Consider the following 51,027-nt stretch of genomic DNA (forward strand, 5'->3'; position numbering starts at 1 on the left):
CCTGTCTTAGATGTCCAGAATCTAGCACAGCACCTGACAGAGCAGGTACATCATAATCTCTTGCCGACTGACAAGTTCGTGATCTAGCACAATATCCAAAGCCTTTGTCTTTGGCCATGTCAACAGGTATTTATTAGGCACCTATTAGATACAGCCACTGTGAATGAATGAAATAATAAAAAAGCACTTATTAGGTATTCAGTAAGTGCCAAGCATTGTGCCCATGCCTGGGTATAAAAAATGAGACAGTTTGTTTATATAAGGAAAGACAACATCTAGAGGGGACTGGGGGCCAGGGAAGGGCAAATTGGTCTGAGGAATCACGAGATAGTGAGCTACTGAAACAGCAGGGCAATGGCCTGCCACTTTGGGCAGTAGAGATACAGTGGCCTTGTCCCTCCAAGAAGTTACATTCTATGGGGGAAACAATATGTACACATATAAGTATATGCCAAATAAATGCTGGGTAATTTTAAGAGAGAGGTACTAGCAGCAAGGGATAGAAAAAAAAGATCCAAAATAGCTCCAGGAAGGAGGTGATGGAAACTAATTATGCTTAATGCCTGGAACTCTTCAGTTGCCATTTCTATCATTATTTTGAACAAAGTTAAGGAAATAATTGTAGAGATCCAGAACTTCTTCAAAGTTCCACCCTCTACAAATAATGTTTAGCAAATTATGATCCTAAAACATCTCCACAAGTTGTGAACTAATCCACTCGTTTTCGAGAGCAACCTGGGACGACAATCAGACTGTGCAGATCCTTGGTTCCAGCAATACCTGCTGGGTTTGTGTCCCAGAGAGATCATAAAAAGAGGGGAAGGACTCATGTGCAAAAAAATTGTAGCAGCTGTTTTTGTGGTGGCAAAGAATTGGAAATTAAGTGGATGCCCATCAATTGGGGAATGGCTGAACAAGTTCTAATACTGGAATATAAGGGGAAACTATTGTATTTTAAGAAATGATGAGCAGGCAGATTTCAGAAAAACCTGGGATCGATGCTGAGTGAAATAACAGAACCAAGAAAACACTTACACAGTAACAAGGTTATGTGATGATCAACTCTGATGGACTTGGTTCTTCTCAACAATACAGTGATCCAAGACAATTCCAAAGAACTGGTGGATTCTGAATGCAGATTGAAGCATTCTTGGAAGTATTCTGGGACAGGGAAGCCCACCACCTCCGAAGGCAGTCCGTTTCCCTTTTTGGACAGCTCTCACAGCCAGGATCTCTCCTCGCCTTTAAACTTGAACTTGCTTCTTTGCAAATTCTACCTCCTTGATCCTGGTTCTAGCTTTTGGGGGGGGTAGGAGGTGTGTTGGGGGAGAAGGGTGAATAAGGGTGGAAGGGAGGAAATCTCCAGTCATCCTGATCTGCCACAGGACTCAGGGGGCTTTGAAGGAGAGAGAGTGAAGCTGATGATTTTGCTTAATCCTATTTATTTGCAAGTCAAGGCATCACCTCCCTGATGTCAAGGTCCTTTTCAAAAACAAAGGACAAACAAGGAAGAATAGTAGTTGCCCCTCTGGGGACCCACCTGGCCTATTCCAACTGGGCAACAAAGCTCCATCCCTCCTTCCTTCCCTCCCTCTTTTTCTCCCTCTTCTTCCTTCCTTCCTCCTCCCTCCATCCACATAGGGTTTCATATCTTTACCTGCTCTACCCAAAGAAATATAACTTTTGATCACTGAAACCTCACAAGATATCTTGGGGTTTACTGGCTAGATTTCTTTCTTAAGGACCATGCCTTAAACCCAAATCACTGTAGCTCTCATTGAGTCAGGGAGAGCCGTGACAATGACAAGTGGTCAGAAAGCGAATGGAAGGTTCAGATGAGATAAGAACAGACATGGCATAGCAGGAAAGAAAGGGAACTCCAACTCACCTTGAACCCGGTAGCCAGGAGTGCAGGAGCTATTCCTTCCTCTCTTTGTCCACTTGTGGGGAAGCAGTGTGCTCAAAAGTGAAGCTAGGGAAGAAAAAGGAACCATTAAGAGGATCATAATAGTCCCAAACTCAACAAGCTAGAAAGATCCCACTCCCCACCCCCCATCCCTTTTTACCTGCCACACTAAGTATAATTCTCAACCTTGTTACTGAGAAGGATACAGTGGAGCAAAGGAGAAGCCCTCTCCACCCAGGAGCAGAGATGGAGCAATGGACAATACCTGCTGAAGTTCCACATTCAGGACCATGGACAGAGCAGCTCCCAGGAGACAAAGCTCAGGGCCAGAAATCAGCTTCTCTGCCCCTGAGGATCGGGTCACAGGCCATCCATGCCTCCCTCCAAGTAACAATTAAATGTTAAACAGCACAAAGGCAGCCATCAAGGCCAAGTATTTATTTAGGACTTATTATGTGCTAGACCCTGTGCTGGACACTAGGGTACAAAGGAGAAAAAACCAAAAACCAGTTTCAGCTGCTTCCTGGGGCAGAACCACAAACCAAAGTTGGGAAGTCACTGGCCCTGGTTACACCCACCTTGCCTCATCCCTCTACTGCCCACCCCTCTCTCTATTACAAGAAGAATGAGATTGTGTCAAATGCCCGGCTAAAATCTGGGAATCCGTCATGTGCTGTGAATCTAATTCAGTATCCTCATCCTATCATTTACAAATCCCATCTTCCCTTTCTGGAAATCTGGACACTTGCCCCTCCCAACGACATACCTACCCCACTCTAGACTCTCCTCAGTTCATCCTATGTACGTGGTTTGCACATCGGTGTTTGCGAGTTGTCTCCCCAATTACCCCCAAGAGCAAAGGCTCTTATCTAGCACGGTGCCTGGCACACAGAAGGCGCATAATAGGCGTTTGCTGCCCAGTTCTCCCTGATCCGCTTCAGGACCACGGATCTGACAGTTTTTAGTAAGATGGAGCCTGAGCTGACTCAGAAGGGCAGCGTGGCCGCCCCATATACAACATTCCTCTTGCAATAAAGGAGTTTAAACCTAAGACACTGGAGCCACGGGGCATTCAAGTGGTCCAGTGGGAACCCCATCACGAGTAAGGCTCCTGCAGGTGGCACGTTGCAAAGCACACAGACCCCAGCCTCTGCCCCCCTCGGAGCAGGAAGATCCAAGCACTGGCTCCCTGGGCCCAGAGACCACGGCTGGCGAGGGGGAAGCGGCACCCGAAGCAGAACCTCAGCTGGGGCCGGAGTCTGGGGCTCCCACAGAAAAGCCCGGGACAGCAGCCCCCAGGTAGGATCCTGCCGCCTCCCCGCAGCCTCCGGTCTCCCTATCCCCCCAATGTCCTCTCTCCTTGCCTTGTCCGCCCCGGAATGTTCCCCCTCACCCTGGATCACCTCCGGCCCCTGACGCGAGCCGGGCAAACTGCTGTCCTGCTGCCCAACCGGAGGCCACTCAAAGGAGAAACCAACCACCCATAGGCATTTATTAAGCGCCTGCTGTGTACCAGGTGCGGGGGAGGGGGGGGGGCTGCAGAGGCTTCCACTCCACCCGGGGAGACCACAGGGGCCGGGTCGCTCTCTGAGGTGAGGGAGGCCCCGAGCTCCCGATGCCCCCAAAACGTGTTCTCCCCTCTTTCCCTCCCGCCCCTGCACTTCAGCCTTAGTCCCTCCCCTGCCCCCGCTCAGAAACCTCCTCCCCAGCCTCCGTCAAGGAAGCCAAAGAACGCCGGGCTCCGACAATGTCAACGTCAATCACCCTCCACGCATGCTCCGTTTCTGCCCCTCTCACCCCGCCCACAACAGCCCGGAGTCCCGTCTGGCCCAACTACCGTCCTGCGCATGCTCGGCTTTTCCCCGCCCACGATCCCACGCTGGCGGGGCTCCCCTGGCTCAGCGCCGCTCTTCTGGCTCCCTCCCCGTCCCTCACCCTCGCTCTCCAGCACCTGCCTCCCCTCAGCCGCTCCAGGTCACGTAATCCGCGCCAAGCCCGGGATGGCTGACAGGCGCCATACGCATGCGTGCGTCAGGAGGCGGAGGAAGGAGGCGGTGCCTGGAGCTGTCGCCCAGTGGGCGTCACTAGTCCCTTTCCTCCAATCAGAAGCTCGGCTTCCTCGCACGGCCCGCCCCCGCGCTCTTAGGGTCTGGCAAAGCCTGCGGGCGCCCTCTTAGAACGATGTTTTTAAATGCATGAGATAAAATACTCGGCGTCACAAAGGAAATCAATTAAGAACAAGCAATTCTCCGCATTAATTGGGTCTCGTTTAGAGCGAAGCCACATCCTAGAATAGGCAATAAGGTCAAATGGGGAGAAAGGCTGGTACAGAGTGGGAGAGAGGGATGAATCACAGCCGGGAACTTCTCCGTGACTTTCAATGCTCCTGTGCCCCCATCACAAAATGCTTGACAATGTGTGATTCACGACAGCGGACGTGACTTCTGAAACTGCGAGATCTCAGAGCAATCAAACTCGCTGATCTTAACCCCGGATCCATCTGGGCACCGTCTTAGGAACCTTGGACAGCTCCCCTCTTCCGGCACCTGCGCCCTGTGATCTCCACACTCCCTCGGGTGCTAACGATTCCGCGCGCCGGGAGTGTTTGTGCCCGAGAGAACATTCACACCCCGAGATGTAGCCTTGCAAAGTGGAGATGCAGTGAATGAATTGCGTAGAAACCCGTCCCAGGGATAGGCAGAGATGGGTTTGCACCTGGAATAATTCAGCACTTCCCTTCGCCAGCATGACTTCTATGGAAGGTATTTGTGAGGAGACGATCCTTTCAACCAAGCACAGGGTGATCCTCCGTCTTCGAATCTTCAAGGGCTCGGCAAGACTTCTATTAAGCGATGCAGGGTGAAGAACAAAGAGGCGGAATAAACATACACATCCTAGTTTTGTATAAACACAAAAATCATCCATAAAAGGTTTCAGGAGCCAAGGATTTGTTATGTCCTTGAAATGAAGATGTATGTACTTTATTTAACGAAGTGTAAGTAAAGATTACTGGTTTGTTTACATACATGCGTGTGTCCCCCTCCTCCCCCCAAAAAATCTATTTGTTTTTTGGTAAGAATGAATAATTTCGGGATAAAAAGGAAAACAAAACCAAATTAAGAGAACTGAACTAGTCTAAGAAATTTCAGTGGTCCCGCCAAAATGTTTAGTTTAAAGAAAAAAAAAAATCAAATGCAGAATCCACAAATTTAAAAAGCTCTACTGCCATCTAATGACATTTTTCTGTTACAGCAAAAACAGTCAGGAAAGACAATTTTTCATCTCTGAGAACTTCAAACAATATGGTTGCAGGGGACATTCAAATTGTCTCCCTGATAATTAATAAAATACCAATAATCTCAGATACATAGATGACAATATATTGGTGATAGAAAGAAGAAAAATAAAAAACCTTTTAAAAAGAGACAAAGAAAGTAAAACCTTCCTTGAGGCTTAACATCAAAAAAACTAAAATCTTACTAACTGGTTCCATCATTTCCTGGAAAATACAGGGAGAAGAAATGGGAGCAGTGTCAGATTTCATACTCTTGGGTTCAAAGATCACTGCAGATGGCAACTGTGGCAATGAAATTAAAAATTCACTGCTTCTTGGAAGGAAAGCTATGGTGAATGTGGATAGCATACCAAAAAGCAAAGGCAGCACCTTGCTGACAGAAGTCTATATAGTTAAAGCTATGGTTCTTCTAATAATAATGTATGGCTATGAGAGCTGAACTTTAAGGAAAGCTGAATGTTGCAGAATTAATGAGAATTGTGGTGCTGCAGAAGACTTTTGAGAGTCCTTTGGACAGCAAGGTGGTCAAATCAGTCAAGGCTTAAAGGAATTATCTCAGATTATTCACTGGAAGGTAAAATATTGAAATTGAAAGCCTCTGCACATCACAAGAAGACAGGATTCATTGGAAAAGACCTTGATGTTGGGAAATATTGAAGGCAAAAGGAAACGGGGATGGCAGAGAATGAGATGGATAGATAATGTCATGGAAACAGTGAACACAAGCTTGGAAAGATTTTTAGATATAGTGGAGGACAGAAGAACCTGGTTGGTATAGTCCATGGGGCCACATGACTGAAGCACTGAACAATAACATGGAGGATCAAAGAAGACCTTTGTGAAGAGATAGAATGATAGAGACCCACAAAAAATAAGAGACAGAGCTGCCATTTAATCTGCTTATGTTTTCCTCTAAGGACAGTGGCCATTGCTTGGGAATTAATTGAATAAAAGTGAGTAGGGGGAGTAAATATCCAAAATAAGTTAGATGATAAAAGAGATATCAATACAAGTGATTTCGATAGAAAGTCGTTTTTCACTTTCATTATAAGACAGAATAGGAGTTGCCAAATCAAGGCCTGTTGCTTTGACTGGTTCTTTAAATTCTTCTGAGAAGTCATCTTAAATCCTGCCAATGGACTCTAACAACTCACCTGAAGGAAAACTAAAAATTTACAGAAGACGAAATCCACAAAAAGAGCCAGAAGTCACATCCATGGGCTTGAGTGTTCACCTACAATCCCCAAAGTTTAGGCAACAGATGAAGAACAATAGTTCCCTCATGCACACAAAAAAAAGCATATTTGACCTCATTTTCTGGATCTGATTCTCATTATCTGGGAAGAACTTGTAGCTGAGGGCAAGAGAGACTTCAATGTACGAGCTCACTATATATTTACAGTAGGACCACTCAAGATTAATTCACATTCCTAATTTTGTGATGGAAAAGAAGGGAAAATATGGGGGGGGGGGGTGCACTAAGATCAGAACCAGCTGACTGAGGGAGAAACCTAAGGATAATGAAAGAGGTAGAAGTTTTAGCCATGTTGGAGGAAAGAGGATCATAAAGAGCTCCAATTCAAATTGCCCTAAATGATGATTTGTTGAGTGTGATATGTGGATAAAGAGTGATAAAGTGTGGGGATGGAGCATGTTCTTGGTCATGAATGGGTTGGACTGAATAATCTCAGGTCCCTGATAACACTGGGATTCTGGGATTCATTTGAGTTTTTTCCTGAATTTAAAAATATACACTTGTAAACTCTATTTTGTCTTCAATTCCATTGACAATGTATTCAAAATATCAAAGCAAGAGCATAAGATAATAAAAAATGGTAGACTTGAACAATTCTCCATAAGTCTGTACATCTTGACTCTAATACAAAAAATGAGTGAAGAGAGCTTATTACTATGAACACAACAATATTCACATGATTGAACGGTCCTGATTTCTAGGGAATAAGTGAGGCAAGAATCTTATGAGGACAAGTGAGAACTCATGGATGGTCTGTGGGGCTGCACCTTTGGAAAGCTCACAGAAATCTCAGAGGTACAGTGAAGTAGTTTGGTTGATTTGTTTATTTAAAAAACAAAAGTTCCAAAGTGTCACGGGGTAAGGGGTTCCATAGTGCACAGAATCCCAAGGCAAGTCCCTTAACCCTGTTTGTCTCAGTTTTCTCACTTGTAAAATAGCTGGAAAACAGTGTTTCTGATAAAGGTCTCATTTCTAAAATACATAATGAACTATGTCAAATTTGTAAGAATACAAGTCATTCCCCAACTGATAAATGGTCAAAGGATATGAACAATTTTCAGATGATGAGATTAAATGTCTATAGTCTAATGAAAAAAATGCTCTAAATCACTATTATTAGAGAAATGCAAATTAGAACAACTCTAAAGTACCACCTCACACCTTTCAGATTGGCTAAGATGACAGGAAAAGATAATGATAAATGTTGGAGGGGATGTGGGAAAACTGTGACATTAATGCCTTATTAGTGGAGTTGTGAAATGATCCAACTATTCTGGAGAGCAATTTGGAGCTATGCCCAAAAGGCTATAAAACTGAGCATACTCTTTGACCCAGCAGTGCCATTACTGAGTCTGTATCCCAAGGAAATCACAAAGAAGGGAAAAGGGCCCACATGTGCAAAAATGTTTGTAGCAGCTCCTTTTGTGGTAGCAAAGAATTGGAAAATGAGTAGCTGCCCATCAGTTGGGAAATAGCTGAATAAGTCATAGTATATGAAGGTAATGAACTATTATTGTTCTATAAAAAATGATGAACAAACTGATTAGAGAAAGGCTTGGAAAGAGTTACATGAACTGATGCTGAGCAAAACAAGCAGAACCAGGGATACATTGTACACAGTAACAGCAAGATGTGCTTTGATCAACTATGAAAGACTTGGTTCTTCTCAGTGCCTCAGTTACCCAAGGCAATACACTTTGGACAGAAAATGCCATCTGCATCCAAAAAAAGCACTGTGGAGAATGAATGCAAATCAACAAATGCTATGTTCATTTCTTTCTTCCGTATTTTTTTTTTAATCTCACGGTTTTTCCCTTTTGTGATGATTTTTCTCTCCCAATATGATTCATAATTTTTTTTAACGAGCTGGAGAAGGAAATGACAAATCACTCCAATCTCTTTGCCAAGAAAATCCCAAACTGGATCATGAAGAGTCAGTCATGACTGAAAGGACTAAACAGCAACACTAAAGCAGCAGAATTAAGGGAGCCTTAAAAGGGAAAATGGAACAAACCTATTTGTCAGTCCACTTTCCATTTGTTTGATTCTCTTTTGCAGAGGACTAAGGGTTCTGCATTTGGTATATGCCACAAGCAATTTCCTCCCCGGCTGTGTCTCAACGTGTACTTATCCATTTTCTGAGAAGGCAGAAACGTCCAAGTTGTCATTGGGGGGAGTGGGTCCCTCTCCATTATCAGTCCTTTGCATTTGGGAATCGCTAGGATTTCTGGGACTTTTCCCCAGATTTGGGGGGATGGCTAGTTTCAGAGGATTTTTGTCTTTGTTTTTAGCTCTGTTGGGATGAAGGGGAAAGAGGAGGAGATGAGACCCCCCTGCTCTGAGTTGTGGAGCCACCACAAAGAGTAATATTAAAATATTAAAAATAACATCAGGTAGCATTAGCATGGCTTTTTAATGTTTGCTTTACACAGAGCCTCTCATTTGATCTAATGACAACCCTGTGAAGTGGGGGCTTTTGTTATCCCCATTTTACAGGTGAGGAAACTGAGACAGAAGAAGGTTAAATGAGGCTGGAAGCTGGAAGAGAGACTCCTTGATGCTTTGTAAAATGCAGGTTCTTATATCAGACCTAGGGGCAGAGGACACAGGAGAGAAGGCAGCAGGCAGCTCAGGAAAGAGAAGGCTTGCCATCGGATCCCTAAAGGCATTTGCTCTCCGGTGTCCCTGCCCCAGGAAGGACTCAGTGCTGAGAAGCAGAACTAAGGGGGCCCAAGCCTGCCAGACTTGCCCCGCGTCACGGAGGTAGGATGCCCCATTGGCCAGGCCGGTCTGGAGTCTACAGTTCCTGGGTGGGAGCAGGAGCCGCTCCTAAGGGAGAGTCCCTGAGTCAAGTCCCACTCACAGGCAAGGGATGGGCCCACGAGTGCCAGAGCCCAGGTTTGCCCCAGCCGGCTACGCTGAGGGCCCGAATTCTGCGTTCTGACGCGGACGTCCTGCTGCCTCACTGGCCTGCCCCAGCTTCCTCTGTGGGCTCCCACGGCCTCTTCCCGAGCCTCTACCCCCACTCTAGCCTATGACCACAGCCTCCCTCGAGGCCAGTCTCCCGCTCCCAAGGCGAGATGCCCTCGCCTCTGCGGGCACCAGTGAGCAGCGTGGCACTGCCAGAGGCCCGACCAAGCTGCTCCCTGCCCTGCTCCACGCCTTCAGGGGCTCCCCGATTCCCAGAAAAGGCTCGGCAGACCTTTACGAGTCTCCCCTGCCAGCCTCCCTCATCTCCCTCCCATTTCATTCAGAGCACGATGTTCACCAACCCCAGCGTGGGACACTCCTCCCTGCAAGGCCCCCCCTCCCCTGCTACCTTCGCTCCTCAGGATCCTGACCTTTGGGACCCCTCCCTCGTCCAGTGCCCACACCAAGCTCCCCTGCCCTCCCCGGCCTCAGATGCTGCCTGTTCCCCAGAAGTTACTCTTCACCCCTCGATTGTCCCCTTCACACCCACAGGACCATCGATTAGAGCTGGAAGGGGCTTTAGAGGCCTATTAGGAGGCAGTGGGCCCACAGGCAGGTACCTGCTTGGGCCTGGAACCTGGGACCTGGGGGCTTTCCATCCAGTTGGATTGCTACTGGGAGCCCTTCTGGCCCTCAAACACCAACTGTCTGCACCCCGGGTCCATCTTCCCCACCCTGAGGAGGAGAGAGAAGGAGGTGACCTGCCCTCTAGGACCAAAATGGTGTTAAATCTCCTATTTTTAGTGTCTCCTGAGACTCACTTTGCCCATGTGTCAAATGGTGATGGCAATGGGCGGTTCCCAACATCCTCGTAGGGAAGATCCTAAGACTTCCTTAATGGCTCCATGTCAACATGGCTGCAAGTCATCAATTAATTAGGGGGAATGTCTGCCGCCAGCATGGGAAGACTTCCCCAGGGGAATGGATGTGCCAGAACAATTTGTTCCAAACGCCCTGAAGGCGGCTGAAATGGGCTAGGGAACACTGAGCTCCATCAAGGTGGCCCACTACTGCAGAGGGCCAATACTGAGTGGGTCCACCAGCGGGAGGAGTCCGGTCCAGGACTTGCTTAGGACCTGCTAAGGGCACAATTCAGGGCACTGGCTCGCCACCTCAGACAGAGACAAAACGCAAAGCTCTGTAGACTAACAAAGGATATAGAATGTACCTTGGAAATAATTAATAGCAACAAGGCCTTATGGGGAATTGAGAGGGTTTACACAAGAGTGAGAGCTTCCTGAAAGCAGGGCTCCCTGTACCTCTGTATACCTTCTCCGAGAAGGTGCTCCATGCTTGGATAGCGATGCTCATACTCAAGTGATGTTGCCAGCCACAAGATGCTTCACTTCATTTCCCCTATGGCTTCTGCTGTTGGCTGAGGGGATTTGCCAAATCTCCCAAGTAAGACTGTTTAGTTTCTCTCTTAAAGTACTTGATTCTTCCCTGAATACTGAGTAGAGCTTGTCAGATAGCTATTGAGCTGGAGTTTTTGTTGAATGTTTTAAATGCTTGGGCAATAAGAAAGATCTTAGGTCCTATGTATACTTATATGCCATCCTGTATGTGCTATAAATATCATCCTATATAAACCATCTTGTGATCCCCTCGATATATATGGAAGAAAGGATATGAAAAACAGGACGTTCCATGACATACATAAATGAAGCCTGGATTTTTCATGTGGCTATTCAAATGACCTACCTATATTGTAAGTTAATGTGGATCTTTTTACCATATAAAATAACTTGTTGATAATGGTGGAAGGAAGTTAGGTAGGAAGGAAGGAAGGAAGGAAGGAAGGAAGGAAGGAAGGAAGGAAGGAAGGAAGGAAGGAAGGAAGGAAGGAAGGAGGGAAGGAGGGAAGGGAGGAAGGAAGGAAAATATACTATGCTTCAGGCTGTAGTCAGACAGTGCCTGGCACATAAGAGATACTTAATACATGTTTGCTGAGCCATTGATCCACCCACAGACCAGCTCCCATTTCCACAATGCTTTAAACTAAAGACCCGATGCAGTTGGGTCCCCCAGGGACCCTGGGAGGCAGCTGTACAGGAGCTCATGGCAGGGGAGGAAACGGAGGACCCGAGACCTCAATCATGGGCTCACAAGTAGAGCTGAGACAATGAGATCAACCAAATCATTTCCAATGGAGCAGTAATGAACTGAACCAGCTACACCCAGAGAAAGAACTCTGGGAGATGACTAAGAACCATTACATCAAATTCCCAGTCCCCATATTTATGCCCACCTGCATTTTTGATTTCCTTCCCAAGCTAATTGTACAATATTTCAGAGTCTGATTCTTAGTTTGATCATGTATACTTATTGTGTATCTAATTTATATTTAAATATATTTAACATCTACTGGTCATCCTGCCATCTGGGGGAGGGGGTGGGGGGTAAGAGGTGAAAAATTGGAACAAGAGGTTTGGCAATTGTCAATGCTGTAAAGTTACCCATACATATAACCTGTAAATAAAAGCCTATTAAATTAAAAAAAAAAGAAAAAGAAAAAGAAAAGAAAAGAAAAATAAAGAGCTTAAAAAAAAAAAAAGTAGAGCTGAGAAACAGGAAGAGGTTCCCTTAAAATAGGAAATCGATCAACTCACATTATTAAGCGCCTACAGTTTGCGGCCCCTGGAGCCATATGTGAACCCTCAGAGCCAAGGGAATGCACTGACGGGCACCTACACAAGCCCTGGGGCGTGGACAAGCCCCCGCACGCAGGGACACGCGCCTACACAGGTTTGCCGGCACCCCTCTCAGAACGGGTCAATCTGTTCTCCCCTGCCCAGCAAAGAACTACAACCCCCAGAATGCACCCTGCCCGTCTGTGGTCCGATAAAAAGTCCTCCACCGGGTGCTCCTGGGAAATGGGGTCCAGCGGTTGGTGATACTCAGGGGGGTCACTCCTTCCCCAGCGCATCCCCGGGCCCAGCGCCCGTGGGGGGACCCACCAGCCAGCGGACAAGCAGTCGTTAAGGACTGGGCCAGGCGCTGTGCCAGGCGCTATGCCAGGCTGGCCTGGCACTGGAGAGACCCAGACAAAAAATAATGTCCGCCCTCCAGCTGCTTACAGCCTAGGGGAGCCTGAGAGAAGGCTGCAAAGTCCTTTGGGGTGGGGTGCGGGGCCTGGGGGGGATGAGGAGGGCAAGAAGGCAGCCCGGGCGCCCGGGGCACTGCCAGGGGCCGTTCCCTCACTCGGGGCGGGGCACTGGGCTAGCCGGCCCCGCCCCCTCTCTCCTGGCACGGGCTCCACGTGGGGCAGTCACATCTGCCACATAATCCTCTGTGAAGCACCTGGGCCGAAGCCTCCCTGTGCGAGACCCTCCCAAAGCTCTGTCCGCCTCCCACTCCTGTGCCACCCCCCATGTGGTGACCTACCAGCTTGCTGCGTTCCCGGAGGCCCCTGAAACCCAGCGTGCCCGAGCCCCCCTCCCTGCCAAACTCCCCGCCGCTGCCAAGGGCAGCTCCTCCCTTCTGGTCATTCGGGGTCGCCCGGGCTGCTCCCCCCACACAGGGGAGCGCAGAATCCCCTTGGGAGGGAACCCTCAGGTACAGCCCCCAATTTTAAAGGTGAGGCCGAGCCTCTACCCTGGTCAGTGCTTTCCTGTCCCTCGCCCTTATTGGCGAGACTCTGGGACATTAGGTAGAAATCCCAATATTGGGCTTTTCCAGAGTTCCCTCGGAATGATGTGATGACTGGGGGCGGGGGAGCATCTTTTCCTGGTTAATGACCAGCTCTTTCTAACTAAGAGCCATCTGAGATGTGGGGATGCTCCCTCATCCCCAGCTCTAATTTGCGGATCGCCCTCCGGCTGGGTAAGCGACCCCGAGAGAAATCACTGGGCAATCTCACGAGGCGCCCAGTCCTGGCCAGAAATCCTCCGTGTCCTCGGTGCTTCGGTTCTCATCGCCAGGCGCTCATTCCTTTCCTCCTCAGTGAGACCATGAGAGAAAGGGCTCAGCTTTCCGTTCCTTGCCCGGGATTCTGCACAGAGTGACTGCTTCTCTCCCATAGTCTGCGTTAGCAGCATAGGAGCTTACCCGCCCCTCTTTGCACACCGCCTGTCTTCCTGGGAATGCTGTAGCCGCTCTCCTGTGCCTCTCTTGAACCGTTTTCATTTGGTCCCTCATGGGTGGAGGTCTCCAGCGGAAAGCATGAATTCTGAGTTGGACACAGTCTCCCTTCTTTCCCCACTCCCCCAGAGTAGAACTGCTGTCCCTGCTCCGTTTCACTCAAGTCCCGTTTCCCAGCCAAGGAGGAGTCTGGGTTTGAAGCCCAGCTGGTCAACCCCTGATTTCCTTAACAAACTTAATCCCAGAGCCTGGGTTTCATCCCTAGTCCAGGCATAGCTCCCAGGACAATTTCATCTGATGAATTTTCATATCCATCCTATATTGTTTTTTTCCTGCTGTTCACATTTTTTTGGAACGCGGTGGAGAGGAGAGATTCTTTTATTTAAGAAGGTGACATTTTGCACATATATGTATTGTAGAACCAGTGAAATCCTCCATTATAACCAGTCTCTCTTCCATCACTCTTGCAAGGTTCACCATCTCTTCCTCTTTTCTACCTCCAGCTTCTTTCCCAACCATTCCTTCCCCCCACTAACAGCCAGTTTTTCTCCCAATCATCACATTGAATTTCTACCTTTGAGCCTTCCTCTCTTCCCCTTTTTCCCTCCCAGCAAACCAAGTGGACATTTCATTCTTTTTTCCTTCCTCTGCTTTTACTTTTTTTTGTTTAATTCTGAATGAAAATAAAGTTTCTAAAAAAAAAAAAAAAAAGATGAAGCAGAAACTCTGGGCAGAATCACACCCAGTAAGCAAGTGTATGTATCCAAGATACTTGCCTCCAAATCCAGCTCAAATCAGCTTCCCATTGTGCTATGTACTGTTTCCCACCTGATTAATTCTGATGCTGGCTATGATATTCTTGTGAATAGTGTGGATCTTTTCTATATGATTCGCTGTTCTAAAACTACAACTCTTACCTGAAATAAAACAGAACTAAGGATGCTATATCCTATTATACCCACATTAAGTTATTTGTGTCCTTGGACTTACGCCTGGAGGTTTTAATGGTGTTATAACCAAGTCCCTGCTTTTCCTTTCATAGAGAATTTCTCTAGTCTTGGCAGGTAAAATTGTAATTTTAAAATGTAGCTCTGTACAACTATAATAGGATGTAAATATGAAAAATCTCACTCTTTTCAAAACAAATTGGTAATCAAATTCATACTCTAAGCAAGTAAATGAGTTTTGGGACTTGTTAAGTAATTTATATATTTGAAAATAAGATTAAGTCCTTGAACAATCCCAAAAGATAATATGAAGCATACTATCCACCTATAGAAAAAAAAAAACTCATTGATTGAAAACAACCTAAAGGATGCCATTTTTCACTTTCTCTTATTTTTTTTTCTTTTGTCCAAGACTTCTCATATAAAATGACTAATATGAAAATTCTTTATTGAATTGTACACATACAACCTAAATTTTATTATTTATTGTCTTTGGGAGGGAAGGAGGGAAGAAAGGAAGGAGTTAGGGATAGAATTTGGAACTAAAACCTTTAAATAAAAAAGTCTAGCAGGCCTTAAAAATATCAAGTCTTTGAAATATCTTTCAGATTGATACGGAAATGATATCCTCCTAAAGGGGCAAATTAAGGCAAAGATGCAAAGAATATGCAATTTTTTCTAATAATATATATATATATATATATATATATATATATATACTTTGAGAAAATAACAGGATTAAGCTGTTTTCTCTCAGGGGTCCTCAGACTTTTTAAATAGGGGGCCAGTTCACTGTCCCTCAGACTGTTGGAGGGCCGGACTAGAGTAAAAACAAAAACTTTGTTTTGTGGGCCCTTAAATAAAGAAACTTTATAGCCCTGGAGGAGGGGGATAAACGTCCTCAACTGCCACATCTGGCCTCATAGTTTTAGGACCCCTGCAAGGACTAGGATCTATGTGTATTACTTGGCTTCCAAATATTCTAATGGGATATGTGGACTTTGAATATGTTTTTAAGTAAAGAGTTTTCTAAACTGGATCAAGGATTTGACATATAAAATTGCATTGATAACTGTAAAGAAAATTTTTAAATCATATTTTACCCTTTTGAAATATATATATATATATATATATATATATATATATATATATATATATCTTTATTTAAAGTAACAGATGAGCCCATTTTATGCCCTAGATTCTTTTTAAGATTTTTCCTTCAGCCTGTTGTTGGCAGTGACTCTATCAGAATCAGGGTTTAGGTAAAGAGAAAAACAGGAAGTGGTGTGTAGTAACTGAAATTCTCTAAAGTTTTAGGTTCTGATTCTTAATTTGCTACACTTTTCATTGCTCTTTGGCTAATAAGATCAGATCCATAAGGCTTGAGCTGATTTTTACTACATGAGCTAGTTATTGGAAAAGCAAATTTATAAGGTTGCACTAAATTGTATTGATTAGTCTCTTGCAAGTATTTTGGAACCAGATAAGCAGATCTCAAGGAGGAGCTCCCTTCAAAAATACCCTGAATCTATGTTTATCTAAATTTTTGGGAAACATTTAATCTATTTGTTAATTTTGTACATGATCATAAACATTTTTGATAGTTAAAAAAAATACCCTGAGAATGAGACCTATTCCAGAATGCCCAAGAGATGTTTCCAGGGGCCAGATAACTACATGGAACATTTGGGATTCGAAATACAAATGTTGGTTAAAAGATTATTAAGAGTAAGTTATTAGGATACAAGGAAACGATATGATTTAATAGTGATGACCATCATTGTATCACTTTGGCCTTTCATTCATGGTATCTTTATGTTAACTGAGTTTTCTTGGCTAAGTTGGTAATTTGTAAATCTCCCCTCCCAAATTAATACATTATTTTATATATTCTTACTATAGTATTATGCTATGATTGGTTAATGTAAGAACAATATGTTTGACCAATCAAGGGAAATTGTTACCAGCCTCTAATTCGATAAGTTATAACAGAAACACAACTATCTCCCCAGGTAACCCCTGGTGGAATCTGTCTTCTTGGCTCACTTGGCTACAAGGAAATAGCCTGATAACCACCTTTGGTATACAGACCTTATTGCTCTCTGCCTTCTAATCCTGTTTAGACTTTGTATTAGTTGCTGTGTTAAGCCTGTTCCAACCTTTACCAGAAAGGCTAATGTCTGCTCTTGACAGTATTTTTTAAATGTTAGACAATTAGCTCCGCATAACTGATCTAGGGGAGATATGTCTCCCATTGATCAAAGAGGGGAACTGAAAATTGAGAAAATCAAATTGATTCTGTTCTATACCTGACTTAATTTTTGTTGCACTACTGGCACTTAACCACCTAAATTACATTTCATTTACCTCTGAGTTTAATTTGGAAGTTCAGCTTTCCTACAAATCACACAATGTCTCTAAGTTTAAAAGTTCAGTTTTCCTGCAAATTACTGTTTTGTTCTTGGGTCAAGGAAATCTGTTTCCAAATCAACAAGAGGGAAGGAGGCTCTGTTGCTAGTCCCGCATTCCAAATTTCCAACCAATTGTATTGTTCTGTGTCTGTGTTGCTACTGACTTTGTAACCAATTGTGTTTTCTCCATCTACAATGCTGTTGTTTAGTTTTTAGATAGTCCTCCTTTTGTACACAAAATAATCTCTTGGCCTTCAATCACAATTTTTCATTTTTCTGGGGAGCCGGAAAAAAAATCCTCATATTGGTTACTTTATGAACCGACTGTACACAGAGCTTTGTGACTCAGTTTACCTTAATTTCAATCATGACAATATCAAGCATATTGATATTGAGACACAAGTTGCTCCAGGAAGGCACTAAATGAGTTGTGCAAACAAATCTCAAGACTCTGGGGTTTCAACTCTGTAAATGAAAAGGAAAGCATAAGGCTTAGCTAGAACTCAAAATTTATAACTTATTCATTGGTAAGGGTAGGGACTGGTCCTGTGACTTCACTGACCAGGAGAAATCCAGGGTGAGGAAACTCCCTCTGCCAGTGTGGGCTGACACCTCCTCTCCAACTGCATTGGCGGGATGGAGCCCAGGTTCCTAGGGCAGGGGAGGACGGGTCCACGCAGGAGTCCCAATTCTTCCTGGCTCAGGCCCAGCTCTCTATCAGATCTGTGTTTCTCTCCCTGCTAATCAGAATCGAGTAGCCTGCCCCCAAATTCTGGTTGTCAGAAGACAGTAACATTTTCTCAAGTGTGATAAGAGAGGATTTGTTTCATCTCACAAAAGCTGCACTGTTTTGCGAGCTCATCCTGGGTGTCCCTGAAGCAGGACGATGCCGAGTTGACCTCGCCGGCTGTAGCTGCTGGATAAATACTCTGGGCCCAAAATGAAACTTGGCAGAATGAGATCATTCCTAGAACTTTCCATCAGAAGCTCCCCCAGGAGAACATTAGACCCGGTCTCCCTGTGGGCAGCCTGGGACATCTGGTTAACAGAAGGATCTCCATCAAGCCATTATCCTCCAAACAGCAGGTTTGATAATTTCTAATTTAAAAGATTGTAATAGATCTAATCACTAGACCCACTATATTTGCTTTAATAGGTTAAAGCCGGGGATTCCCGCCTCCCACAAAAACCCTGAATCTACGATCAAGCCACGATGGGTTCCTCTCTCTGCATCATCTATAAATCTCCAGCTACATGCACATCATTGATCTAAATGTCAAATGTCACACCATGGGGTCCGAATCTGAGTCCACTTTCCTCCCTTTCCAGTCCCGTGCCCACTGCTAAATCCTCACCATGGTCCTCTCCTTTCGGATCCCTCCCCTCCTCTTCCCATCACCTCTCCCCTGGTTGAACCTCACCCTCACCCCTTAGATCAGGGGGAAGAGGCTTTTGTCGGCAAAGTACTGGGATATTTATAACCATCTGAGGGCCATACAAAATGATCAGCTCAGAAAGTCCAGCAGTGGGAGGTTACTGTACCTAGCTTTCAGCTCACCATTGTCATGGGCTGTCTTGGCAGGGCCAGGCCATGTAATTTCCTCACCCCTTCTGGAGATTATTCCTACTACTAAAACTCAATGCCGAATGAGGCGGGAGAACCTCACATAGCCTTCTGACATTGTCCCCTGAATTAAGAGAAGGCAGTCAAGATGGCAAAATTAAGGCCTTTGGTCTGGGTAAGTGAGTTGGATCTTGGAGTGTCACACAGCAGATGCTGAGGCTCCCCCAGAGGAGGCTGGATGCAAGGTGCTTATAAAGTATTTGGGGAGAAAGGAGGGGGGCTGCAGGGATCTGGGACGTTCCAAGCTACTAAAAGTTCATAGAGGAAGCTGGGGAATCCCAAAGGGGAGCGTTTGGAACATTTACAGAATAATCAGAAGTCATGTTGTTCAATCTCAACTAGGCTCTGAAGGCAGGGAGGTCATGCTTTTGATCCTCCCTAACTGATTGCCTACCTGAAAGCTGCTCCCATTCCTTCCCTCCCATTCCTTCTCATCCCCCCTCCCTTGGCTGAGGACTCTTCCTTCACTGGTAAAACAGAGGCCATCAAGGCCATTCACCATGGACACCCTATTTATCCCCCTGAGGTCACCCCCACCCTCTCCCCCCAGCTCTCCTCCTTCTGTCAAGTCTGACAATTGGGTGGTCCTCCAAGGCTAGAGGTAGCCTGTCTGCAAGTGTCACAAGGAGCATTATTCCATCTCATCCTCTTTTTCTCTTTCTGTCTCCTTTCTCTCCCTCTGTATCTGTATGTCTGTCTCACTGTTTCTCTATCCTTCTCTCTGTTTGTCTCCATGTCTGTCTCACTCTGTTTCTGTTTGTCTTTCTCTCAGTCTTTCTGAGTGTATCTGTCTCTGTTTCTTTCCTCTCTATATCTGTCATTTCTGCCTCTGTCTCTATGTGTATCTGTCTCACTCTGTCTCTCTCTCTGTTTCCATCTCTCTGTTTCTGTTTTTATCTCTGGTATATTCCTGTTTCTTTTTCTTTTCTCTCTCCTCTCTCAGTCTCTTTGTCTCCCTGTCTCTCTGGTCTGTTTCAGTCTCTGTTTCTCTCTCTCTTTCCTTTCCCTGTCGCTATTTTTGTGTCTGTCTTACTCTGTTTCTGTCTCTCTGGGTGTATCTCTGTTTCTCTTTCTGTCTCTCAGTCTCTCCGGATGTGTCTGTCTGTCCATATCTCTTTCTGTCCATCTCTCTCCTCTCCCACTTCCTTTCTGTCTCTCAGTCTCTCCGGATGTGTCTGTCTGTCCATATCTCTTTCTGTCCATCTCCCTCTCCTCCCCCTTCCTTTCTGTTTCTTTCTCTCTCACTCTTTTCTCTCATCTTCTCGGTAGCTGTCCATTCACTTTCAGCAGGTTCAGTGCTGAACCTCTCCCCTTTCCTTAAAAAACCCCTTCTCTAGCCCCGGGGGATCCCCTCACACTAGGGTGCTCTAGCTCTCCCCGCCAAACCCTCCATGGAGGTGTCCACCTGGTAGCCCCCTGCTCCCTCCTCTCCCTCAGCAGCCCTCTGCTTCGGTTGGGTTTTCCTCCCCCCCTCCCGGTGCTCCTTCCTCTTTTCCCCATCCCTCTCCTCCCCCCCCCGCATCCTCCCCTCCAGGTTGGCTTTCCTCCCCATCCCAAAGGCTCCCCCTTTCCTTCTCCAGGGTCATCTGTTGAACCAATCGGCTTCAGTTCCATGTAGATGGCCCCCGCAGACAGTCTGGGTCTCCCGTGACCCCCCCGCCCGCCTCCATCCTGCAGCATCTCCGCCTCCACAGGTCCCCCCAGAACTCGTTCGTGAGCTCTCTCTCCGCCTCTGCGGCCAACGCCCCTTGTGCCATTCTTCCCCGCTCTGCTCCGGGGTTAGTCAACGCTGGGGCGACCCGCACTCCTCGCTCTCCTTTGCCCACGCAATCTCGCCACAGCTCCCGCGCCCCCTCGTCCCTCCGCTGTGGGTCTGGGAGCCTCAGCGCTTCTCCCTCGGATGGATCTGGCCAAAGGGACTTCCTCCGGCACACACCTAAGCCCCCCCCCGAGAAACTCCACTCATGGGCCCGGCCCGACGAGCTTTGCAAATCGGGAAATCTTCGTTGTCGGGGCAGAGGGCCAGACTGAGCTTCAACATTAGACCCGCGGGTTTCCTCAGCCCCTTGCTGCGCCCCCGCGCCGGGGAACAGAAAGGGATTTCAGAATAAAACAGACTTCCGGCACCCCGCTGTCCCTGGGCCTCCCGCATGGGGACCCCGCGGGCCTTCAAACCGCGGGCCTCTTTGCCCACTCAGGACTAAGAGATGCAGCCGCCGGGGGGCAGAGCGAGCCGGGCTGAGCAATTCCCCGCAGTTAGGGGTCTCTGCCGCTGTAAGGAAAGCGGGCACTTTGTGCGCAGAGCAGACTCTGTGAGAGACGCCCACGCGGGGTCCTCCCCCGGGCTCCAAAGATCAGGGACCTTCTCCCCGCCCCTCCTGCCCCACGGAAGCGACCACGCGCCTTTTAACGCGGACGTGTGAAGCAGCCAGGCCCCGGGCCCTGCCTCAGTTTCCTCATCTGTCTAACGAGGCGTCCCCGGGCTCCTCCCTCCCAAGGCCGCCCCGGGCAGAGCTTAAAGCGCTCGCGAGGGCGGGGAGCGGAGGTTCTCCGGGGAGTGTGAGTGAAGAAGGGCCTGCAGCCCGATTCCTTTTCACTCCGTGAGGGACAGCGGCCGCCCGGGAGCAGCCCGAGCCGGGTGGGCCTCGCGCCCAGCTCGGGCTGGCGCTTCCCGCGCGGTGGCGCCGCGGCAGGGCCTGAGCGCCCCGGAGGCCCGGTTTCCTCGCGACGGGCTGCGCTGGGAGACCGGACCTTTCCACGGCACCGTCGCGTGCCGGCCGCCTCGGGAAGGGGGAGGAGGGAGGAAAGGGAACGCTCCGTGTGCGCAGGCGCAGCCAAGATCGGCACCGCCCCGGGCCTGTGAACTTGAACGGCGAGACCTGCCGGGAGTTGTAGTTTGCCACCCTCCGACGCGCAAGCGCAGCGCGCCTCCGGGAGGGCGTCCTGGCCTTTGTCCGCGGGGCTGCGGGAGGTGACGCCGGACCCGGCGCGCGCGTGGGCGAGGGGGCGGGGGCAGGGGCAGATGAGGCTCCTTCGAGCGCGGCTGCCGAGCCGCGCAGGCGGGGGTGAGTGGGCGCTGCGGGAGCGCGCCGGCCTGTGGCCATGGATGTGCGCGGGTCAGGGCGCGCGGGCGTGCATGCGCGTGACTGCCCTCGTGCGTGGTCGCGCACACGTGCGCTTGCCCGTCCGCCCTGGAGCCCCGGCGTGAGTGGGCGGGGGCCGCGTGGATGAGCGCCCGCACCTGCGTGAGTGAGCGGGGGCTGCCGGGGAGGCCTCAGTGCGCGTGCGTGGCATCCCCCGCGCGGGGAGGGAGGGCGTGAGCGTGGGAGCCACGGAGGGAGCGGAGCCTCCTTCGGGAGCAGCCCCGGGCCGCGCCCTCCCGGGGGCTCCAGCGCCGCCCTAGGAGCACCGACCCCCGCCCGGGGGTGAGATCTCCCAGGGGCCGGGGCAGGGCGGGGGCTCCGCTGTGCAGAGTCCGGCTGGCGGCGGCGCCAGGAAGCCTTGGGAAGGGCTCGGAGCGGAGAGACCTGCGCCTGGGGGGCATCCCGGAGAGGATGGGGGGGGTCTGAGCTGGGGGGGGAGGGGACTGGGAGGAGGGGTAGCCCAGGCTGCCTGGGGGGCGGGTCTCGGCCCTTTCCTCTGCCTCCCCCGCCCGTCTCCTCCTTCCCCAGTCCCCCCTTCCCGCCCCTGACCTAGATGTTTCCTCCTTTTCTGGCTCCTCAGATCTGGGGGTTATTCTAGGTGCTGCGGCCCTTTTCCCAGCGCTCCGGGGAAGCCCGGGAGTTGCTTGTTGTCGTTATCACCCCGTTAGAGATGGGGCTGAGGCGCAGCCGTCCCCCCTTCCTAGCTGGTGCCGCCCCCTCTTCCCCGCCTCTGCGTCCTAGCAGCTCACTGGGTCACCCTCCGGGGGGTCTCTGCCCAGACCCGCCCTGCACTCCCCCGTGTGTCTGAAGCACGTGCCCCTCCTCCGCCCACCTCCCCTAGATGGTTACTAATGAATGCAGCTCCTCGGGCTGCTTGGTGGCCCCCCCCAGGGCCGCTGACCGGGCTGGGGGGCTTCCTGCTGCCCCCCCTTGTAGAGGGCTGAAGCTCCCAGACGGAGGGCACCCGAGGCTGATGTGAGACTCTGGCTCCCTTAGCACACCTTTAGCTGCGATGGGGATGGGATGGGGAGCGGGTGGGGGGGAGATAACAGCAAGGATTGGGGGGGAGGGGGAGAAGTCAGAGTCGCTTGGCGGCAGGACGAGGAGGAGAGAGGCCGGAGATGCTCCGGAACCCAGGACTCAGCCCTGGAAGCCTTGGGGCAGCTTGCCGGCCTCCTTCTCATCTCCCCCTGCAGACCAAGGACTTTGACTTATCCTGACCCCGGCTGACCCTGAGGCCCTGCAGGGAGCTAGCCCTGGAATGGAGGAGGGCCCCGTCCCAAGTGACCTTGCTTTGGAACCCCCAGGTCCCCCTTTTACAGCAAGAAGGAAGTGAGGGCTGGCTGGGACCCCCTGCCCAGGAGCCGGAGCATGGACCGCTTCTTCCTGATGCTCGAGGGGAGAGGTGAGAGTTCTGCCCATAAGCACGGGCCCGGGCGGGCAGGGGAGGAGTGGGGCACAGAGACCCTCCCCTTACAGCCAGTCCTGCCCCTCACTGGGTCCTGCCCCAGCCTCCGGTGCAGGGAGGGTTCCTCCTTTGTGCCTTGCCCGGGACAGAGCAGCCCCTTAACATGGCTGCTGTTGGAGGAGGGGATGTCCACGGTGTCTTGGTGTGAGGCAGAAGCGCCTCCCCAAGAAGGACCGGCCACCCAGGGAGCTTGGGGGCTCTCCCTGGCAATAGGTCTGTGGAGTTAGGGGCTCACTCAGTGTGTAGAGGGGAGCTTCACCCTGGCACTCAGCCCAGGGAGCTGAAGGGGGGGCTCGCTCAGTGTGAGGAGCTGGGGGAGGGGGCTTGCTAGAGCTGGGGGGCTCTCCCTGGCGCTTTTTCTGGGGGACACCTTGTTCGGTTCGAGCTGGGTCACATACTCTTGTTGAGGTGCCGGGGCTGTAAGCCTGGCAAGGGCAGGGCCCCAGGGGTGCCCAAGGCAGGTGGAGCTGGGCACAGCTTGGATAATGGCGTCATGGCCGGCTTGGGGAGGAGGGGTATGTGACAGAGCTGGGAGAGGGGGCGGCTGACACCAGTCATTCAACAGGCATTTATTAAGCCCCCACTGGGGGCCAGGCACTGTGCTAAGCAGAGGGGGTACAGATGGGGGCAACTCCTGCCCTCTGGGAGATTACCATCCCAAGGGGAGATAACAGACAAGGGATGGGACACACAGGCGGGTCTGGGGGAGGTAGTGAAGGCCTTTGTAGGCCAAACAGGGTTTGTTTGACCCGCCACCCTCCAGCCTCTGAAGGTATTGAGTGGTAGAGGAGGAGGGAGGGGGGGACCCCTGGGTGGAACCAGTGGGGGAGCAGAGAAGGGAGAATTGCCTTAGCTGGGGGGAGGTGACCCCAGAGTGCAGGCCCGGGACAGTGGGTAAGGAAGAAGCAGAGAGTCGGGGGCTTCTGAGCCCCACATTGGCCTGGGGAGCTGGTGTAGGATGGATCCAGCCTCAGGATTAGAACTCTGCGAGTGTGGTCTCCAGGCGGGTGGGCACATGTTAATCCTGCTCAGGACCCTGGCTTAACCAAGCTAGGAGCAAAGGGCTTAAAGCACAATTAACAACCTGGCAATTGCCATAACAGAGAGCATGCAGCAGACCCCATCACCATGGCCAGGAAGCACCCACATCAGAAGTCTGGGAGCCCAGGTCGCAGCTAGCCAGAGGCTCCGGGGGCCTCAGTCTCCCAATGGGGCTTTCAGCAGCCTTGTCCCTGTAGTCTGGGGACTGGGGGGGCCAGAACCAAGAGGAAGAGGAGGGTGTGATCAGCCTATTTGGCGGGGGTCTGATGAGGCTGAGGGGGCTTCTGCTACTTCCTCTGCTAACCACCGGCCCCAGGCCCGTCACTTCCCCTCTTGTAGCCACGATTTGCTTTCTCCCAACCTGCTGGCCCCCTCCTTGATTCCCCCGTCATTCCAGCAGTGGTGCAGCCATGGCTCGGCCCAACATCGAGTCCCAGGTGGGAGCCCATCTGGATGGGCCGGGGCTTCCCCAGGGCAGTGAGCCGCTTGCTCCCATTTACTGGCTCATGCCTTGGAGCCGTCCTTCTCCTTGGCAGATGAAGGGGGCCTGGCAGGGCCGGGGGCTCCCGGGATCCCAGAGGGGGGCGGCCCCTGGAGTCCCACAGTTGGGCCCTTTCCCGGCTAGGGCAGAGCCCCGGAGCTGGAGGGGAGGTGGGGGCGGGCCAGGACCGCTGTCTCTCACCACTGTGCTCTCCTCCCTCAGGCCTGCCTTCCAGAGAGTTTGCCCTTTCCCAAGCATGGAGGACGCGGGAGGAGGAGGAGGAAGGAATGGCTGCCAGGCTCCTGACGGCCATGGCCCAGGTGAGGGAGAGAGCTGGGGCCCCGGCCCGGCTGCGGGGCAGAGCTCCCAGCTTTGCTGCTCTTCGGTGCACGTGGGTGGGGCTCCCCCCAGGCGGGGGGGTTCCCTCCAGGTGGGCCGGCCCAGCCCGGCCCATGACAGGCGCCTAACATGCGCTGCCCTGAATGATGGGGGGGGGGGGGTATCTCGGCAGAACCGCCCGGCCCCCACTAGATCCTGTCGGGGGCATGGGAAGGCAGCCTTTGCCCCCCTCTGGCCGGAGCCCGCCCAGGAAGGTGCCGGGAACAGCTGCCCGGAGAAACGCGGGGTGGGTGGAGGAGCAGCGGGGAGCAACACCCCTGGGGGCCAGGCACTTGCCAAGCCCAGGAGGGAGCTGCCGAGAGACCAAAAACGGGCCGCCCTGGGCGAGCTTACAGTCTGAGGGCCTGGAGGCGGCCATGGCACGGATCCGTCCCCTGAGGTTAAATAGTGCCCCCCCAGTGGGTGCAGCTAGTGGGGCGGGAAGGGAGCAGCAGGACCGGGTCTGTGGATGGGCGCCTGGGCGGGTCTGGGGCAGAGAGGGAACACAGGGTCCGGGAGGGTCGGTGGGGAGGGCCCGGAGCCTTCCTGTGCGCTCGCCAAACTGCCGGCCAGGAACTGGGGCGGGCGGGCGCTCTGCGGCTTTCTTAACAGAATGGGGAATGGCTTCGCGTTGCATAGGTTGGGTAGAACACGTTTTGGGCACTTTGTGGATCCGCTTTTCTGCAGCCTGTCTCCGAGAGGCCTTTGGGGTTGTCTCGGCAGAGACGCAGGGGCGGTCGGCAGCTACTTCTCCGGCCCATTTGACAGATGGAGAAACTGAGGCAGACAGGCCTTGCCGGGCTCCCACAGCTGGGAAGTGCCCGAGGCGGGATGTGAGGTCGGATTTGAGCAGGCTTCCCGCTCTGGCACCGCGTGTGCTCTGGCGCCCCCTGGCGCCATTTACTCGGTGACCGTTAAGTGTCAGCACCGGGGACAGCGCCGTTTTTCAGGTCCCCAGCCAGATGCTTTTCCCTGGTTCTGGTGGTTACTCCTCAGTTCTCCCCAAATCTCTCCGTACTCCCCAAAAAGTACCTTGTGGTGTTACTCATTTGGAGCTTATTGGACAGTGACTGGGACCGTCAACAGTCACCATGCAGTTAAGCACCAAATTCTTGTTAAAGTTGTCCTATCTCCCCCGACCTTTGCTCTTCCATATTGGGGTGGGGGCAGTTGGATCTATTAGATAGCATCTAGCATTCCCACTTTTAATCCTCTTATTGGCTGGATGGGGGGAAAGCTCCTGTCCAGGTCAGGACAAAGCCATCATCCCCCTGCTTCTTGCTTTGGGCCATTTGGGGCTTGTCTGTCGCCAGATGGAGTTCACCAGGAAACACCATGTTACACGAGGTCCCGAGTATCATCCCCTACAAACTGGCCACCCAAGTTCCAACCTATGTTTTCTCAAGAACAAGTCTTTCCTCCATTGTTCTCTTCTCTAGTTTTAACAAACTCCTCTTTTACGGACATTTAATTGGATATTTGGAGTGTGGATTCTCCCCTGGGGATCTGCCTCTTGGCTTTTTTCTTTGTTTTTCTTTTTCTTTTCTTTTCTTTTTTTTTTCCCCAGTCCCCAGTCTTTTAGGGTTACAACCTTGTGATGTCACCCAAAACTTGAGAGTGTAACACCATCCATATTCCAAGTGCCTCTGGATATATTTTGTTGTCTTGTTTTATTTTCATTTTTTATTTTTTTCTTTATCGATTTCCTTTTTTCACATTACCTCCATTTCTATATGTGTCTCCTTCCCCACCAGGAAGCCATTCCTTATAACAGATAATAGAAAATAGGTGGAGGGAAGGCTATTCACCAAAAGTAGCCTATATATCTCTCTGGTTACATAGCATTTGCATGCTCCACACCCGTAACCCTGTATTTCTTCAAAAAATAAGGGTGGGCATCTTCTCTTGATGCTTGGTGGCAAAGCTTGTTCATAAGAACAGAACCTTGCATTCCCATAGTGGCGAGTCGACATTTTAGTACTGTTTTCTTGCTTCTGTTTACATTTTTTTTTTTTGCATTAGTACTTATAAGTTATTCATGCTTCTTATGGTATTTATATAGCCATAGTCATTGTGCTTTTTTTGGGCGGGTTCTTACTTTATATGTATATATATGTGTATATGTATGCATATATATATATATACATATATATATATATAACACACATGACATATTAGATATATAAAATATATATTATATATTAACATATGCTACATAATCAGATACCTTCCATACTTATCTGAATTTTTCTAGAAATCAGTTATTATAATAAAGTAAAACTCCATGACATTTATGAACCACAGTTCAGCCATTTGCCAGTCAATGACATCAAATGTAAAGCACATCACTACAATTATTTTTGTGTATCTGGGGCCTTCCTGTATTTGACCTCAGCATATGTTTCAAGAAGTACCTCTTGAATGAAAGGAGATGGAAACCATTCTGGTACCTTCTTAATATAATTTCTGTGATGACCCTTCAAAACTTTTTGGTCCATTTCTCAGATTCCCCCAGTAGTGCATGAATATACCTGTCTTTTTGTAGCACTCCCAACACTTAGCATTTTCATCTTTTTGCACAAAATAAAGATAAGGTGCTGGGACAAAATTTATCATATATCAGGTAAATAATGAAAAAGCAGGAGCTTTCAGACAGACAATTCACAACCAAAAGATTAACAAGAAAATGGCATTTTACCCAAAATAACTATGATTGGCAAGCCCATATCATCATTAATCTCATATGTTCCAAATACCTTCACATCAAGCATTCATACAAGGAACATTAACTGAATCATAAGAAAGTATAGATTTTCAAAACAGTAGTGACAGGAGATTTTAAATATCCCTCTCTCAATTTTGGTAAGTCTAACAAAATTAAAGGGGGAAAACACAGAATTGAACAAATTGCTGGAGAAACTAGAGCTAAAAAAGTTAATGGCATCTCCTAAACAGAACTGTGAAGGAATATATGTATTTCCCAGCATCATCTTTCACCCCATGGAACTTTTATTATTTTAACTGAAACTGTATTAGGGCACAGAGATATTAAAGACAAATGTAAAGTGGCAGAAACAAAAACCATATCCTTTATAGACCACAATGCAATAAAGCTGATAATCAGTCCAGGTCCCAAACAAAAGACACAGGGTCATGTGGAGACTTAACGAAATCCTGACTAATGAGTGGGTCAAAGAACAAATCATTGAAACAACAATTATGTGAAAGAAAATGGTCATCATGAAACAAAAATTTTGGAATTCAGCTAAAACATCCTGGGGAAAATTCTCTCAAAAGCAGACATCAACAAAATAGAAGAGGAAAGGATTAATAAACTGAATTTGAATTGTAAAAAATGAGGAAGGTAGCAAATTGGGCAGCAAACCCAAATTAACAGAGAAATTATTTTCATCTTTTGTCCTCGATCACTTTGCTGGGTGGGAGGTAAACCTCGAGTTGTGTTGATTTTTGTTGTTTAGTGAGTCAGATTTGAAGCAGTCTTTTACAGGCTTGTTAATCAGTTGTAGTTCTTTTGCTGACCCTTGTGTACTCCAGTGGGGAAGGAGCCGCTTGGTTTTTTTGAAACTCATTTCAATATCATGCTTTTGTCTAGTGCTAGAGACAGTGGAGAGAAAGCTGGCCTTGGTCGGGATTGGAGGTTTCTGATGCATACGGGCTCTCGGCCGCTATCAGTTGCAGAGAGCATCATCCCCCACCTCCACCCTGCTGGTAGAGATAGTTTCCTTGACCTTCAGATTCACAGGCCCTACCATGGATGTTGCTGTTGATATTACATTAAATCTACAATATTGATTTGACAAGTTGTAAGTAGATTTTTTCTTAGAAAAACCTTTTTTGCTTCTCAATGAGAATTTTGGGCAGTTTTTTGGGTTGCTTTTGTTTGGTCTTAAACCCAAAGTGGGCTGCTCGGTGTTACAGTGGACAGAACGTTGGTCCTGTAGTCAGGAAGATGAGTCTTTCTGAGTTCAAATTTGGCTGGGTGACCAGTCAAGTCTTTTCACTCTGCCTCAGTTTCCTCATCTGTAAAATGATCTGGAGAAGGCAATAGCCAACCATCTTTGCCAAGAAAAAGATCGTGACAAGTGGGAAACGACTGAACGGCAGTGACAGATCAACCCTAACATAGCATATTTTCCACGTTTAGCCTCCTAAGAGGCATGTCACCACAGGATAGGAAGCAGCGTTGGGGTCAGGAGGGCTTAGGTTCAAGTCTTACCTCTGACACTCAGTGACCTCTCGGGGCCTTCGGGCCATTCTCTGAGACCAAAAGTCATGTAGAGGAGGGAGTTTTTCCACTGGGAGTTCCCTCTGGGGGTGAAATCATGGATCCAGACAAGAAGCAAAGTCTCCTGAACTTGGAACAAGACTCCCCCATTGATTCCACTCTTATTCCTGCCATTCAAGTTTTATTCTTTTTCTGTGTTAAATGAAAGCCCAAATACCGAGGAAGGGAACAGGAAGGAGCATTTATAGAGTGCCAGCTGTGTGCCCAGCACTGTGCTAAACACGGTACAATTATTTCATTTGATCCTCCCACCCACCCTGCGAGGGGTGCAGTTTTTGAAGATTATGCAATTATGTTAATATTGTTATTACAGATGAGGAAACTAAGTCAGACAGAGATTAAATGAATCAACCAGGATCACACAACTAGCCAGTGTCTGAGGCCGGATTTGATAGAGCATTGCTAGTACTTTGTTGAACAGAAGTATAACAAATGGTTATTATTGTTCTCATGCCACTTTTAGTGAGATTGCCTCTGGTGTTTCTCAGAACACATAATGTTGACTTATTTTCAAGTAGATGTTCCTTACCAAGTTGAATCCCCTCTGGTGATTCTTTTTGTGTTTAAATATTTTGTTATTATAAATTTAGTAATATTCATAAGAAATGTAAATAATTAGAACAGGGAATTTCATTTTTTTTTTTAAATCTAGGCCTGTGATTTCATTTATATGAAGAACTTCTGGTATGGGAATGCCTTCTACCCATGCAGATCAGGAGGTCACTCATCTGTAACTTAGAGTGTTAGAGAGTTGTAACTCCTTGGGGCATTGAGAGATGAAATGAAGGGATCTGTCCTGGGTCACTCTAGCAGCATGTGTCAGGGGAAATACTAGCCTTCAGACTCCAAGACTGGCCCTCTGCTACCCATACCTCCATCCTCATCCCACCCTACACAGACACAAACAGAGACTGTCAGAAAAATCTTAAAATACAAACTGCCCTTTTATTAGAAAAATACAATATTGGGAAAAAAGTGGAAATAGAAAAGAGAGAGCCAAGGACTGATAGCCTGATCTGTTGGCTTCAAGTGTGGAAAGTCCCCAGCATGTTGGCTGGATTATTTTTATGGAGACTTTAGGAGACGGAAGGGACAAGGCGCAATTTCAGAAGGCTTAGGTTGCAGTCTGCGCTGCTGGAGTGAATGCCCACAGGGTCCTAAGTTCTGAAGAGCCAAGAAGAGCACACTTATTCTGCCCTGTTCCCTGCTGGCTCTCTGGGGTAATTATAAAGGTCTGTTTGTTTGGTGCGGGATTTGGTATGAGGTTTCCCCATCTCCTTGTGCAGTGCGTTTTTGTAGCCGACCTTGACCCTTTGTGTGATAAATGCTTTGAGGAAAAGTGGGTGTATCATGATATAAGCTGCGAGAAATGCCCTACACCGGGCCTCTACTTGCCACTGGCTTGTTACCTTATTGATTCTGTCAGCAGGTTATCAAGGTCTGTTGTGAGATGGAGGCATAAATTACTAAAATGGGAAAGCTGTGATTCCCGCCCCCGGGAGCCAGGGAAATCTCTTTTCCCACAAACTGCCTGCCCTTTCTCCATTTCAAAGCCTGCTCCAGGGCTTAGACAAACATTAGTGTTAGCTGTCTAATTTATCGGCTGTCGCAAACAATATAATACATGGGTAAATATTTACTGTGCATCCTTTAGAGTTGACTGCAATTATCCCCAGTGTAAGGGTCAGAGGAGGTCACCCCCGTGCTCTTGAAAGTAGAGAAAGAAAGTGTTGTTGTCCACTAGAATGTTCTTACTGCTGCCTGGCCCACGACTGCCCAGAACTTGTGGCCGCGCTCTTGGCAGTTCTATGCAGACCGGCTCCTCCGCAGAGTTGGCGTTAAGAACTCGGTTTTTGCAGAGTTTTCAGACTCTCCAACAAGTGAGCTTCTGCCCACCGCCCACAGATGCTCTCAGAGACATCCAGCCGCCCTGCAGGCCACGCGGTCTGCCATGAGGCTTCGCTGTGGACTCCACAAAGCGTTCCTCTGGGACTGGAGGGCTCTCCTCCAGAGGTGCCGGGAACACTCGTCTCCAAGTTCTCTCAGAAGCTCAGTGAGTGCATTTATTTATTTCCTTAAATAAACTTATTAAATTTATTTAATCTGGACAGGGAGAATGCTCCCTCCCCCTGAGCTGCTATCCAGGGATGCTCCGAGCCTTGCTTGTGGTCACGTAGCCAGTCACAGGCTGAACTTGACCTTGGGCTGTAGTCCACTTTTTTCCTCATTCCACAAAGATTATGGCCATCACAGCCACTTGTCTCCCCCTCCCCACGGGGAGGTCAGAGGCTCCAGAACCCAGTGAGGAGCAGCTGGACATGGAAGAGGACACGGGGAGGTTGGAGGCTCCAGAATCCGGCAAGGAGCAGCTGGACACGAAGGAGGACACGGGGAGGTCAGAGTCTCCGGAACCTGGTGAGGAGCAGCAGGACACGGGAAGGTTGGAGGCTCCGGAACCCAATGAGGAGCAGCTGGACATGGAAGAGGACACGGGGAGGTCGGTGTCCCCAGAGGCCAGCGAGAGAAAGATGGCCGTCAGACACGGTGCTGTGGCTGGTGCCGGGGAGAGCATATGAGTAGACCCTTATGGCGTCCTGCTTTCCAAGGCCCCCTGCCCAGGGAGTGGCCGCCATGATGCTGGTTGTTAGGATTGCATGGCTGGTGACGTTGCTGCTGAAGTCATTGCCGTACGTTTCATCATGCAGCAGAAGCTGGTTAGGGTTATTGGATGGTTTGGGCCAAACAAAGCCAAGGTGGCCCAGGTGAGAAAGGAAGCAGAAAGCAGGAAAGCGTTATTACAGCCGGCGTCTTTGATAAAGGCCTCATTCCAAAATAGAGAAAATTGACTCCAATTTATAAAAATCCAAGCTATTCTCCAGTGGATAAATGGTCAAAGGGTATGAACAGACAGTTTGCAGATGAAGAAATTAAAACTGTTTCTAGTCATATGAAAAGATGTTCTAAATCACTATTGATCAGAGAAATGCAAATTAAGACAACTCTGAGATATTGCTACACACCTGTCAGATTGGCTAAGATGACAGGAAAAAATAATAATGAATGTTGGAGAGGATGCGGAAAAACTGCAACACTGGTACATTGTTGGTAGAGTTGTGAACAGATCCAATCATTCTGGAGAGCAGTTTGCTCAAAGGGCTATCAAATTATACTCTTTAATTCAGCAGTGTCTCTCCTGGATCTGTATCCCAAAGAGATCTTAAAGGAGGGAAAAGGGACCCACATGTGCCAAAATGTTTGTGGTGGCCCTTTCTGTAGTGGCCAGAAACTGGAAAGTGAGGGGATGCCCATCAGATGGAGAATGGCTGGATGAGTTGTGGCATATGAGTGTTAGGGAATACTATTGTTCTGTACCAGCCGCCCTCTCGGAGCCCCTGGCCCGCCCGTTGGTGAGGGCCGGGCCCCAGCTGAGCAGGAATGTGTTTGCCATTCCAGCGGCCGGTGACGTTCCAGGACGTGGCCGTGCACTTCACCTGGGAGGAGTGGAGCCGCCTGGACTCGGCGCAGAGGGCCCTGTACCGGGAGGTGATGCTGGAGACCTTTGAGAATATCGTCTCCCTGGGTAAGCAGCGTCCGGGCTACCACGTGGGGTCTTGGGAGCTTTGGCGTTTGTCCCCCAGAACGGGGGATGATGCAGGATTCCCAAATCTCTTGGGCCCCAGGACAGCAGCAGCCACAGTAACAACAACCGGCTCATAAATGAGCTTTAGGCTTGGAGAAGCATGTACCTGGGGTCTCGGCCGATCCCCACACCAGCCTCCTGAGCGCTGCGCCTGTTATCTCGGCCCTGCAGAAGGGGAGCTGAGGCAGATCATGTGACTGACTGAGGGCCAGCTGGCTAAGTAATAGCCAAGGAAGGATTTGAACTTGGGCCTTCTTGACCTGAGGTCTGGTCCCCACCCTTTTCTGCCTCAGAAGATCCCTGGTCCAGGGTGAAAGCCCAAACCCTTACGGCTGCTGCACCCCTTACCTACCCCTTCCCCATCCTCAGCAGAGGGTCTCTCCCCTGGTCTGCAGGCCGTCCATTCCCCAGTGAGGAAGGAGGATTTAGGATTGACCCCTGGTTGGCCGTCCCCAGCACTGCTTTATCTCTCTCTCCCCAATGCCCAGGCCTTCCTGTTTCTAAGCCTCAGGTCATCTGCTTGCTGGAGAGAGGAGAAACCCCATGTCTGCCCGAGACAGAAGGGCCATATCCAGGTGAGTGAGTGAGTGGCTGAGGCGGCATCCTTGGCCTGCAGCCGCTGCTCCACGGTCCGACATAGGCGAGGCCCTCCTCGGCCCCTCCCCGCCAGGGTTCTGGGTCTCACAAGCCAGGGTTCCCACACCAGAGACATACAAGCACATTTCTGAGAGCTCCACCTCTGCTATCCTCCAAGCGGCGTACTTAGCCCTGGGCAGAGAGTCCCCCAGGCAGATTCCATCGGCTCCCAGTCTGCCGCTGCCCTGCTTCCCTGCTCCCCCAGCCTGTCTTCCAGTTCCAATGCTTCCCACTTCCCTACTCCGCCTGGCCCACCCCGGTGCTTCCCGCTTCCCTGTTCGCCAGCCCATCGGGTACCTCCTGCTTCCCCACTCCCCCACTCCATCTGTGTACCTCCCACTTCTCCTGGCATTCGATGCACATGTCACAGGTTACTTACCCCATCCCCCCTCATCAGACCCATGGGGCATTCCCAGTTTTTGTAACAACAAAGAACGCCACTAGTTTGCTCATCAGATGGGACAAGATGACCTTGGAGGAACCATTTGGCCCCAGAACGGGGGGGGGGGGGGCTGCCGTCAGCATATTTAGGGTGGTAGGTTTGGAGCTGGAAGGGATATGCTCCCTTGTCTCCTGACACAGCCCCACCCTGGCTCATCACTCACCTGGACCACTTCAATACCTGCTGGTCTCCCATATCACCTACTCAGCAGGCCCCAGTAGCTAGGTCACCTTTCCATTTATCTGTTGGGGAATGGCTTTTGCGGGGCAAGGGTGGGTCTGTATTGTTCTTTAAAAGTTGTTATTTGTTTATATATCTTGGATGTCAAATCTTTTATCAAAGAAATTTGATACAAAATTATTGTCTTTTCCCCATTTGATCCTTTCCCTTCTTGTCATAAATGCATTAATTTTGTCTGCAGAATATTTTCAGTTTCAAATAATGAAAGTTTTCTCTTTGGGCTTCTGAAATTGTCCTAATTCTTGTTTGGGTTCAGGAGACCTCTCCACCTATATCTCTGAGAGGTATTTTATCAACTTCTCTTTATCATTAAAATCATGGATCCATTTATAACATATAATAGAGCATGGTATAAGGCATTAATCCAAGCCTTATTTCTGTCAGACCATTCTTCAATTTCCCCAGCAGTTTTTATCTAATAGGGGATTCTTTCCTAGGTAATTGATGCCGTTCTCTTTATTGAAGACCAATATATTTATTTCCATCATTTCTGATTCTTACTTGTGTAGTCCCTCCCGTTGATCTAAATGTATTTTTTTTAACCAATCCCAGGTGGCTTTGATGGCTGCTGCTTTGTAAAACAGTTTGAGATCCAGAAGTGCTTTATATCATCCCCTACTTCTTTTTATCATTTCTCTTGATATTCCAGATCTTTTGTTTTTCCAAATAATTGTTCTTATTATTTTGTAAGTTTTATAAAGTGTCCCTTTGATAATTTGATTGGCATCTCATTAAAAGCATACATTTGGTAGTATTGCCATTTTTATTATATTGGCAGAGCCCAGCTGTGAGCACTGAATACTCCTAATATTTAGATTGTTGTTTTTGTCTTTAAGCTTCATTTTATAATTTAATCTTTATGAGTCTTTTGTGTCCTTTGGTACATCCCCAAATTCTTTATGTGTTTTGTAGTTATTAGGATGGGATTTTCCTACTATTTTCTATTCTTGCCCCTTGGGTTTTGTTGTTACTGTGAAATGCAGTTGAATTTTGAGAATTTACTTTGTAGCCTGCCACTTTCTTACTTCATTGTGAAGGGGTGGGCATGTGATAGCAAAAAATTACTATACTTCTGGCTTCCAAATTATTCTGAGGTTCCTTATTTTCGATCTTGGCAATTCTGATATTTTATATTCTTAGAAATATTAATCCACTGGAAAAATATTCTCAAAAGTATTGGGATTGAGGGTCTTATGAGACCTTTATCAGAGAACCTTACTATGAAGAACTTTCCTCCTATCCCTTCTAATTTTAGTTATATTAATTTTGTTTGTGCAATAACTTTTCAATTTTATGTAATTAAAATTGTCTGTTTTGTTTTGTGATCCTCACTTTTCTTTCCTTTTCTTCAGAGATCAGGGAGGTCTTTTCTTTGTTTTTCCTTACTTCCATTAGAAGACTCTGTCTAATTTCTTTGAGGCAGCTTTCTGGTTTTTCCAGTCCTTTTAATCAAAAATTAAATCCTTAGCCCAGTAATTGCGGGGAGGGGGTAATAAACCCTAGGCTTTTATGTTTGTTTGATGTCGTATATTGTACACCAGGTCTTTTCCACTAATCAACTTCTCTACTTCTTAAAGAGTACTGATCATTTCAGTGATGGTAGCTTTGTAGTATAGTCTGAGATCTGGTACTGCCAAGTCCCTTTTCTTTTGGCTTTTTTTCATTATTTCCCAGGAAATTCTTGGCCTTTTGTTTCTCTAGGTTTTCCTCGTTCTATTAAAAAAAAATAGGGGAAAAAATGAAATTCACTTTCCCCTTTTCTTCCCCTTCTATAAAATGGGGTAGTTAGATGGTGCAATGAATGGAGCATGGATAGAGATTCATCTTCCCGAGTCCAAATCCAGCCTCAGACACTTAGAGGGCTTGGGCAAATCACCTAACCCTGTTTGCCTCACTTGTCTTCTCTGCAAAATGAGCTGGAGAAGGAAATGGCAAATCACCCCCATTTTGGGTTTCCAAAAAACACCCAAGTAGGGTCATTAAGAGTCGGAAATGATAATGACAGTTCTATAAAATAATCCTTTGGTGGTTTGATTTAGTGTAGCACTATATAAGTAAGTCAATTTAGTCATCATCTTTTTTATTATATTAGCTGAACTTATTATATTAATACCTCTCCAGGTTTTTAGATGATCTAAATTCCTAAATATTTTGTGTAGTCTGGAGTTATTTTTAATGTAATTCCTCTCTCTAGTGCTTCCTGCGGGGTTACTAATTTACATGAATGTTGATACATATTTATTTTGTATCTAGCAACCTTGCTCAGTTTATTGTTTTTAAATTTTAGTTGAGTAGGATTTTCTAAGGCAAAAGGCAACAAGTTTTTTTCTTTGCCTGTTGTTATTCACATTGTCTCTCTCTTTTTTTTTTTTTTTTTTTTTTTTTTTTTTTTTTACTGCTACAACTGGCATTTCTGGGACTATGATGGTTATAATGAGCAACTTTGGTTTACTTCTGATCTTGTTGGCTACTAACTTCACCAACATGCATAATGTTTGCTCCTGGTTTTTGAAATTGTTATTATATATTGTATTACCACATCTATTCTTAAGAATTTTTTAAAATAGGTGTTAGGTTTATGGGGTTTAAATAACAGGTTTAAAATAGGGTGTTAGATGCCATCAAACTCTACAGATATCATGTCATTTTTATTATTTATATTATTAACATGGCTTAGTATGTTTACAGTATTCTTTATATTCAGCAACTCTGCATTCCTTGTGTAAATTCTACATGGTTATGGTATATAATCTTCCTATATTGTTGAGACCTATTTAAAATTTATTTAAAATTTTTTAATAAATTAAATTTTTATTTTATTTAAAATATTGTTGAGACCTATTTAAAATTTTTGCATCAATATTCATTGTCTATAGTTGTCTGTTTTTGCATTGTCTTTCCATCTTAACTCTCAAAATTACATTTGTATCATAATCTCTGATTAAAAAGGGCACTTTTCCCAATGCTTTTGTTAAGTTTATAAAATATTGGAATTAATTGTTTTTTGAATATTTGATAGTTGTAAATTCAACTGGTCTTAGAAGTTTTTTCCTTGGAAATTCATTTATAGCTTGTCCAATTCCTTTGTCTTGTTTTGGGTTATTTGAAGAATCAATTTCTTCTTTTATTAATTTGAGTTTTCTTTATAAATAATTATCCATTTCCTTTTTGATACACCCATTTTGATTTTCTTCTTCCTCTCTTTATTCAAGATTAGCAAATTCTTTATTAGTTTTTTTCACAAAGCCAGCTCCTACTTTTATTTATTAATCCATCTCTACCTTCCCACACCCATCTCTTTTTTTCTGAGACTCGAGGTATTTTCCCCACAGTGATTCTTTGGTGACATCCCTCCATATCCACCGTACCCTGGAGGGCCATTCATGGAACAGTGAATTCTCTCTCTCTGCTTCCTTACTACTTCCTCCTTGTATATTCTTTCCCATTTGTCATGCCTTTCCATCTCGAACATCCTTTCCCTTATCACAGAAGAAATTAACTCTAGAGCTCCCCAGTCAGCCGTTTCCTCCAGTATGTGTCAGTACTCTTTCCGTACTCTGCCTTTTCAGTTTGCTCATGTGTCCCGGAACCTCCCCCAGCCCACCTTGGTCCCCCCAAAGATCAGATCAAAGATGGCCTGATCAGGCTCAGGGGCAAGGGGCCAGAGCTCCACTGCGGCTTCAGACGAGTGAGATAATTGCAGAGCACTTACAGCTCCTGGCTCATAGCAGATGCTTAGCACAAAGTGGCTTTTTTTATTCCTTCCTTCCTGCCTGGCTGCTTCTTCCCAGGCTCTTTAGCTGGATGCTATACAGGTTATAACTCCCTGGGTTTCTTCTCCCTCAGTGCTCTTTTATTTGGTGATCTCCTCAGATCCCAGGAAGCAATTGTCATTTCTGTGCTGATGAGTCCCAGATCGATTTAGCCCGTCCTCACTCCCTCCCCTCCCCCCTGGCTCCAATCTCTCATTTCCAGCTTGGACATCCAAAACTGGGCTCATTACCTGACCTTCCTGGCTTCTTTCAATCCCTACTCAAATGCCATCTTCTCCAAAAAACCTTTCTCAACAGTCTTTCCTCTGTTGATTATCTCTGGTTTATCCTACATATAATATGTTTCTATATTGTCTCCCCCGTTAGATTGTGAGTTCCTTTATGACAGGGACTGTCCTTTGCCTTTCTTTCTACCTCCCACATGAGCGTTGCCCAGCATAGATGAGGTGCTTAATAAATGTGTGTTAACTTCTCTCTCTTTTTTTAGTAAGTTTGTTTATTTTTAATATACATTACTTTATGACTCATGTTGGGAAAGAAAAGGGGAAAACCATGAGAGACTATTTTAAAAAACACAGAAAAAAGAAATGAATACATGTTGATTTACATTCAGTCTCCTTAGTTCTTTTTTTGGATGGAGATGGCATTTTCTGTCCAAAGTCTGTTGGGATTGCTTTGGATCATCGAACCGCTGAGAAGAACTAAGTCTTTCATATTTGATCATTGTACATTCTCAGTACAATTCTGTGTACAATGTTTTCCTGGTTCACATAAATCTCTCCAGGCCTTTCTAAAATCAGCTTGTTCCATCATTTTTTACAGCATTAGCTTCTCTTAATTTCCTTCTTCATGATATAAAGAACAGTGAATGTTAACTCTTTCTATTTCTTTCAGATTCCCTCAATTCAGGGACCAAGTATGAAGCAAACGACTGGATACTAAAGCATGACCTTTTTATGGGAGCATCATTCAAGGAAAAACCAGTACCCCAAAATGGACCCTGGCGTTCCGAGGTGGTAGAAACTTGGGACTTGGATCCGATGAGAGAAGGCCATAAAGGCAACCGGGACATACAATCCAGACCAATCTCAGTTTCCTCCAGAAAATCTCTTAATAAAGTGAACATCCCTGAATGCAATACAGTGGACAGGAGTTTTAGTCTAGAGTCTATCTATGTTCCGCAACAGAGAGTTTCTACAGAGAAAAGTCTTCATAAATATGACACTCTTGTTAAGAGCTTCAAGCAGTTTTCAGACTTAATTGATTGTAATAGACTCTCCTTGGGAAAGAAGCTTTGTAAGTATAATAAATCTAGGAATCCTTTTAGTTACCATTCAGACCTTATTCAGTTCCATAGAATATATAATGATGAAAAGATATATGAATGTAATGAATGTGGCAAGACCTTTGGGAAAAAAGCCTATCTCACTCAACATCAGAGGATTCATACTGGGGAAAAGCCCCATAAATGTAACGTATGTGGGAAAGCCTTCAGTCACAGGGAAAATCTGACTCATCATAAGAGAATTCATACAGGAAAGAAACCTTATCAGTGTAATGAATGTGGCAAAGCCTTTAGTCAATGGGGAACTCTAACTGCACATCAGAGAATTCATACTGGAGAGAAACCCTATATATGTAATGAATGTGGAAAAGCCTTCTGCCAAAGAGGAACCCTTAATGTACATAAAAGAATCCACACTGGAGAGAAACACTTTGAATGCAAAGAGTGTGGGAAAGCCTTCAGCAACAATTCATGCCTTAATCTACATCAGAGAATTCATACTGGAGAGAAACCCTATAAATGTAACGAATGTGGAAAGGACTTCAGACACAGAGCATCTTTTATTTATCATAAGAGAATTCATACTGGGGAGAAACCCTTTGAATGTAACGAATGCGGGAGAGCTTTCAGCAAGAAAGGGAATTTTATTGAACATCAGAGAATTCATACTGGAGAGAAGCCCTTTATATGCAGCGAATGTGGGAAAGGCTTCATCAACAATACGCGCCTTAATCTGCATCAGAGATTTCACACTGGAGAGAGACCCCATAAATGTAACGAATGTGGCAAAGCGTTCAGGCACAGAGGAAGCCTTAGTGCGCATCGTAGAATTCATACGGGAGAGAGACCTCACAAGTGCACTGAATGTTTGAAAGCCTTTGGCCAGAGGGGACAGCTTATCAAACACCAGAGAGTTCACGCAAGGGCAAAAGCCCATGGGTTTGATGAGTTCGGAAGACCCTTCAGTCAGTGGGGCAGCCTTGCGGAACAAAAGAGAATCCCTGTCAAGAAACCCTTTGTGTGCAATGAATGTGGGAAAGCCTTCAGCCAGAACTCCAACCTCGTTCTACATCAGAGAATTCACACTGGAGAGAAGCCCTTTGTGTGTGAAGAATGTGGGAAAGCCTTCAACCAGAAGGGAAACCTTAACGAACACAAGAGAATTCACACTGGGGAGAAGCCCTTTATCTGTAACGAATGTGGGAGGGCCTTCAGCCGCAGAGGACACCTTACGGAGCATAAGATAATCCACACTGGAGAGAAACCCTTTGAGTGTAACGAGTGTAGGAGAGCCTTCAGACGGAAGAGACATCTGACTGAACACGTGAAAATCCACTCTCGAAAGTAACCTTGGGATATGACGACTATGGGAAAGCCATTAGCCAGAAGAAACTATCATGGCTAGCAAAGAATTCGTTTGGGGGAGAAATCTTTGTCATTGATGTGGAAAAGGCTTCAGGACCCTTGTGAAGTGTTGGAGAACTGAAGAACACGATGGAATAACCCTGGAAGATTGAGGGGACCTCGTTCATCTCTCAAGATATCAGAACTTAACCCTTGGCTACTGGCAGGCAGAAAGGGCTTTTAATGATGATCTGATCCAATATCCTCATTTTCAGATTCAGGAAATGGCAGCAAAGGCGAAGTTCCCCTGGACCCAAAGGACCTGGGCTCTGATCTGCACCTGCTTGCTCCCTCTGGGACTTTGGATGAGGCTCACGGCCTCCGTTTTCTCTTCTGTAAAACTATCATCAACCTTTCTGACCTCTGCTGTGATACTGTGGCCCGGACCCGGATTCTCTGATTCCAGATTGAGGTTGCACCATCTCTGATGCTTTGGGGTCACGCCATTTTTGTGGGGAAGCTTTTCTAACAACTCGGTATGGGTTAAATGCTCGAGAGTGAGGCTGCAGTTGGTCACCAGCCCTCTCCTGACTTGGTGCTTTGAGAGGCAGAAACACCCCAGGCCTCTGTCCCTGTCCCTCTCTATTCCAGACCGTGTTGGCTGCCTTCACATGGCCTTCATCAGGGCAGCCAGAGGGGTCCGTCTGAAATGGACTGGAAAGCTAAAGAAATAGATATATTTTCAATCAAAACCACCAAAATGTTATTTATTTAGTTATTTGTACAGGATGTTCTTTGTTTTCCTTTTTATGCTAAAGTTATTAGCCATCCACAACCAAAAAAATCAAAATAAATAAGTGTAAAAGATTGTTGTACATTAAATGTATATCACTTTTATTGACTGTTAAATAAAGCAAGCTGCACTCTCACCCACGTCCACAAAATGGCAACAAGAAAACTGTTTCTCTGTCCCCTTGTGGCCCGTTGTTCTTTGTGAATCTTTCCGAATGTTGCTGTTGTGTACTTGGTTGTAGTCTTTGAATATATATTATTGTTCCGGCTGCTTTCTTTATCTATGTCGATTCATGTGCCTTCCCATCTTCCTCTGTTGTCTTTATATTTGTGATTGTTGTGGGGTTTTAATATTCAGTTTAATTCTGATGGTACAGAGCAGAGCTTTTTAAGCTTTTTCCACTACCACCCCTTGTTGCCTAAGAAATTATTACGTGGGAGCAGCTAGGTGGTGCAGTGGATGGAGCACCAGCCCTGATGTCAGGAGGACCTGAGTTCAAATTTGGCCTCAGACACTTAACACTTCCTAGCTGTGTGACCCTGGGCAAGTCATTTAACCCCAATTGCCTCATCAAAAAAATAAAAATTATTGCATGACCCTGGGTATATAAGTATATAAAATAAGTGTATAAATGAAACATTTGCTGATAATAAAAATTTCACATGGCCTCCCATTCAGTTACAAGACCTTATAAGGAGTTGAGAATGACAGATTAAGAAGCTAGGGAATAGAGGATAAAGTTTTAGACGCAGAGTCAGGAAGACCTGATTAGACAAGGAACAAGCAGCTTCACTCTGAGCAAGTCGTTTAACCAGTCTGCCTCAGTTTCCTCAGCTGTAAAATGGGAATAATAGCACCTACCTCCTAGGGTTATTGTAAGGATGAGACAAGGTTTGTAAAAGCACACAGGAGGTGCAATAGAAATGCTTGTTCCCATCTTAAAGCCTGTTGGAAGGCAGCATAGTGGGAGGACAGAGAATCGGTCTGAGACCTGACGACGGGGCTTCCAGTCCCACCGCTCACATCCCGTCACAGGGCCCATCTGGGCCCACAGCACATCTCTGAGGACAGAAGTTGCAAAGCGGGCCTTGAGTTTTCTTCCTACACCAACTTTTCTCAAGCTTTAAGGCCCTTTCATGTTCTTAAGAACCCCAATAACTTTTGTTTCTGTGGTTTATGTTCACTAACGTGCTTAAGTCAGCTTCTACCAACTCAGTATAGTTGATCATTAAATTTTCAGGAATTCTTGTGAGCTGGTTGTTAAACCACTATTAAAAATTATCTAAGCATGCATATATTAAAATAAAGTAACAAATAAACCTCATCCTAATTATTTGCTGAATTTTACTACTGCCTATGAGGTTATTTTCATCTGTTTGCTTGGTGAAGCTAGCACAGATAGCGGAGATGTGTTATGTAAGATTCATCTCTTTCCCAGTTACATGTTTGGTGATGTATGTATATGTGTGCATGCGTTCTGCCTCCCCTCTGTGGAGAGCTGGTTGTTAAACATTTACCAGCATACCACTGGTTTTATTTATTAATGTGTTAGAAATTAAAACTGATACAATTTGAAAATAGTTTTTCATTTTAAACTAGCAATAAACCCATTACAGATGATGAGTTTTTTATGAAAATAATATTTTATGTTTTCTAATTACATTTAAAGATAGTTTTCAAAACATTCATATTTCAAAAAAGATTAAATAACACATTTTTCTTTCTTCCTTCCTTTCGGAGACATCAAGCAATCTGATCCCAGTTATACATGAGCAATCTCTTATGGCATTGTTTTACATGTTCTCTCCAGGTCTCTGATATAAAATAGAAGATTTAGCCAGGTTCTCCTAGCTGCTTCTGCATTCGACCTTTTATAATGCATCGTTTTGGGTGGAGAATGGAGAGAAAATCTGATGTGGTATTGGAAGGAAGGGGCTCCTTTAATAAACTGCAGAAGTGAAGCGGGTTGTGGTCCCTTTAAGAAACAATTTCCTATTGATCTGTGATTCCTTTCAGCTTCCCAGCCCCTCCTGGCTGAAGCATATCCTCCCCAGACAAAGTGTCTTTCCGGGATGCCGGGGCCTTTGATTCAACTACAAATCCTGGTCAAAAAGCATCCCTTCGAATTCCAATAGGAGATCCAGGCTTGTCCCAGCCCCCATTCTGACTTGCGTGGGCTGCCCAACCCCCACTGAGTCTGACCTGCTCGCTGTCCCAGCCCCCACTAAGATATTCAATATAAAAGAGCCCAATTAAAACCCTCTCTTTGCAGAGGTTCCAAACGTGCCAGCTCCATGCTTGGGATGCCAAGGGCCTCTGTCCACTGGAATACTCTTTTCCAGTGCCATCCTCTTCTTATCCTCACCTATTTCCCTAACCAGACTTTCTGCCTCTCTGTCAGGATTTCTAACCTTACTTCCAATCCCCATAATAAACCTTTTATCAATTTAGGTTTTCGGGTCTGTAAATTCCTTTACAGAGAACCTCCATACCACCAGAAGGGAGTCCCCAAAACTCGCTATATACTTGCACTGAATTCCAAGGGGGTGCAGGAGACCCAAACCTCTCCATTTAATTCCCTGAACTCCAAACCTGCCATTAGACCTTATCATTTAACTCCCTGACCACCAGAACCCCTAATCTCATTTTGGTTCCCTAAATCTAGACCTTATCAGAAGGAAACAGGAGAGCATAAACTTCTGAAGGAAACACGGGACCTAGTGAACTTCTGAAGGAAATGGGAGCTAATGAATTGAAGGAAACAGGGGAGCATAAACTTCAGAAGGAAACGGAGCTAATGAACTTCATAAGGAAATGGGGAGCATAAACTTTGGACGGAAAAGGGGGGAATAAACTTCAGAAGGAAACAGGAGCTAATGAACTGAAGGAAATGGGGGAGCTAATGAACTAATGAAGGAAACAGGGGAGCATAAACTTCAGAGGCAAATAGGGGAGGTAATGAACTTCAGAAGGAAACAAGGTTCCTAAGGGATAGAATGGGAAGGTGAGGCTGGTATGGGGAGGGAGGTCAATCTGGAATAGCCCCAAGAGGTAGGGAGGGTGGGTTTAGAACTGGAGAGAAGCATCCAACTTGGATTGTCCATTTTGTGGAAAATGTGGGTCCCGAGAGGTTGCCAGGATCCCCACGTCATTAGCATTGTTTGTTCGGACCCGTGCCTTGGAAGCATCACTTGGTCAACTGCGGGTGGCAGGGATCACAGAAAAGACTGAGCTGGGAGACCAATAAGGAGGCTACTAAAAGAAGGCTGATGGGAGTTGTAGAAGGGTTTTTTGGGGGGGAAGAGGGACAGAGCCACTGCTCAGGGGAAGTGAAAGAGGCAAGGGTCAGGGAAGCAAGAAACAGAGTGATCGGAGGAGGATGGCTTCCAGGGGCTGATGGGTTCTGTCTGCATGTGCTGAACGAGACATGCCTTGAGGATATCCAAGATGTTCCTGCAGTCAGCTGGTGACTGGGATTGACAAGAGCATTTAGGGTCAGAGATGGATGTGGGAGCCATTGGGGTAGAGAGTAGGGGGCCCCATGTGCCATCTTGAGATTGGCACAGCACGTATGAGCCAGGGGGTCCTGCCCAAGAGCAAGGTGCTCCACAGAAGCCGAGAGAGACCAGGAAAGGGCAGGGATGATCAGCATGTGATGTCCAGTAGAATGAGAACTGAAGAAAGCCGCTGGAACTAGCGGCCAGCCTCTGGGATCCTTTCATTTTGGAGGTGGAACAAGAAGGAGAAAATCTGAATTCAGGCCAGGATGGAGCTGCTCTGTCCACTGCGGGGCCACCTGTCCAAGCATGAAATGGGAGCAAAAGCCATTTATGGCAACCCAGAACAAGCCCCGTGTTTGACAGGGACATGTCTACCTCGCAGGGGAGTTTTAGGGTTTTGATGCATTTCCCGTACAAGTAACCGGCCTCCAGCAAAGTCGTCAAACTGCATGGTTTTAGAGTAAAGGCAATGGAGGAATGGCTTCAGTGAGCAGCCCATCTGTGACTTCGGAGATGTGTTTGTTGTGTGTGGGCTCAATGGGTCCGAAGGCAGAAGGGAGAAGGAAGCTTGGACACCCCGCCTTCAGCCAAGCTGGAGGAAGGGGGGACCAGGGAAACATTCTTGGATCCTGGTTTCCTTCGAGGGAAAGTCGGACATGGCAGCTGGAAGGAGGGGAGGGTGGAGTGGGACTGTCGCTTATGGCTGACTGTGGGGCTCGCTCCCCTGGGGTTCCGGGATTTGTACCGGAGGAAGGTACCCCAGTCTTACAGCAGGGTCTGCCTGAATTAAGGCAGAGCAGAGGGGACAAGACAGGAGACATCCATGATGCTCATCTCCCTGGAGCCCCAGATTCCTGGCTCTGAGGCAGCAAGGGGGTCTACACCTTCCCGGGCAACCAGAGCCTCAGACACCACTTCCGAGCTTGTGACAGGCTTGTAGACCTATGGAGTAAACATTTCATGTGAACCTCGCCAAGAGATCCCGGCGTGCTACCCCATCCATCACATATTGGGAACATATTGAAGACTTGCTTGTTATCGTGGAGGGCACTCCCATCCCCCTGGGCTAGGGGTCACTAGGAGTCACCCTGGACCCTCTTACCCCCATCTCCAAGCCATTGCCAAGGCCCGCCAGGTTCTCCTCTGGGACATCTCCCAGATGTCACCTCCCATAAACCCAGATTCCCTATCCCTTGCCAGGGCCAGGGAAAGTGTCCCATGGAAAGGGGGAATGGAGATGGGACAAACGAAGTTGGAGAAATCTGTAGGGGAAGACGAGGAGGGCACTTAGGGAATTAGGGAGAGACTGAGAAAAGGTCAGGACCCTGAGTGATTCCCACAGCCCCCTGCTCAGGCTTCAGCATCAGCTGCCTCTGACCCCTGAGCTCTGACCTCTGCACTGATCAATAGAGCTTCTTGGTGATGGTTGAGCATTTATTAATCATGTGCCAGAGATGGAAATACACAAAGTGAGCTCTCGAGCTGACATCAATTGAGGGAGACGAGGGATGGGATGAAAGATTTTATTAGCACAGGCACAGCCCTGGTGGGAGCGAGGTATTATAAATAAATTATGAAAACACTATATTCACAATATAATAAAGTTCTTATGTATGAATATATAGTGTTTATATAGCAATTCAAGGCTCCTAAAGTGCTTTACAGATATCTCATTTGATCTTCACAGACATCATGAGAGGTAGATACTATCGTTTCTTTTACAAATGAGGAAACTGAGGCAGACAGGTGAAATGTGAGCCAGTGAGGGTCTGAGGCCAGATTGAAATTCAGGTCTGCCTGACAGACCTGGCACTCTAACCACTGCATCACTCAGTGGCTTTAATACACAATGGGTACAAAATAAAGACAAAGTAGTTTAGGGGCCGAGGTTGGGGGGGCTTGGGGTTGTGGGCCAGGGTCACGAGGTGTCTCAAAAGAATTTGTAGGCTCAGACCTTCTCTGAATCAAGAAGCAGAGATTGTATTAGGCAGTGGAGAATGGGCTAAATCCATAAGGGGGGCTGGCAGTTAACAAGGGGTCTCAAACACCCTAAAGGGGGAAGACATCATAGAAAAAGATGAAAGACATGGCATGGCAAATGGGGAATGAGACCACTGAACAGTGGGCTAATCCTAAAAGGGACTTGGCACCCCAAAAAGAGGCAGTGGGGAGCAGATGGTTGGCATCCTAACTTGGTTGATTGGACACAGTAACTGGGGTTGAGATGATTTTTGTCAGGGCAAAAACTCTACTAGAGACTTCTGCCTGGTGGAGCTGTAATAAAGATATGTTTGTATGAAAGGTCTCATCAAATCCCATCAGTGCTCCTCCCAGCCTGTACCAGGGAGTGTTATAATCCTGTCAGTGCTCCTCCCAGCCTACCTCAGTGTTATGATCCTGTCAGTGCTCCTCCCAATTTACCCCCAGGAGTGTTATAATCCGGGCCCCCCCATCCTGCCCCCTGGAGGTGAATCCCCAGTGCCCCTCCCATCTGTATGGGGAGTGTTGTAATCCTTGGCCCTAGCCCGCCCCAAAGTGTTATAAACGTCAATTTCCCAGTCGTCCCCAGTATGTAAATCCTATCAGTGCTCTTCCCAGCCTGGCTGAGCGAATGTTATAATCCTGTCAGTGCTCCTTCCAGCCTGCCTCAGGGAGTGTTGCAATCCTATCAGTATTCCTTCCCACCTGCTTCAAGGAGTGTTATAATCCTGTCAGTGCTCTTCCCAGCATGCTCCAGGGAATGTTATAATCCTGTCAGTGCTCCTCCCAGCCTGCATCAGTATTATAATCCTATCAGTGCTCCCCTACTTTCAGACATAGCTTCTTTCCAGGGTTGGGGTGGGGCTGTTTCCCCTCTCCCCTCCCCTTAGGGAAGGAGGAGAGCAGAAGGCGGGAGGAGAAGGAAAGGTTTCTGCCGGAGTGCAGGGATCCTGCTGGAAGGGAGGGATTGTGGGAGGTCCGGTGAGAGGGACCCCCTGCAGGCCTGGAATGCCGAGCTAGGGCCCTGCAGCCGGAGCCCGCAGGGGGAGAAGGGAAGGATCCGACCGGGTCCGGGCCCCACTCAGGAAGCCCCTCTCCCCCTTCCCTCCAGGCCAGCCCCTTTGGCCTCTTGTGCGGGCACTGGACAATGTCAGCTTCCTGAGGGCAGGCGCCCCCGCTTCCGCGGAAAGCTCGGCCCCGTGGGGGTGAGCCGGGTGACCCTGGAGGGCGCCGGGGAGGCACCATTCCCAGAGGGACCTGTGGGCCAGAAGGGGGGGGACACGTGCTGTCTGAGCCCGGAGAGCAGCTGCTGCGCCGCCCTTGTCTCTCCCCGAGGAGACTTTTGCAGGCAAACAGAGGGAGCGCCTTGAAAGCCTCATCTTGTACCTCCAATGCTTGAGGCAGTGCCCCAAAGCAGGTGCATTCGCTTGCCGCCCGGCCCCTGGCCCCCATGCACAAGCGGGGAGCTGGCCGGAGGAAAGGCCCGCCCCCTTTCCTGTCCTTGTCCCTTTCCTTCCCTCCGGGGGGTGCGCCGGAACTGGTGGCCGCGGGGGTGGAGGAAGGGCCCCGGCAGTGATGCCGGGGGGGGCCCTTCCGGGGGGCAGATCCCACAGCAGGCAAGGAGGGCCCCAGCCCCCAGAGCGGGGGATGGGAAGGCGTGGGGGGGGGAGGGCTTTCCCCCGCAGATTGCAGGCTCCCATGCCCCGGCCCCCCTACCAGGTACTGGATGATTGTAGAAAATGAAGACACTAGGTTGGCTCAGCTTGGGTGAAAGGCCGCCGCGCCCCGAAGAGGGCGGTTCCCGCCTTCCCGGCCTCCACCTGGGACTCCACCCCAGGCAATCCGCGTCTACTTTTACGGACTCCATTTCCCAGAATCCCTCCGGCGCTGCGTCGCGGCGTTCCGGCCGTGCGTGCTCTGCGCTTCTCTCCATTCCCCGCGGGGCCCGATGAATTATGGGAGGCGTAGTTCCAGGGGTCGGAGCGCGCAAGCGCAGCAGCTGTGCGGAGAGTCGGCCCTTTGTTTCGGGGGGTCCCGCAGCGGGCGGGAACAGGGACCGGAGCCGGGGACGCTGGGCACAAGCCGGGTCCCAGGACGCGCGGACTGGGGTGAGCGCCCGGCCGCAACGGGGACCGAAGGCGCGTGTGGAGGGGCGTACCGCCCGCGGGGACATAGGGGCTCTTTGGGGAGGCGCCGGGGGGGCGGGCGGGGCTGGGGGGCCGGGCGGGAGGGGGGGCAACCCGCAGGCGGGGCGGGGCGGGGCGGGGGCCCCTGGGCGGCCGGCGCCGGATGCCGGACGGGTGAGGAGCGCCGGGCGGGAGCCGGGAGAGGCGGAGGCGCCGGGCGGGGGGGGAGGGCGCCGGACGGGGCCCCCCCGCGCCGGGGGGGAAATGAGGCCGCGAGGGGGCTTTGGGTCCCCGGGGCTCCGGGCGGGGCCAGGATTGAACTGGCCTTTGGTTGGGAAGAGCCAGCCGTGGCGGGTCTGGTGGGCGGGCTCCGTGGATAGAGCCGTTTGGGGGAGGGAGGTGGTGTGTGTGTGGAGAGAGAGGGAGAGAGAGAAGAGGGAGAAGAGCAGAGACAAAGAGACAGAGAGAAAAGAAGAGACAGACAAGAGAGAGAAGAGGGAGAGAGAGACAGGGCAGAGACAAAGAGAAGAGAGGACAAGAGACAGACAAAGAGAGACAGAGACAGAAGAGACAAGAGAGAGACGAGACAGGACAGGAGAGACGAGACGAGACAGACAGAGAAGGAAAAGACAAGAGAGACAGAGACAGAGACAAAGACAAAGAGAGAGACAGAGACAAGAGAGACAGGGAGGGGAGGAAAGAGGAAGACAAGAGAGAGAGAGAGAGAGAGAGAGGGAGATAGAGACGAGAAAGAGACAGAGAGAAGAGACAAGAGGGGAAAGGAGAGAGACGAAGGAGAGAGAGAGGAGAAGAAGGGAGATGAGACAGAGACAAGGGAGAAGAGAGAGAGGAGACAGGAGAGAGAGACAGACAGAGACAAGGGAAAACCCCAAGAAAAACAGAGAAACAAACAAAAAAACAAAAAAAAAATAACAAACAAGAAAAAAACAAAAAAAACAAAAGCAAACAAATTAAACAAAAAAACAAACAAAAATAAAAAAAAAAACAACAAACAAACAAAAACAAACAAAACAAAAAAAAAAAAACAAACAAAACAAAACAACCAAAAACAAAAAAAACAACAAAACAAAAAAAAAAACAAAAAGAAAAGACAAACAAAAACAAAGAAAAAAAAAAAAAAAAAATAAAACAAACAAAAAAAAAACAACAAAAAAACAAACAAAAAACAACAACAAACGGCAAAAACCCAAACAAAAAAACAAAAAAACAACAACAAACAAAAAACAGCAAAAGAAAACAAACAAAAAAACAACAAACAAACAAACAAAACAAACAAAAAAAACAAGGAAACAAACAAAAAAGAGAGGACAGACAGAGGGAGGGGAGAACGAGAGGGACAGAGGCGGGGGGAAGCGAGGGGAGGCGAGCAAGGGGAAGGGGCCAAGCGGGAGCGGCAAGGGGGCAGGGCAGAGGGGAGAGAGGCAAGACAAGGAGAGAAGGACAGGGAAGGGGACAAGGGAAGGGCAGAGCAGAGCAAAGGCCAGAGAGAAAACGGAGGGGGCAAGGGGCAAGCAAGGGGAAGCAGGGAGAAGGCGGAGGAAAGAGGGAAGGAAGGCAGGCAGGGAAAGGGGGCGGCAGGGGAGGACAGAGAGGAAGAGCGGGGAAGGCAGGGGGAAGGGCGGGGCGGCGGCGGGGGCAGGAAAAACAACCAGCAGAGCGGCAGGGAGGAAAGGCCAGGCGAGCGGAGGCGGGGGCACAAAGGGGGCAGGCAGGGGGCGGGGGGGGACCAAGAGCAGGCCCGAGAGGGCCCAGGACAGACCCGGACAAAAAAAAACAGGGAGGGGCCCCGGGGCAGAACCCCCAAAAAGAAAGAAAAAAAGAAAAAAGGGGCAAAGGACAAAAAAAAGACAAACAAAAAAAAAAAAGGCGAGCCCCCGGGAAAAAAGAGGGGAAAAAAAAAAAGGAGGGGACAAGGAAGGGGGAACAGGCGGGGGCAGAGACG

The 51,027-nt window shown here is 48.1% G+C and overlaps 2 protein-coding genes across 3 annotated transcripts in view; one reads left to right on the forward strand and one right to left on the reverse strand.

The window, feature by feature from the left end:
* LOC111720104 (zinc finger protein OZF-like) overlaps positions 1 to 3,935 on the reverse strand; it is a 13,953-nt gene extending 10,018 nt beyond the window's left edge. Inside the window, exons 1-2 of one of the 2 annotated variants that reach the window (XM_031964097.1) lie at positions 3,842 to 3,935; positions 1,889 to 1,972 (exon numbers count right to left, since the gene is read on the reverse strand). The gene's annotated coding sequence lies outside the window, so the exon portion shown is untranslated. Of the gene's footprint in view, positions 1 to 1,888; positions 1,973 to 2,171; positions 3,548 to 3,841 lie in introns of those variants that run through there. The other variant, XM_031964096.1, reaches the window with a different exon arrangement.
* A 5,601-nt stretch (positions 3,936 to 9,536) lies between these two features.
* On the forward strand, positions 9,537 to 41,533 carry LOC100914820 (zinc finger protein 93). Its single transcript, XM_031961828.1, has 10 exons — positions 9,537 to 10,237; positions 12,222 to 12,312; positions 12,724 to 13,002; positions 21,100 to 21,258; positions 21,384 to 21,553; positions 22,939 to 23,036; positions 24,844 to 24,941; positions 32,759 to 32,885; positions 33,434 to 33,520; positions 38,931 to 41,533. The coding sequence occupies exons 1-10, from the start codon at positions 9,537 to 9,539 to the stop codon at positions 40,667 to 40,669; spliced, it is 3,549 nt and encodes a 1,182-aa protein (XP_031817688.1). The 3' UTR covers positions 40,670 to 41,533.
* Positions 41,534 to 51,027: the final 9,494 nt, after the last annotated feature.

This window comes from Sarcophilus harrisii, chromosome 3 (genome assembly GCF_902635505.1).
Source record: "Sarcophilus harrisii chromosome 3, mSarHar1.11, whole genome shotgun sequence".
Taxonomy (NCBI): Eukaryota; Metazoa; Chordata; class Mammalia; order Dasyuromorphia; family Dasyuridae; genus Sarcophilus; species Sarcophilus harrisii.

What these genes read in the sequence shown, in the direction of transcription:
- LOC100914820 (XM_031961828.1), top strand. Translation starts at nt 9,537, where the DNA reads ATGCCCTCGCCTCTGCGGGCACCAGTGAGCAGCGTGGCACTGCCAGAG. An exon ending in GGGCGGTTCCCAACATCCTC is followed by an intron (nt 10,238 to 12,221) that starts GTAGGGAAGATC and finishes TCCCCTGCCCAG; the next exon opens with CAAAGAACTACAACCCCCAG. An exon ending in GCCGAGCCGCGCAGGCGGGG is followed by an intron (nt 21,554 to 22,938) that starts GTGAGTGGGCGC and finishes TGGAACCCCCAG; the next exon opens with GTCCCCCTTTTACAGCAAGA.